Source organism: Castanea sativa, chromosome 2 (assembly GCF_040712315.1).
Source record: "Castanea sativa cultivar Marrone di Chiusa Pesio chromosome 2, ASM4071231v1".
Classification (NCBI taxonomy): domain Eukaryota; kingdom Viridiplantae; phylum Streptophyta; class Magnoliopsida; order Fagales; family Fagaceae; genus Castanea; species Castanea sativa.
Genome location: NC_134014.1, coordinates 54794678 through 54850667, shown reverse-complemented (window position 1 = coordinate 54850667; position 55990 = coordinate 54794678). Strand labels below are relative to the sequence as shown.

The following is a 55990-nucleotide window of genomic DNA, read 5'->3' as shown; positions in this document are numbered from 1 at the left end:
TGATCTTACACGTTTCTTTATTAGAAGTTTGAATTTCATAATTGTGATCCAATTGATGATAAAAACTGCTGATTTATTCAAAGAATTAAGAGGACCGAGGTAAATGATGTATCAAAGAGGATGAAATGAAAAAAGACGTGGGAAATTGATGTACATAGAACAATAACATTAGTATGTTGGGAGTTTTAGACCCATGAATATGTGAGAGATCAACAACAGATGTTAAATGTGATATATGTTTTGTTATTAATTATTTCATAATATTATTATACGATTCTTTCCCTTATTGGGAGAGCTTCTTTTTCTTTTCTTTTTTTCTTCCAAGTGACAGGAAGAATTAATTTTTTGTGGCACTAGCATTATTTATTAAACAATTGACACAATTCTAGATAAATATGTCAATAGGTACATGTTCTTTATCAATTTTTTTTTATTTTTTTTATCAATAGGTACTAATGCTGGAAAAAAGAGGGGTCAAGGAAAGGCTAAAGGCATTAATGCCGGAGATGGTGAAATAGAGATTGAGATTTATGATGGCAAGTGAGTGACTTATTGCTATGTTGGTTTATTGAAATTAATTATGGTATCATAGCTATATGATATTGTTAACATGTTTGATTTCTATTTTCAGAATTATTACACCAAAAGCCACTCGAGAGATTACCATTCTTTTTCGCCAAAAACTTAATAGAGCTTGGACAACTTTTACAGAATACCCAAATTCTGAGCTAGAGACTTTATATGCGTGATACAAAACTCAATACTTTAAGCATAAGCAACTTGATGAGGAAGTCAAGAAGGCATTTATAGAATCAGTGAAACACCGCTATTCTGATTGGATGTTTTGCATTAGAAATCCTATTTTTCAGAAGTACGAAGCGAAAGAAGATCATTACAAGAATGGTCCTTCCTTCATTCCTTCACCTTTTTGGAAAGAGATGGTGGATAAATGGAATGAGGGAGATTGGGGGGCGAGTATAAATGAACATGTCATAAATTCTCACTCTCTCTCCAACCATTATTTGTTAATATTTTCATATAAACTAATATTCTAGTGTGTGAATTATGCATGCAGGAGACAAGTTTGACAAATAAGGAAAACAGAAATAAGTCTAAAATTTTCTCCATTACAGGTTTTGTACCAATGGCCAAGTACAGATATGAAATGGTATATTATATTTTCATCAAATAGTTTTACATTTTATTGTGTATTTACATAGTTTAATAACTTTACCTATGTTTTTTTTTTCTTTTAAATATTGCAATATCTTGAGACGGGCTCTGAGCCTAGCCCCATTGATTGCTTTAAGAAATTTCACACAAAGAAGGATGGCAAAGAATGGGCAACTGATCATGCTAAGACATTATATATATGCAACTTATACCAAAATATTAATTTTGTTATCAACTTTAGTTTTTTTTTGGTTGTTTTGACTATCCACATGGTTTTTATTTATGTGTAGGAAAAAATGGATGCCATAGAGGCCAAAACTGTATCTGAAGGTACTAAGACAAATGATTATTAGATCTTTCGTGAAGTGTTTGGTGAACCAAGTCATGGTCGTGTTCTTGGCATGGGAATAGGTATTAAGGCTAAGGATGTGTATGGCTTGACTTCATCTGGTAAAGGTTGTAGCAAACGTTGCAGAGAAGATTTTACAAAAGAAAAAGAAGATCTGGAGGCACGTCTTAGAGAGGAAATGGATTCCAAACTTGCAAAAGTTATGGAGAAGCTTGAGGAGAAGTTTGCACAAAAGTTGCAGTCGATGGGCATACCACAGCAATCTATCATAGATCCAGCTACCATGGTACAATCTCAAATTTATGCTTTTGCCTCTTGGATCTTCTACAACTTTCTATTGGTTTGTTGCAAGGAAGTCAATACCGTACCGGAGGCTGTACCGGTTTGGCCACCAGTACGATATATTTCGGATACCGGTCAATACCGGTATACCGTTTCGGGTTTACCGCTATTTTATATATATATATACATACACACACACAGATACCAAAATCTCTGGAACCATGTTTATAAACATATAATATTTCATTTATATTATAGTAAATATAAAAGTTTATTATAAAACATTACCTCAATTCAAAACAAATTATTCATAGTTTTAGACTTTAGTATCAAATAAAAGAAAAAAGAAACACAATCTAAAAAATAGAAAACTTAGTTGTTCATTGCATACTAAGAAAACAAATAATACTAAGAAGTTAATGTAAATAAGCTACCATTATGCCTTTACAAAAATTCAAAAATTACAAAACTAAAAAAAAAAAAAAAAAAAAGCTTTTTTTTGTACCGGCCGGTACGCCCGGTCTGGTACCGGTGCACTGGCCGGTACGGCCGATACCGGTACGGTATCGGCCACACTGGTTTGTTGTGGTTTACAGCTTGCATCTATTATAATATTATATTATTTTATATTTAGTTTTGATAAATGATAATAGGACTATGACACTATCTACTGTTTTGACAACATTGTATAGGTTTTGTATTTAATTTTGTATATCATATGTGTTTTGTGGTTTACGTTTTTCACAATTGTTATATTATTTTAAGTTATATTTAATTTTGATAGTGGTTTACTGTTGTTTATGATATATTATTATATGATTAGATTTGATAGTGGTTTACTATTGTTTATGATATTTTAATTTATTATTTTGTGGTTTACTACTGTTTATGATATTTTAATTTATTATTTTGTGGTTTACTATTGTTTATGATATATTATTATATGATTAGATTTGATATGGTATATGTGTACTTATTTATTGAAGCATTGATACAAATACAATTTTAATTGTTTCATTTTAACTCATGTTTAATGTTTTTTTTTTTTTAAGGATGGTACTAGCAGAGATGAAGAGGACAACTCAAACAATAACATAGAGGTTGAAAGCAACTTAGAGGGTGACTTAGAGGAAGACTAATATAGATCTTGTCATAATTGTAGTTGTTTAAGTTTAAAACAATGTTTAAATTTTGGATTTCTTTGTATATTTTATATTTTAAAGTTTGAACTTATATGAATTTTTTATCTTTCGATGGATCAATTTTTAGTAATTATTGTACTATTGTAACATGATAGTTAAACAAAAATGATATGAAATAAATTAAAAATAATTCAATAATAAAATATTTCAAAAATTAATTAAAATATTACCACTAATAACATAAAAATTTGATCATAAATAATTTTATAGTGACAACAAAGTCTCTCGCAATTAATAGAATAATGACACTCCTTAATGTCATCACTATTATTCTTAACTAATTGCAAGGGGGTTAAAATCCTTTGCAAATAAATTTTAGCAACGTCATTATTTGTCTCGTCGTTAATTTGAAATTTGTTTATAACTAATTGCGAGGGTATAAAGGTCCTCACAAATAATTATTAATAACGATTGCTTCCCTTGCTAAAAATAAGTTGCGAGGGGTTAAAAGCCTTCACAAATAAATTTTAGCGATGCTATTATTTGTCACTATTGCAAGGGTATAAAGGTTCTCACAAATAGTTATTAACGATAACTGCTTCCCCTCACTAAAAATAAGTTGCAAGGGGTTAAAAGCAGTGTGGCCGATACCGTACCGGTACCGGCTGGTACATACCGTACTGGCCAGTGCACCGGTACCGGTACACGTCTATATTGTACCGAAAAAAATACCGGCCGTACCGGCCGCGTACCGGCCAATTTCGGGCAATACCGGACGATACCGGCCGATACAGAAAAAAGCTTTTTTATTTATTTATTTTTTTAGTTTTGTAATTTTTGAATTTTTGTAAAGGCATAATGGTAACTTATTTACATTAACTTCTTAGTATTATTTGTTTTCTTAGTATGCAATGAACAACTAAGCTTTCTATTTTTTATATTGTGTTTTTTTTTTTTTTCTTTTATTTGATACTAAAGTCTAAAATTATGAATAATTTGTTCTGAATTGAAGTAATGTTTTATAATAAACTTTTATATTTACTATAATATAAGTGAAATATTATATGTTTATAAGCATGGTTCTAGAGATTTTGATGTGTGTGTGTGTGTGTATATATATATAAAATAGCGGTAAACCCGAAACGGTACACCGGTATTGACTGGTATCCGAAATATATCGTACCGGTGGCCAAACCAATACAGCCTCCGGTACGGTATTGACTTCCTTGGTTAAAAGCCCTCACAAATAAGTTTTAGCAATGCCATTATTTGTCACTATTGCGAGGGTATAAAGGTCCTCACAAATAGTTATTAACGACGACTGTTTCTCCTCGCTAAAAATAAGTTGCAAGGGGTTAAAAGCCGTCACAAAAATAGTTCAAAAGCTATCTAAATAAGCAAGAGGGAACAATTTTAGCCAACAAAATTTCATTGACGGGTCAGAGCAAGGGATTTTCAGATTTTTTTTCTCTCATTAGTTTTTTATTTTTTTATAATTCGACAGTTGGAAGTTAGTGAATTTGAATCCTAGATTTTTAGATCTCTACTCTATAGATTATGATTATGAAACGATACTAAAAAATATTTGTAATTCTTCATTGTATTTTGGGATGAATTAGGGAATTCTTCATTTTGTGAAGCAAAGAACTATAACTTTAACGCAATTCGATGGTCATCCAAAAATACCTATAGTCCAACAGAATGCATGCAGTAAGGGAAATAGCAAAAATTACACAAATTTTTTCTTTGGAAAATGGTGTCTTGTTGGTTGTAGTGCGTTTTTATTACAGTTGTGTTCCACGTTGAAGAAAAATAAAGAAAGTGAGTAGAAGATATACATTGTTGATTTTAAACTCATTGACTTAAGTTTTTCAGTTGGAGTGACATCGTTTTCCTCCAACGTTTCTTGAAAAAAATCATTTGTAGATTCTTAGCAACCATTTGCATAAATTTAAACTTAATTCAAAAGTGGCTCATTTCTAAGTGGTTAAGATCCAACTAACATTTGTTTATCTTAAAAACTAAGTCATGTAAATTAAGAAAGTAATAGAGAGTATGAATTTGGATAGAATAAAGTGGTAGAAAAGAATACGTATGACTAACCTTAATTAGATTAAAATGGTAGAAAAGAATACATATGACTGACCTTGGTTAGTTTGTTGATGATCTATAACTGGCTCCAAAATTTTGAGACTAAGGCTGCATTTGCTTCACTTCAAAATATTTTCCAATCATAAAGTATATTCAAGCAAAAAAAATTCCAAAAAAGAAAATATTTTCAAGTATTTAGTTTATTCTTGAAAATAACTTGAAAAACATTTTAGATTTTTAGTTGCATTCCTAAAAATGCTTGAAACATTTATTCTACTACTTTCCTTCATTTTCTCAACTCCCAAATAAATATATAATAAGCAAAAATCCCAAGAGAGAGAGAAAGGGTGGTGGTGGTTGCATAGAGGTAGAGATTTAGGAGTGGAGGTGTTGTGGTTGCAAAATAGGGGCAGAGAGAGAGAGAGAGAGAGAGAGAGAGAGAGAGAGAGAGAGAGAGTTCTTTGAGTGTATTTGGACATTGGATTTCTTCCACAAAAAAATAAATAAATAAATAAAAGAAGAGAAAGGCTAATGGCATTTTAAAGTTTTGGAGCATTCATTTATATTGTTTTCTCTTATTTTACTTGTAAATCATTCTTTTTAGTTTTTAACTCAAAAATTCAAATGAATAACAAAAATCATCTCAATTTTCAAAGTTATGACTTTTAAAATGGTATATATATGGAGTTATGGAGTCAATGCTCCATGGTTGCAACTAGCAAGTTCTATCCATGATGGAGGGGGGGGGGGGTGGAGTTCATCTATTGTAAGGTTGAATTTATTCAACTATGTGTTGGTTTTATTGTGCCAAATTTGCTTGTAATTTTAGCAATTTGATACCATGTATTTAGGTGAGATTAATGTAAGTGTTGTGTGTGAGAAAGTGTGAAGAAATTCAAGTGTGTGTGCATTTAGAGGATTCTTGCGACTGGATCTCGCGAGTGACTCGTGACTGGCAACTCGCCAAAATGCCACACGTGTGAAGCATGCAAGAGGTTGAAAGGTCACGATAGTTGGAGCACTACAGGACAAAAAGTACAATTTGGCCTGACAGTTATCTTGCAAATCAAACTTGCGATTCATTCCAATCGCGAGAGTGAGTTGCCAAAATGCCCTGTTTTGTAGAAAATGACTTTTCATGTTCCTTAGTACCCTACTATAAATACCCTTATACCCACGAAATGTAGAGAGCTTCCAGAGAAAATTTTGAGAGAGAAACCCTAGAGAAAACCAAGATTGACTTATCCATAATCTTAGACATTTGATTCTCCAAAATTTTCTACTCTCACCCTCTCCATTGACATACCCTTGAGAGGTTCATTAGCCAAATCCCTATCTCACTATACTCATATCTGTGAGGATGTTATTTGGTGTTTGGGTTGCAGTTCAGAGATGACCAATACACTTGGTTGATGCAACGAGCTTATAGTGGGATCCGAAAAGTTAGAAAAGACATGGTTAGGCTTAACTAGTTGGTAGCAGGATCTTGGAGGGTTCAAGTACATTGGGTAGACTAAGTTTGGAGGGTCTTTTGTTATTCGTGTACTCCAACTTTATTCTCTAGTAGATCATTTTACCGCCAGAAGGACGACGGAGAGGTTTTTCATCGAGTTCTTCGGTTTCCTCTTCGATAACACTTGTCGGTGTTATCTTTGTGTTTGCATCTCTCTGACCCTTACTCTTACCTTTTAATTGCTGTTGTGTTGTGATTAATTATGCTATAGAGTTTTTTTTTTTGGGTTTTTGCTTATACATATTATTCCGCACATCTATTGTTTGGGTATAAGCTTGTGTTGGTTTACATTGAAATTGAGGGTCTAAATATTCACTAGTGTTTTACATACTATTTGAGATTTCATCTATCTTCTCTTGTGAGACTACAGTTTTGCTTGAAGGTTGTAATGTTATATTCCAGCTACTCTCATATTCTCTTTTGCCTTTCCCTTTCAGGAATGGCTTCATCACTTGAATACTTCCTCAATCCTCATCCTCTCCTTTTCATAGGTTAAATATTCTTCGCAATGTTGGGTTTCCTATGGGTATCTTGAGCCTTTGGCTTCATTGATTGCCCCTCTCTATTGGCTCAACCAATCTGTTTGGTTTAGTGGGAAAAATCAGTTGTTGTTGGCTCAAACTTAACACAAATGGGTCTTCCTTTGGGAATGTTAGAATTGAGAAGTAATTCTCAATAAATTAATTGGATGAAAAATAATGTACATAAGGAGGCCTAGAGAGAGGCCAAAGACACACACAAGTATACAAGTACAATGGTGAGAATAGGTGACCATATAAAGATATTGGGCTAACAGAGAAAGTGTAAGAGATCATGAAGGTTTATTGGTGGCAGGTTTATCTGGCTCCGTACCTAATGAGTTGATTCTAACATTGATGAGGTAAAGATGAAATAAGAGAAATGACGATTGTGAGAGTACCAATAGAAAATGATAGACAAGTGTCATAGAGATGGCAATCAAATATTTATAATAAAAAGCTATATAATAATTAGAATATGTATATAATATCTAAAAGCTAAAACGTAACATTAACTTATTATTGCTATGCTTTTGTTAAACCACATCAATATAGCATTTTGGTCCACTTTGATCAATTTTGTCCATGCAGTCCACTCTGGTTTATTTGGTCCATTTTCACTTTGGTAATGCTTTAGGATAAGAGGTTTGTATAGAAAGAGGAGCTATTTTATTGACAACTGTGTCATATTTTCAATGTAATTATGTTGGTAGGATCTTGATAAAATTACATTTTTTTTTTTATATTATTAAAGTCTTGTATTTTTTTATATATAATATAAGTGATGAATTTACTTATATATGCTTCATGATTAGGTCATTTAAGATGTATAGAGAATTAACCTTCTATAAGTAATATTAGAAAACAAATTTCAAGCACACATTCTGTCATGAACGAATTCTCACCTTATATAATAATTAAATGTAAAAATAAAATGCATTATGTTTCCTTGTAAAAAAAATAAAAAATTTAAAACACTTTCAAATAACAAATATAAGTAGCTTAATTTAGAAAATCTAACATATTGTATTAATTATATTTTGTTAGAATAATCACATCATTTTAAGAAGGATTTGGGGCTAACACTTGAGTCTCATTTACTATTTTCATTTTTTCTTTAAAAAAAAAATCATTAAATTTTTGTGCGCATTACGCAGGTTTACAACTAGTGTATATAAAAGCTTAAACAATACTATTAAATAATTATGAACCAAATTGAAAACAATAGGTTTAGAATGGGTTGTGATGGTTTAATCATTCCATTACTACACGCATGAAAACTTATTAAAATTACTAGTCTCATCACACACGCTTTGTGCATGCAATGAGACTTTTTGTTGTTGGATTTTAGTGTTATAATTTTCCATTTATCCCAATTTGACGTTTAAACATTTGGTCACTCAGGAGTATTATATGACTTGCTTAAAAAAATGAACAAATTAAGATGAGAGAAAGTTGTAATATGAGAGATTTAAAGATGTAGTGCCTACTTATTTGAAGGCGGTGGAGCAATTAGAGAAAGAGAGACAAAGATAACGACAAAGGGAAAGAGAAAGCAATATAACATGGTGATTGACTTTGAAGTTTGTAAGAACCTGGGAATAGACGTGTATGATTGGATTCGTTTTTTTAGAATTTGGAGAAGAAAGAGAAAAGATGATAAAGATGAAGAGACATGTAAAATGAAGCAACTTCTTGTGACTGGAAGTTTAAAAACCATTTGTGAGGATGACTGCTTATTTTGTACTCATTTTTAAATAAACATCAAAGTTTATCAACAAAAAAAAAAAAAAATGTTAGTTGGAATATGAGAGTAGATATGTTCAAGAAAAAAAAAAACATTGTACGCAACTTTTTTACATGTCTAATCTTATTAGTTAAACTTTCTAAATATATGAGAGAATTTGATAGTAGTTCGGGTATCAAAAAGTAAGAGTTCAAACATATGAAATCCTTTAAATAATAGTATAAATATATGTTGGGTTCCAAATAATATTATTAACAATATTAGCAATGCAAAATAACAATCACATCCAAGAACACAAATATTTAAGTGAAAAACCCTTTCTCTTTGAATGGAAAAAATCACGGGACAAACTCTGAATAATTTCACTATTATCAAATCAATTACAATAATTCTTGTGTTTGTCTCACGGCTAAAGAAAAATCCCTCTTATTTTTCTTTGCTCTCACACACACACTAATTATCTCTCTCAAATGCGGCAACACTTTGCTCTCTCCTTCTTGGCTATTTTCTCGAAGGCAGCAACCCTTTGCTCTCTCTTCCTTAGCTATCTTCTTGAAGGCGGCAATACCTTACTCTCTCATTCCTCTTGCGTTCGTCCCAAGCAAAAATCCCTTTTCTCTTTCTTGGTTTCACGTTCTATTTTCCCTCTCCCCATAGGGAGGACCCTTGAGCCAAAGCCATCAAATTCTTTGTAGCATTGTATATTTATAAGACTCTTTTGCTATTCCCTTTTGAACTAGGAATACATTACCTCTTTAACAAGGAATAGACTTCCTTCTACACCAAGGAATAGTCTTTCCTTCTATAACAAGGAAACCCAAATGAATTTTTCTTTCTTCAACTAGGAAACTCAATTGACTTTTCAAGTTACAATTAGAATTTGAGACAATTTTCCAAAAAAAAGAAAAAAAGAAATAGTCCTATAAAGGTGTGAAAGTATCATTTGATCTATGAAAATACTGTAACTACAAACTTTTTTACAAATTGCTAATATGGTGAATGATTATTGGTAATTAATTAAAAAAGTGATGTTAGTAGTGTGTTCAAATTTTTTTTTTCTTTTTTTTATGATGGTTTTTAAAGACACGTATCCCCCAAAAAAATTAACTCATTTTCGAATAGTACTTTACTTTTGCATAACCATAATAATAGTCTGACCCTCTTCAATATCCTCGAACAAATCTCTCTCTCCATCTCCATCTCCATCTCCTCTTCAAACCCTAACGATTATCTATGTAAGTTCTTCCTTTCATCGCTCTTTGTGTTTGCTTTTTCTGTATTATAAATGTGTTTTTTAATTAGCTATTTGATTCAATTTTTCTTATTATTTCATTCAGAATGTACCTCTCTTTTTTTCTTTTCTTTTTTATGATGGTTTTAGAGGCAATGGTATACATGATCTTATTGTTATTTGAGGATTTGGTATTGTTTAATTGTTAGTGCAAGTTAGACATATATTTTTACCAAATTATCCTATAATTTCGTCTCTACTTAAACCTAGGGATGTAGAGGTATTTTGGAACAAAAAAAATTCGGTCCAAATAGGTGAAACCTCTTAAATAGTATTATAGATAAAAACATACGTGTCCCCAAAATCAGTGCCTACTTGCCATATTTTCAACTAAATTAGTTGGATTTAATCAGAGAACTTTAGAGAAAAATAAATTACCTGTGCTGTATTAATCAATATAATTATGTGATTGAGGGAATTTACGAAACTGTACCTAATTATTTAGGCCTAATAGGGTTGAATCTTGATGGGCATGTCGTAGTTGTACCATTACCTAGGGCCTACTAACCCTCTCTATCCACAAAACATTTGAGCCCTACACCGACTAGGTCTTAGAAAAGCCTTCATGATAAGCCCAAATTTCTGAGAGTTTGAGACAGTACCCATGCCCACTTCGATCTTAACAATGACCACCACGATGAGATGAAGGTAAAATGCGAAAATTTTCTTTTTTATTGACAATACTTTTTTTTTTTTTTCGTTTACCTTTTTTTGAAGATTATTAAAATGTTGGCTTTGATTTGAAATTTTTTTTTTCAGATTTCCAGAAGCCAAAGAAGCAAACTCACAAGAAACTCTTATGTGAAGTATGAAATTGAAATTGTTGGTACAATTGCTGTTCAAATAGATGTCTTTCTTTGAAGATTGAAAACATGTGTTCAATGTAAATAGGTTGATGGCTATCACTGCAATAGAACCCATATGTTGTGAATTTTGAACACTAAAATGGAACTCACATGTTGTGAATTTGCTCAAAATTAATGTTGCTATTCATAGCCTCAATTGTGGAAATGATGGTGCTGATGCACTAGTTCAAGAGAGCGTGGGAGAGGTATTTTCTGCTTTGTCTGAGAGAGCGGGTCATTTGGCCGGAACAAAGTCTTTACAGGTTTCTGGGCTGCTCTGCACTGTTTGCTGTTTTTTGATATTTAGTTTGTTTTTGAATGAACATGGGGAGTTGTTGAATTTATTTTTCTATTTTTTTAAAAAACACAATAAGTAAATAGTTATTTTGTAGGAGTGAGTTGATTAGAGATGGGTTTTACGTCGAGACAATATTTTAATAGACATATATTTTTATTAAATTTTTTTTAAATTTTTTTCCTACCTAAACCCAGAAATGTAGGCTTATTTTGGGAAAAAAAAATTTGATACAAATAAAAAAACCTTTAAATAGTAGTAAATATTAGATAGGTAAATAGATAAAGACACGCGTCACTCTTTTCTCTCTCCATGGTAAATTTGTTTGTTTCTGAAAAAATAAAGACACGTGTCCCCAAAATTAGTTGTGAAATTTCGACCAAAAAAAATTAACTCATTTTCCAATACTACTTTCCTTTTGAATAACCGTAATAACGGTCTGACCCTCCTCAATATCCTCGAACAAATCTCTCTCTCCATCTCCATCTCCATCTCCTCTTCAAACCCTAATGATTATCTCTGTAAGTTCTTCCTTTCATCGCTCTCTCTGTTCGCTTTTTCTGTATTATAAATGTGTTTTTTAATTAGCTATTTGATTTAGTTTTTCTTATTATTTCATTCAGAATGTACCTCTCTTTTTTTCTTTTTTCTTTTTATGATGGTTTTTGAGGCAATGCTATACATGATCTTATTGTTATTTGAGGATTTGATATTGTTTAATTTTGAGTATAAACATAAATAAATTATGCCAACCATTGAAGCAATAAGAAAGCACCATATAAGAACCAATGAATTTTTTTTTATATCAATTACAAGGATTAAGCATAAGAAAAACCCCAAAAAAATAATAATAATAAGAATTTGTGCCTCATTCAAAGCCACATGAACATCTGTGACAATATTAATAATCCCCTTGTCAATACTTATGCTAATATTCTTCCTCTTGTAATTGATGCCTTCACTGATTCATGGAGGAGATATATAACTTGAAACCGTTGGCAAAGTTCACTTTGCACTAGTTTATTGCTTACAACAAATTGGTTTGGGTGAATTCGAACCAGTTTCTCCTCATGCGGTTTTTTTTTTTTTTGAGAAACAGGTAGAAAACCTATGTTTATTAGTTTATATTTATTATTTAAATGAAGGGAAAAAAAAAAAAAACGAAGGCTCACGACTAGTTAAGCATGTCATTGTTGGTGTTTTGTTGGATACTTTAATTGTTGAAGCTTATGCTGCCATAAATGACTCTTATTTATCTGTTATTTTTCCACTTGTGTAAAATTGGTCATACCTATTGCACAAAGCTCCCATTTTTGTGGAGTATGGGAAAGGTTATAATGGGCAAGTTTACCCTCAATTTATTGGAGAGACTAATTCCCATACTCAAACCCGCGATTTGTCACTTTTGGTGGAAGACATTTGCTATCGCACCAAAACTCGACCTTTCTCTTGTGTAAATTTGGTAATAAATAAATTTTAATTTGTGGAAAGTTTGCGGCAATAGGTATCTAATAAAAGTTATTATATTTTAACACCAACAAGAACTCCTCATAGGAAATAATGCTTTAGAATCTTGATTGGAGAAGGCTAAAGAAACTATTATAAAAGAAATACAACAATCTAGTCTACGTTAAGAATTATGATTGACAAGGTTCAAGCAATTGTCACTTTGGAAAAATTAATGAAATTACCTTGTTGGATGGAGAGTGGATGTAGGCCAATAACAATGTAAGATCTTGTATTCTAAGGAGGTGTTATTTGGTATTTTCTATTTTTTACTTGTACCTTTATTTTTTGACCCAGGGGTTCTATTCTTGCACAAACTCTTTAGAACCTTGAGAATTAGCAGAATTAAGAAAATTCTTAGCATGTATACTTGACTTTGGGTATATGTGACAGGTTTCACTACAAAACTATACGTGTCGTAAAGATCCATGATTTTAAAATATCCGAAATGCCAATGCTTTTCATAATTATATACAGGAAAACTACAATAATAGTGGTACTAATGAATTCAGTAATTTTAACTGTTTATTTTATTATTATTATTATTTATTTTTTTGGGCTTCATTTCAGTTCAAATGCTAACCTTAACCTTATAGTAGAAAATTTAATGGTCTACAATGCAATTCTGCTACTTTTCTTTGGATATTCAGATTAGTTGACATGTTGGAAATTTATTATTATATATATATACTCAGAGAAGGTATGATACTTTGTGAACACAGTATTTCTGTTATGTACTATCATTTTATTGACAGTTTCTTACCTTAGTTCATTTGCATTACAGGAAATTTGATTTATCACACTTGATGTTTCCATATCCCATTTAGTGGTTTGACTTAAGCTTCCATAGAATTCTAACACTCCAATATGATGTCAGTGTAATTGATGATTCTACAAAATGTTTGATTGCGGTTACAAGTCCCAGTACATTGGTGGCCAGACGGAGAAATTTGTAAGGTAAAGAATGTACGCTGCATATGTTGTTCCTTGCTATAAATGAGTCCCATTGCTCTTCTATAAAATTTAAAGATTATTGATTGATAATATATATATATATAAAATGGTTCTTATTTGATACTTTTAATTGGATTAGCAAGGAAAAATAATTAACTTCAGTTCAACGAACTCAATTTTAGGTAAAATGAGGCTACTGGGTTTTGTTGCTTTTGACTTTAGGAAATGCAAATTCTCTTGATGTTGGATGCTGAATATTGTATTGTATATTTGTCACAATGCCTCCCTGATTAGTTCATTGATCAATGGAAGGGATGGAAATAATGTTAACAGGCTGGAAGAAGTTGTACTTTCAGAAACGAGCAAGGGTTACTTTGAGTAAAAGTAACCTTTCTAGTTTACCAACCTACTTCATGTCACCCTTTCCTATATGCCAGGTAGCATTGCCAGAAGATTCAAATAGATTTTCTGTGGAGTGGTATAGAGGAAGAGAGGAAAATTCCTTTTGTAAGTTGGGACATGGTTTGTCCCCCTATTAAATAAGTGGGAGTAATTATTCAAAAGCTTGGTATTTTCAGTTAAGATTTATTATGAAAGTGGCTATGGTGCTACGCAACCGAATGGAATGCTCTTTGGAGAAGGGTTGTTGTGGCTAAATACAGAAAAATGAGATCAATGGAGTTCAATGGATGTAGTGGTACGGGTGAGTGTGTGGATAACAAGACATGATTTAATGAACTTTTAGAGTTTTCACTTCTTCTTTTTTTCGTTTTGTATATAATTTGCATCAAAGATGGACACAATTTTTCTTTTTTTTTATATTATTTATCCTGTTGCTTTATATATAATACGAATATTCATTTTGATTTAAAAAAGATAAAGCTAATCAGTCTATGACTCACATATAGTTTACAATCAATGATATATTTGTTAATCACAATTTTTGATTCAAATTGTTTTTAAATGATCTTTAGTATATAGCACCTTAAATAATAGTAAGTTGCACAATGAACTAGTTCAGTAGATATTAAAAGGTGCTTCTAAAATAGTAGATACCACATTTTTTTAGCAATATGTTCAAAGGAGGCATAGGTGTAGTTTACATTTTACTTGCAATGATTTTCATCAGTGGTTCTTCTCTATATGGATATACAACAGCAGTAGCAGTGATTGATTTTGAGGTTGTTGGCACTGTAGGTTGGATGATCTTGATTCTACATTGTCAATGCCTTCTGGTGCTGTTGGAAAGAAGCGAGCTATATTTAATTTAGAGGGGCTAAACCTTACTGGTCATGCAAAGAAAAATTCATCAAAATCCTTTAGGTATGGAATGAAAGTGGGATCAGATGGACTAAAGACAATTGGGCGATCACTCAGGTCTGGCGTCACCCGGGCAGTGTTCCCAGAAGATCTTAAAGTATCTGAGAAAAAAATATTTGACCCTCAAGATAAATCCCTCTTGTTATGGAATAGGCTTTTTGTCATATCTTGTATTCTTGCAGTTTCTATTGATCCATTGTTTTTCTATCTTCCTGTCTTCAATCATGCATCAAATTGCCTTGGCATGGATACAAAGTTGGCAGTCACAACAACTACTCTGCGGACAATTCTTGATTCTTTCTATCTTATTCGTATGGCTCTTCAGTTCCGCACAGCGTATATTGCTCCATCTTCTCGGGTTTTTGGACGAGGTGAGCTTGTGATAGATCCTACACAGATAGCCAAGCGATATCTACAACGTTATTTCCTTGTGGATTTACTGTCTGTGCTTCCTCTACCTCAGGTTTGAGAACCATGCTCAGTTTCTTTGCTCTACTAGCTTGCATGCCTATTTAAATCTATAGACTTCTGTGTCTTTAGAATGACTTCTTTTACTTTTTTCTCTCAATAATGATATCTTTTACTTTTATTGTATTAGAAAACTATGGACCTTTTTTTAATATGCCTAATTCCATCTTGCAGCATCATTTTCCATAAAATTTAATGGAATAAAAATCTATTTTATTCTATTTGTGTTTAAATTGTTGAGTTTGTTGCTTTCTATGAGTTCTAAGTCTTAAACTGTGAAAGTTTGAAAGCATATGGATGCAAAATACATCTGTCAGCAAACAATTACTAATTACATCATACATTAATTTTTTAGATTTTTATACTTCCAGATCAATGATTTTTCACTGTCTAAATCATAGAACAGATATATGCCGTCTAAGTTCTTAATAATTCTTGAAAACCAAGCAACCAAATTATCCAATGAGATCAGAACCAGTGTTGAAACAGATGTGTATGGTTTACAAGGGACTTTTTCTTTTTCAAAATTTTCTGAATAACAATTTATGGATTTCCTATGGTTTAGGGAATTGTTAGTAATATTTGTAAAGATGACCTCTGGATATTGCTTTTTACAAATTGCAAGGCATAATTCCTGAAAGTTTAACTAGAAGATGTAAACTGGAAGAGCTAGTCATTATGCATTTTAGTAGGAGCATTAAACTGAATGTTTTTCCTAACTTATATTTAGTTTAGAGTAAAAATAAGTAAAACCATCTCTTGAAACAGTGATTTGTGCTGCCCCACATGATGCAATATCCCCTCCCCCCCCCCCCCTCTTTTTTGTCTTTCAATAAATATAGCACTATCCATTGTTATGTACAAAATATTCAGCTCTTTTGTTTTTGTAGTATTTCCTTGCACAATTTATGCTATAAAAGAAACTGCAACTCCTACTTTTGTTGACCTTGACAAAATATTTTGCCTCTCTATTGTGTTGAAAATGATTTTAAATGTATCACTGCAAGTTAATGAACTAGGTAAAATAAATCACTGCAGGTAAATGAACTAGGTAAAAAAAGAATACGAGAACTTGAAAAGTAGAAGTGGATGAGTTATACTGACCGTCAAAAGTGTACTTGAGAGAAAGGATTGGATTCCACTACGTACAATTACATCTTTGAGAGGGGTGGACAAATTACACGCAGTGAACTACATACACATAGTGCATGCATTGCTCTAGTGAAAGGAAATGCTAGCAATCTGTTTTCCAGTCAATACTCACATTTAACTTACAGGCCTCAGCCCATGCATTTTTCTCATGGAGTGAAAATAGATGAGCTCTGCATGAGAGAATACTTAGACAAGTAGATCTATAATAAAAGAACTTGGAATAGGCCAACATACTATATTTTACTGGACTTTTACAGGTAATTAGGTATTTATTAGGAAGAATCAGAACTTTTTGTCATTTCTACTACCAGTGACCCAAAGTTGAAATGCTACAGATATATGCCTACATGATTAGCTTTGTGGCACTTTTTTCTATTTCTTTTTTTTTTTTTTTTTGCATCCTTAAAATTGAAATTATATGATATATAAGATTTGCATCCTGCATGCATAACTGGTCATATTTGGCTTTGGATTCTTGGCCAATTTTTTTTTAATGAAATTATTCGATTATATATAAGATTTGCAGTTTTGCATAGTAGTAAAATGACTATTTGATGACTGGTCCTATGCTAATATGGTTCTCCTTTAGCATAATTGCTCCATTTTGCAGCCTTAGTACTGAATTCATCATTAACGTAGAAGTGTTCCACAAGTTCTGCAATAGGAAGAAAAGCGTCATTTGATTTTGTTTTATTTTCATTATCTGCAGATTGTAGTGTGGAAATTCCTCCAGAGATCAAAGGGCTCAGAAGTATTGGCTACAAAACAAGCATTACTACATATTGTCTTGTTTCAATATGTTCCAAGATTTGCCCGCTTTTTTCCTTTGAATGCTGAACTTAAAAAGACTGCGGGTGTTTTTGCTGAAAGTGCTTTGGTTGGTGCTGCGTACTATTTGCTTTGGTATATACTTTCCAGCCATGTAAGTGCTCATACTTCTTTTTTACATATTAGGTGAAGCTCTCATGAGATGTGAGTGTCGTGTCTAGTATGACACAATAATCTAAAGCTTGGAAAGGGAAAAAAAGGTGCATAGAATAATAGTGAATTGTAGATCAATGTCGCCTTTCTTATTCTGATGAGCCCCAGATATCGTGTTAATATCTTTGTTTAATAATGTACATAAACAAAAATATAGGAAGGATTTCTAAAGAGAAGATTCTATACCTCCCTCCCCCTTCCATGTAAGGAAGAAAATAGTTTTATGAGATCAATCTGCCATTATTTTAATATATATATCCAAGGCATTTCATAAAAGAGGAATAAATTACTTGAAGTGATTGAAGATGTTTATGTCGCACATGACCTTTTTTATACAGCTGACAGCCTGCTTTGAATTGAATTTTTCATCTCTCTCTCTCTGTTTGTTTCAGAGTTCAATTTTTTGGTCTTCAACTCAATTTACACATTGAATAACTTTTGGATGAAAATTTTCAGATAACCGGGGCTTTTTGGTACTTATTTGCTGTTGAACGAAATGACACTTGCTGGCGGCAAGCCTGTAAGGATAGTGGAAAATGTGACATAAACTACTTGTACTGTGGGAATAAGCATATGGAAGGTTACAGTAATTGGGAAAAGATCAGTAAGGGTGTTCTTGGCAGTCGTTGCTCTATTGTTGATGAAGATTCACAATTCAACTATGGAATTTACACAAATGCTATATCGTCTGGCATTGTTGCATCTAGGACTTTTTTCTCTAAATTTTGCTACTGTTTATGGTGGGGCCTGCAAAATTTGAGGTATCTTGCTTTTTGCTAGTAGATATATGTGCACACTACTTGCTTTTGTATTCTTGATGGGCTACTCTTTAGTCACTTAGCTCTGTCACAAATGCGATATATGCATGTGTAACTTACCTATCAAAAAATAGAAAAATGAATAATTTTAAATGATTTTCCTTTTTCTTTCGGGCTTAGGCATCTATTTATATATATATATATCATTGAGATACTTTTTTAATTGGTAGCTTCATGATAAGGATAGTACATCCATGAGCAGATCCATTAGATAAATTTTCTTGGTCAGCCAACTAGTCGAGCACTAGCTTAATAGGTTCACAAGCTAGCCAAAGTCAGAAGGCTTTAGATTTTTATGAAAGGCACTGATAAATTCTACTTTCTCTAGAATTGAAGAAGTTAGTATTTAAACTCAATTTTGGCTTTATTAGTTATGCAGTTTTTTAGACATTGTCTCTCAGTAAGTCCTTTTATAGTGCTGATCGTGGATATTTTAAAATGATATATACTAGATAGTTATAAGGAATTTCCAATTTGTCTTACGTTACTCTTGTTCCCAATATTTTAACATGTTTGTGACTCAGAAGTAATGGAATTCTTTTAAAGATCAGTGAATGCAGCTAGCCAAAATTATTGGCCCTTATGGATAACCAAAATCTCTATATTGGATTTGTACTGTAGGAAAAAAGGAAAAAAAAATTGTGCAGGCATGATCACTTGTTAATACAATTACATAATTTTCAAATATGCAATGATACGTGGTAGATTGCTGCATCATGCGATAATTATCATTGTCATAATTATTAAGTTTAGTAAAGTAAAAAATGCTAATTTCTGAGTTTTTAGCTCCCAACATCTCCGTTATTAAAGCACATTGCTATTTCAATTTCTACAGTACACTTGGTCAAGGGCTTGAAACCAGTACCTACCCTGGAGAGGTTCTGTTTTCCATACTAATAGCAATTTCTGGGCTCCTACTCTTTGCACTTCTGATTGGAAATATGCAGGTGAGTTTAATACTACAATTTATAACCACTTCTTCAGATGATTATTTTGGGTTGCGCATGAGGACGCTCATGTTAGTCAGTATTATTACATATAAGTGCTGAAACATATTTGGATATTCTTTTTCTGATAATTAAAGCAAAATAGTAATTGGAATTGCTCCTATATCTCATTTTTTGAGATAACAATGCTTGACAACTAGTTGTTGTTGGCACAAATGGACAAAGCATATGCATTTGAAAGTTTTTTTTTTAAAGGAAAGTGAAACTATGAATATAATTGTGGAAACAGTTTACATTTTGTATGCAGATTTTATGTTTTTAAGGAAGTACAAAGATTTTACAATAATGCTGACCTTTAAGTTTTCCTGTGATTGCAATAGACATACCTCCAGTCTCTTACAGTTCGTGTTGAAGAGATGAGAATCAAAAGGCGTGATTCTGAACAGTGGATGCATCACCGCTTACTTCCACAGGATCTGAGGGAAAGAGTTAGACGCTATGACCAGTATAAGTGGTTAGAAACACGAGGAGTAGATGAAGAGAGCTTGGTCCAGAGTTTACCAAAAGATCTCAGGAGGGATATCAAACGACATCTTTGTTTGAATTTGGTGAGAAGGGTAAGTATTAAAGTAATTGTGTTATAACTTGAATCACCTGTAGGATATCTAGCATTCTTTCATTTGTCTTAAGCCTATAGAGCATTCTGTTCATTTTTTAAATAAAAAATTCCTTTTTATTTAATCTCAATAGAACTTTAAAATCAGTCTTGTATCCTGCCAGTGTCCTATCTTGCTGATGTTTATTCAAAGAGTGTGAATTCTATATGATGGTGTATGCAGGTTCCTTTGTTTGCCAATATGGATGAGAGGTTACTTGATGCCATCTGTGAGAGATTGAAGCCCAGTTTATACACTGAGAGAACCTACATTGTTCGGGAAGGGGACCCGGTGGATGAGATGCTCTTTATCATTCGTGGGCGCCTGGAGAGTGTCACTACAGATGGTGGAAGGAGTGGATTTTTCAACCGAGGTCTACTGAAAGAAGGGGACTTCTGTGGAGAGGAGCTTCTAACTTGGGCACTGGACCCTAAAGCTGGTTCCAACTTACCATCATCAACTCGGACAGTGAAGGCTTTAACTGAAGTGGAAGCCTTTGCCTTGGAAGCAGAAGAGTTGAAGTTTGTTGCCAGTCAGTTTAGGCGCCTTCATAGTAGGCAAGTTCAGCACACCTTCCGCTTCTACTCACAGCAGTGGAGGACCTGGGCTGCCTGCTTTATCCAGGCTGCTTGGAGACGGTATCTCAAGAGGAGAGCTGCAGAACGTCATCGTCAAGAAGAGGCAGAAGAAGAAGAAGAGGAGGAAGCATTACACTATGGTAAAGAATATGATGATGTAAGGGCATTAGTTTCTCGAAGTGATAGTACTTCTAGGCTTGGTGCAACTATCTTAGCATCCCGATTTGCAGCTAATGCCCTTCGTGGTCATAGGCTTCGGAACCCAAGTGCTGGAGGCTTGGTGAAACTGCAGAAGCCCCCAGAACCCGATTTCACAAATTATGATTCAGAGAAGTAGTTTGTTTATTTTAGATGTTGAAAACCAAGGAGCTGATGTTGTTAGCTCTTGCTGTATACTACGGTCATTGCTCATTCCCAGTTGCAAAACAGTATTCTTCAACTTATTCTAGGTGATGACAGAGAGTGAATTTTTTTTTTTTCTGAAAGGCGGATTGGTGCAGGTCTCTGTATGGTCTGAGTGGCAGACCATTAACTCTCTTCTTCTTCTTGACTACCCATTAGATTCAATGGTCCTTTCCTGGCAAAGGTTGGACTACGTATAAAAGGCTTTATACCATGTAAAGAGACTCATTGCAAAACATGGCTAGAAGGATAGGACCAACACCTGGTCTTTGCCATGACTTGCATGTGTTTAGTTTATTTGTTTTGTAAAAAGTATCTCAAAGTTTGAATGCAAGAAATTTGTGACATCAAAAAGCTGCTTTACACGAGTTCGTTGAAAGTTTCAACAGGGATTCTTCATATTCTTGAATAGAAATTTCCTGTTCTTTAATTTTTAGGTTAACTTTGGGACAAAAGGAATATTTGTTTACTATCTCTAAATATCATGCAAAAAAGTTTTGAATACATATATATTTTTTCAAGGCGTAATAATTTATTGAAAATCAATTCTTAAGAATTGTTCTTTAGTTGGAAATTGCGTTACACGTACTGTTTTGGATTTCCTGAATCATGGGATCACCCCCCCCCCCCCCCCCCAAAAAAATTTAATGAAACTTGTTATTAGCCTTAGCAATGTTATTGTAGGATTGCTTCTAAGGTCCTTTCTAATAGAATAAAAACATTTCTACTACATATTATTAGTGAGAACCAAAGTGCTTTTATGTCTTAGCGTCTTATCACAGATAATGTTCTTGTTGCTTTTGAAAACAATACATCATATAAGCCTGAAAAAGAATGAAAAGGTGGGGGAGATGGCTCTTAAATTAGACATGACTAAGGCTTATAATAGGGTCAAATGGGATTGTCTAGAAAAAATAATGATCAAGATGGACTTTCATACACAATGGGTTGACATAATGATGAAGTGTTTTTGCTCTGTCACTTATTCAGTCAAAATTAATGGCCAACCCTGAGGTGTCATTACTCCTACTAAGGGATTACGTCAAAGGGATCCCCTCTCCCCTTATCTTTTCTTTTTTTGTGCAGAAGGTCTTTCAGCCCTTATAAGAAAATCAGTGGAACTTGGAACTATAAAGGGAATTGATGCATGTGCCAAAGGACCATCAATCTCATGCCTGTTCTTTGCTGATGACAGTCTGATTTTTTGTAAAGCCACAAGTGAAGAATGTTCTAACTTGATTGGTATCTTGGAAAAATTTGAGAAAGCTTTAGGCCAGCAGTTGAACTGAGAAAAGACTTCTCTCTTCTTTAGTCGTAACACACCACAAAATTTACAAGATGAGATCAAGCACAAATTTAGGGCAGAGATCATTAAGCAACATGAGAAGTACCTTGGGCATCCATCACTGGTAGGAAAAAAATAAGTGTAACATACTCCATCAATTAATGGAGAGGTTGGATAGTAAACTTTTAGGGTGGAAAGAGAAGTTGTTATCCAATGCAAGAAAAGAGACCTTGATCAAGACTATGGCACAACTGATGCCAACGTATACTATGAGTGTCTTTAAACTCCCTAATGTTCTTTGTGATGAGATGACTGGTATGGTATGTAAATTTTGGTGGGGGGCCCTGGTTGAGCTGGGACAAGATGTGTCTACCAAAGGAAGAGGGTGGTTTGGGTTTTTGCGATCTTAAAGCCTTCAACCTTGCTCTTTTGGCAAAATAGGGCTGGAGATTGCAAACTAACACTACCTCACTAGTCCATAAAGTCTTCAAGGCATGGTACTTTCTTGATGGAGATTTCCTTTCGCCTAAATTAGGCAACCATCCCTCTTTCGCTTGGCGTAGTATCTTGGCAGCCTAGAAATTATTTAAAAAGGGCATCAATGGCAGGTGGGGAATGGACAATCACTACATATTTGGAGGGATAAATGGCTTACTGAACCATCTACTTTCAAACTCACATCCAACCTCGCCAATGTCCCACATGATGCAAAGGTTTCCCTGCTCATTGACCCACACACACAGGCTTGGAGAGCTGATATGGTTCAACAATTTTTCTCCCCAACAGATGCCTTTGCAATTCAAAGCATTCCCCTTAGCTTTCGACTTCCTTGTGATCGAATGGTTTAGGCATTTACCCCAAAAGGGGACTTCACGGTGCGTAGTGCTTACAAATTAGCCTTGGAGATGGTGCACAATGGGAATTCTGGGGAAGCATCAAACAACCAAACAAATAAATTGTTCTAGAAAACCATATGGAGACTCAACGTTTCAAACAAAGTCAAGTCCTTCACATTGTGTGTGAGTAAAAATACCATACCAACAAAAGCCAACTTATGTCACTAGAAAGTGATTGATAACCCTCCTTGTAAGGCATCCGATTTGGGGGTTGAGAGTAGCAGGCATGTACAATGGGATTGTGAAAAAGCACAGGAGACTTGGAAGCTTTCTAGTATTCCCTTTGAAGTACATGGGGCCAATTTTCCAGAATTTGTGGATTTTTTATGGCATTTGGAGTTCAAGCAAAGAATGGGGGATGACTTGCTAGAGCTTGTTATTATGGTGGCTTGGTGTTTATGGTTCAACCGTAATGAAGTTAGACTTGGTAAGACAAGACTACCGGGTTTAGCTATTTTGCAAAAGGCACGATACATGTTGGATGAGTTCCAGACTGCAAATTTGAAGCTGTCCTAGACCAGTCCTAAGGAAGAGGTAAGATGGAAGCCCCCAAGTAACCTGTGGTACAAAATTAATAGTGATGCTGCACTATTGTTAGCAGCTATTTTTTTAGTTGGCATGTTTTGGAAACATTTTAACAAACTAGCATCTCAAGCATTAAAGGGTCGAGATCAATGACAAAAATCAAGTCCTTTAGACTCGAGTTCAAATCCAATGTGGAAGAAAAAAGCCACATGGAAATCGAGTATATAAGAATCAAGTTCCACAGAGAGGAGAAGCAGAACAAAGAAGGAAACCCAACAGAACAAAGAAGATAAACCCAGTAGAAGAAAACCAACAAAACAAAGAAGAAGAAACCCAGCAAAGCAAAGAAGAAGAAACCCAAAACATCACAAACCCACATGATATTTTTTTTCAAAAACCAAAAAAAAAAAAAAAAACCCAACCTTAACGATGAAGTTGTGGACTGATTCGGCCTGGGATTGTCTAGCCGTTGCCCAAACTGATTGAAAATCAAACAACAAAGGCCTCAAATAAATGGATCCCAAAACGAAGAAGAAGCCGAGTAGAAGAAGAACAAAATGAAGATGAAGAAGAAGAAAAAAAACCCCAAGAAAATGAAGAAACCCAAAACGAAGAAACCCAAGTGAACGATATTTCTTAACAAAGGAACTCGAGTCTTAGAGACTCGAGTTCTATATGGATTTTTTCTTCCACCTCAGATTGGAACTCGAGGTTTATAGACTCGAGTTTTAAAGACTCAAGATGCTAGTTTGTTAAATAGTTTTGCAAACTCGACAACTAACTAAAATATTTCAAAACTAATGATAAATGCAAAGAAAATTCCTTTTTCATCCATCTCAATAAAAAAAAAAAAAAAAAAAAAGAGTAACTTTTTCATACTCTGTATTTCACAACCAAAACGAATAAATAGAATTGTTATTCTATAACATCATATTTCACAGCCAAAAGTAGTTCTCTCCTATGCAAACTACTTTTCTAACGGGTAGAAGAGTAACTGAAAACATCTTGCTCAGTAGCTTATTTGTTCCCTAAAAAACTGTAAAGGTAAGGAAGGTCATATGACTGCTAAAATAGACTTGAACAGTTATAGAAAATACAAAAATGCAACAAAAAAGTGAGAAAATATGATTTTCATGATCCTTGTGCATAGGAACTGATTAGTGTGTGTAGCAGTTCATAATTTTCTATAAAAGAACTACCATTATTTTTAACCATTTCTCAATTAAAATTAAAATTATATACTTTTATCCAAATTTTGGAAATTTAAATAATACAAAAATAATGTTGTGCTCTCTATGTATAGGAACATAAAAGTGTAGCAAACCATATTTTTCTAATTTTCTATAATTGTTAATCTCTTATTAAGAATATTAAACAACTAAAAAAATTTAAAATGACAGCCTAAACATCTGTAAAAATGTTATTTTCATGGTTTATATGTATGAGAACTGGTTAGAATAACTTTCCAAAATTCAATATTTTTTCTTAATTTTCCTCAAATTATTAATTAATTACAAATACTAATAATAAGTTTAGATGTAGTGATTATGTAACCTCACTCTTAAAGTTAAAATTAAAAATAAAAAATGGAAGAAACCTGGAAAATGTCAAGAAAGCTTAGGATAAGAAAGATTTCAAGTTTGAACCCAGTAGTACAATAACATCAGTAAGTAGAGGAACTTATCCAAATCAAATCTCATCAAATGAAAAACACAATTTGAAAATTAATTTTTTATATCTTTCTTTATACTTTGCTCTTGAAAAGTCTATCTCAATCAAACAAGATACAAAAAATTAGATTTCTTCCAGACCTACAAGAGTTACATCACTTTTGAATTCCCCCCCCCCCCCCCCCCCAAAAAAAATAAAAAAGAAATCATATTAAAAAAAGATACAATACAGTGAGATTGTGAGAAAAGAAGCAGAAGCTTATGATTGTGAGATTGAGTGCCCCTGATCCGTTGAAACTTCAATAACTATCTCTTTCAATACATTTCTGCAACTGTTTATGCTGCTCTTGCTGCTTAACTGCGCCATGCAGAAGACGCTTCCATTTCAACTTCTTCTTCCCACCAAGTGGCAGCCTATTACATTAGAACATATAACTGAGATATTTTTTAGTCACCATTTTTCAGTGCAATTGTATATGTTACAAGTTCATTTTGCTACAAATTATCCAAAATTTAAATTTTGGAGTATTTGTAAATTACATCCTCTAAATTTTGGTCAGTTTTTCCTAGAGTCAAATACCGTAAGTCCATAACTAATGTAACCCAAATTCTCAAAGGGATTGAGAATCAATAAGAAAGGAAAAATAAAATAAGCTTAGGATCAGTATTTAAGGTTGCTTGATGTTAGCACCAATCAGGGGTAGAAAAACTAAGAATCAACAATTAGAGTTCACTAAAATCAACACCCAGACATTGGAAAATTCCCATAGAAATTTTATTCACCATAAACTTGTCTTCATAGGAAAACAATAGCACCCTTGTATAGATGACTAGGACTAAATTCTAACCCTATAATTAACTTGAGTCAAGGCCCAATTATTGAATCACAAAAATAACCTTAATTCTAAGAAATTAATAAAATACTAACAGCCTAATAAGCTAATTAGATGTAAATAAAATCCAAAGGATCAATAATAAAAATACAATTGAATTCTAGAATTAAATAATACAAAAACAAATTATAAATGTCTTCACACTTCCTGCGTCAATAACTCTACTTTAATTCAATTATGTCTTGTAAATTCATTTACACCCTATCACATTTGATAACTCAGAAACTAAGGTACCTCTCTTTTTCTTCTCTTTTTTTATCATGGTTTTTGAGGCAATGCTATATATGATCTTATTGTTATTTGAGGATTTGGTATTGTTTAATTGTTAGTGCAAGTTAGGAATGTATTTTTATCAAATTATCTTTTAAAATGCAAACAAAAAAGAATTTAACACATCAAACATTTGTAAAAATATTATAAAATAGTTTATAATTACAGGATTACTCTCAATCTATTAAAAAAAAAAAAAAAAGGTTTTCAATCTCATTTGTGCCGTTGGAATAGCAACAAGTCAACAATGCCCAACACGTCGACGATTTCAGATGAAAATAAACCCATGATTTCACTAAAAATGGACAGATCGTACAAATTTTAATGATCAAGATTTAAAATTAAAAAAAAAAAAAAATCAAACGGTTAAGAAAAACCACCGGCATAGATCCTAATGATCCAAACAACTACCCAACCAAAAGGCCAACCGGTCAACCAGTAGATAGATATGTCACCACGAGCGAGCCACATGTCACTATCCCAATCTTCCTTACCTTGCTACCGCTACATTGGCGACCTGAAAACTTTTTAACCACTTCTTTCTAACGGTCCTCTCTTTCCTCTCTCTCAATACTACTATATGCTTTTTTGTTTTGTTTTGTTTTTTAAAATTTATTATTACCCATTTCGTTTCTCTCATGCACATACACTATTTCATTCAATTCTTGCACTTTTTGATCTGGGTTTTTTGAATTTTGATTTGCATTGTCAAATACTTTGGGCATGTACATGTGCTTGGTTCCTTTTAAAGTCCCAAAAATGCTGGGCTACAGTTTTCTTTGTGGCAAAAAAACCGGTTCTTGTGATTTGTTTGTCTTGCAGGATTTTAGTTTTGGATCAAGGACAGCTGGTTGTTGCTGTATGAGCTTTTGGTGTTTGTTTGTCTAAAAATGGAATCTTTATTGTGAAACTGTGAGCAATCTGTGTAGTTTGAAGGGTTGGTAACTTGGTATGGCCTTATAGGGAAAAGTTTTGGAAATCCAACTGAGGAAAAGTTTTGAAGCTCTTTCTTGTTTTTGTATTTGATTGTGGTTAATGGGTTAGGATTGGAAAAGAGATTAATTAATGGCTCCAGGAACTGGGTTCTCGCCTCAGACAAATGGTATAGATGGTGGGTCCATGAAGGAAACTAGCATGTTAGCCATGGAGGATCAGAACAACAACAACAACAACAATAATGATGATGACTCATTGGGAGGCTTGGCCTCAACGAATATGAGGAAACCCCCACGAAACCTCTCTGTAATGCGGCACTGCACCAGCTCTACTTTCTTGGCTGAATCAGTGAGTATTATTAATACCCTTTCTCATTTCTCTTTTTTCTTTTTCAAAAAGTTATTAAGTTGGTCTGATAGCCCTTAAAAGCTTGCACTTCGATTTCAAATGCTACAGTTCTGTAATACTTTATCGATAATCAGGTTATTGTAGGAAAGGAAATGTGTTCATTTTAGAGCCACAATTTTTTTTGTCACAATTGCTGTTGGCCTGTTGCAAGTTGTTAATGGTAAATAAAAAATTGGTGGCAAATGTAGACCAAGTGAAAATTAATAATAACTTGTCAAACTCAAAAAATTGTGAAACATGTAGTGTCTGCAATATTATTGTTTCTTGATTGAGATCCTCAGAGTAATAGAAGGATTCATGAATTTTTGACTAGTCTAGGGGCATTATGGACCAAGTATCTGCATTATTGTGTCAAGTTTTGTTGTATTACAAAAGGCCAAATGTATCTTAGAAGTTAAATAAAACATAATGTTGGATTGACTCTATGGATCTCAAAAAAATACACTTTCGAGCACCATCTTATTGCATTGACATCTTTTTCTAATTGATTTTCAGGATGGGAAAATCCGTTTGGCATTTGAGAAAAGTCTTCACATTAGAAACACTAATTATTGTTGTTCATTCAGTTATTTTGTTGCTAAATTCACTTCTACAAAATGCTTGGTTATGGCTTCCTTCATATTCTTGGGTTGCCAGTTTCTAAGAAATAACCTTGTGTCCTAGGCATTAGCCTATTAATATAATCTTCATTGAGTCATCTTAGTAATCTGACGCTCTCAGAATCAGCAAAAAAACTCACTTTCTAGATTTGGTTTTCTATTGAAATAAATATAGTGGGAAAAAAAAGCTTTGAAATGAGGAAATTATATATTTGAACTTTCTTTAGGTCTTGCCTTTTCAAGACAAAACTCTGATTCTTGGATAGCAACTTAATTTATAAATCATGCATATTGCATGCTACAAGTGGTAATTGGCTTATTACAAAAGTTGTGTAAATACTTATTTTAGTATCATAGTTTGATCTTTAGAGATCTTTCTTGTGGAAATTAGATTTCATTCTCTTGTGAAGTTGATATCATAGTTTCCTACATTTAATCTGGAGCCAAAACCTGTATGAAGGCTTTCAAAAGTTGAGTATATGTCTTCTCATGATGCATATCTTTAAGATAGACTTTCCACTAATTATTGCTCTATGCTAATTTGTTGCAGGAATCAGAAATTGGGTTTTTAGGCTTGAAGTCACCATCAGATGAGAAATCTGGATTTTTACCTATATTTCGCTCAGGAAGCTGTTCTGAGAAAGGGCCAAAACAGTACATGGAGGATGAGTATATCTCTGTAGATAATCTTCGTGAACATCTTGGGACGGCTGCAAAATTCTCTTCTCCTTGTGCATTTTATGGGGTGCGTCTCGTGCTTATAGATAAGTGTAAATCCACTATTTAGATGAAACACTATTAATATTTTTCTAATTGGAATAAATTTCATAGTAATATATCCCCCCAAAAAAGAAGAATTCTTATTAATAACTTCTGGCACATTAAAAAGTAAATTTATGCATCTTGTTTTATCATTCATTTGCCAAACTGCATGTGATTAGCCATCTTATCATCAAAATTTCTCTAGTAGTTTGTTTTTCATGATAAAAATGGCAATTGTAAGCTACACAATGGGGGGAAAGCCTTCTCCCTCCACGGACATACCACTTGGCTATAACTATAAGGTGCAGTGGTGACTCTTTCTTGGACTTTTTTTTAGCATGTATCTTTTATCCTTCCTAGAAGTTGGTCTTCTTCTGACCTATTAGGGCCTAGACAACTAAGAGAATCATATAGAATTCCTTGCTCACTCTACCTAGTAAGTCAATTAACTGATTGAGGTCATGTACTGAGGTTTCTTTTATTTCTGCAGGTGTTTGATGGACATGGTGGTATTGATGCAGCATTATTCATTAAAAAGAATATACTTAACTATATCGTTGAAGACTCCAATTTCCCAACTGGCACAAAAAAGGCTGTTAAAAATGCTTTTGTGAAGGCTGATCATGCATTTCTTAATGCCTCTTCTCTTGATAGTTCCTCTGGCACCACGGCATTGACCGCCCTAATCACAGGAAGGTTAGGGACTGTAATACTTCATTTCTACTTATCACTATTGACTGTAACTTGATCTTCATGTTTCTTGGCGCTCATTGATCAATGAAGTTGATAACAACATCAGGGGTTGTTTTTAATTTTATAATTTTTTCTTTATTGCAACCATTTTCTTAACACAGTAATGTTGCAGGACCATGTTGATTGCTAATGCTGGAGATTCTCGAGCTGTGCTTGGCAAACGGGGAAGAGCAATTGAGCTCTCTAAAGACCATAAACCCAACTGTACCGCTGAAAGACTAAGAATTGAGAAACTTGGTGGTGTCATATATGATGGCTACCTCAATGGTCAACTATCCGTGGCACGTGCTCTTGGAGACTGGCATATAAAGGGCTCCAAAGGTTCAAAAAGCCCCTTAAGCTCTGAGCCAGAATTGGAGGAGATCATCCTTTCAGAGGAAGATGAGTTTTTGATAATTGGGTGTGATGGTTTGTGGGATGTGATGAGCAGCCAGTGTGCAGTTACAATGGTGAGGAAAGAACTCATGATGCATAATGATCCTGATAGGTGTTCAAGTGCACTTGTTAAAGAGGCTCTCCAACGCAACTCCTGTGATAATCTCACAGTTGTTGTGGTCTGTTTCTCCCCTGATCCACCACCTAAGATTGAAATTCCTAGATCCCAAAAGAGGAGGAGTATATCAGCTGAAGGGCTGGATCTTCTCAAGGGTGTCTTGAATGATATATGAACAATATTTTCTGACAGCTTGTATAGACCAAATTGGAGTGTATGTATCCTTTGGTGGGGCATTTTTTTTCTTGTCCTAGTGCTGCACCTTGCTGCGGCTGGATATTGTTGATTTCTTTTAACAATCATTTTGTACATTTGAGAACTGACATACTTCTTAATTACTTGATTTTTAGACCTTTTCATTGTACTGTTGAAAAATCACTGGTACTAGTCTCAAACTAGCTTTCGCATTAATTTAGGATTTGAATAATAAGCCTTACCATAGACAGAGCTTCCAAATATTGAAGCTCCTTTGGATAGCTTATCTTACGTCCACGTTTTGTTTTTTTTTTTTTTGACCAGTGCACCATGCACTGTTCATGAACAGTGCATGGTGCACTATCTATGAACAGTTTACCAAGGCATATGAATAGTAACCAAAAAGTGAACAATAATTTTTTTATTGTTTTCAAGTTTTAGTAAAATAAGTGGTATCCAAACGCACACTGAATTTTGGTAAACTTTTAGCAATATTTTTTTTTTTTGTAACAACTTAGCCATAATAAAAAATCACAATAGAACCCAATTTACCTATCAAAAGTTACTATCCTATTTAATTATTATAATAATAAGTGGTAGATTGTTCCTATAAAAAAAAAATATAAGTGGTAGATGGTTCCTAAAATAAAATAAAAAAAAGGTGGTAGATTATGGTGAACCCATGTGTGATGTAACTTTGTTGCAACTAAAATGATGTATTGTGATAGGTGTTATTCATAATATTTTTTATAATAATTAATACGATAGAATTTTAATTTCTGTGAGTCTACTCCTGATAATTACTCTTATCATGATTTAAACACCGAATTTTTTATACGATGATAAACAGATTTTACTAAAATTGGTGTCAATAAAAACAATGTCACACTATAAGTCAACAATTATGAACTGCTAAAACGTTTGCTCATCAGAGGCTAAACAGCTAAAACATCTGGGCATTGGGCTATTGGACTAAATCAAAAAAAAGGGACCAAATAAATATATCTTCTCCTCTCTCTTTTTTTTTTGGAAAACGGCCCAAATATGTCATTGAACAATATCAGCTCTGCTAAAAAAATAAAAACAACCTGAACAGTAACGCAAGCTCCTCTCTTTTTCACTGTAGCTGTATCTCTCAGCCTTTTCTTCTTCGGCTCTCAATCTCAAACACTCTACTCCCGGACCCGCCTCGCTAAAACCGTACTCTGCACAAGGTTCTTGGCGGTCGATTGAAAGGTATCCTCTTCTCTCTTGGTTTGTGTGTGTGTTTTGATTTGCTCCAAATTTGATGCATTTTGTTCTGTTTTGTGAATTAAAGATGAGCATGTATATGATGCCCCAAGTTAGGTGTAGCTAGCTCTGACATATCAAACACTATTTATCTTTTCTTTACACTTTGAAGCTTGGGTATTTGTCATTTTTCCTATTTATCAATGCCTTTTTTGTTGGCTTGTTGCTGTGGTTTCAAGCTACCGTTTTTCTTTCCTCTCTGTTTCTGTTTTCTTTAGTATATACTTCCTGTGTGCTGCATCCTCTTTTTTCTGTTCAATGAAATACTTTTTTTTTTATCCCAAAAAAAAAAAAATTTAAATTTAGTACTGCCATTGTTAACCTTGTGACTTTAGTTTTTCCTTTTGGCAATTAGTTTAGTCGAAATTTTTCATTTTGAATGGTGGGTGTGATTTATTTTGATAGTTATTCATCAAATTCATGTAATTTTTTTATCAGGGTTTTCTAAAGAATTGCTTGATTGATGAGGTTTAGGTGGTAAATGCTACAAGTTATGTGTTAAAGTTGGCATTTTGACTTTTATTGAGTGGAACTAGTTTTTTTTTTTTTTTTTTAATATTGTTTGCTGTGACTCTCACCTCATTGATAACATTTGAAACTGATTTAAAATTTGGGGGGTTTTTTTTTTTGGTATTCTAAAGTTTGATGAATCATTGCTATATCACCTTACAGTTTATTTGGGAGTTTTACCTATAAAATAAAATTTTTGTAAAAAAATTTTTCTTTGCACAATTAGCATTGATGTATATAATTTTTTTTTTTTTTTTAATTATGATGTGGAACCTCACCAAGGCAAGGCCCTTTGGACCCACCCCTAGAGAGTAAACCACAAATGCACAAGCCCACCTGCCATAACCCGATAACTGTGTATTAGGTAATCCAAGGGAAACTCCTTGTGGGGATCGAACCTAGGATGTTTGGGTTTACAGCTTATCTCAAGCCTCCTACCATTAGGTTGCACCCTGACAGGTACAATTAGCATTGATATTCATAGTTTCATTTCAATCCAGATACGAGTGTTCCATGGATCTTCTATTTTCTAGTGAAATTAGAAGACGTAATGTCTCTGGTTGAGATTATGTGATGATCCAGATAGAATTTTGTTAGAGTAGTGCTGCATACTTCTCTTAGTAGTTTGTGTAGATTTATGCTAGGATAGTCACTGTTCTAGATTTATATGTATTTTTTGAGCATTTTGGACTATAATGCTTATCTCTTCTTATCAAAGCCCATTTTTGTTCTTAGCGTTTGTATTTCTACAGAAGGTTTATTATACTGATGAAGGTATTCAATATGCAATTTGTTATTTTACTTTTTTATTGGAGACATCTCTTCAGTCCATGAACTATGATGGGAGTTTGTAAATGGCTGTTTAGGAGGTTATCTTTAGGCCATTTTCTTTGTTGTGATTTTTACCATTCTACTGCAGTGTAATTTCATAAACTGCAGCATCAAGATTTGTGGAGCACCACTTAAATTTGGAAAAGCTCTATGTATTAGGCACTAATTGTGGTAATTAAAAGCTTCATAGTCAATTTTTTTTTTCTTTTATTATGTCATCTTTTTAGTCTTCTAGCCATGAATTTCGGAAAGGAAAAATTTTAGCTCCAAATTGGTTTGGAGCTATCTTTCTCCAACCCACTATGGGGCAATCAAAGAGACCATCAATGTGTCATTTTAGTCACATGGCTTTTTTAATGAGTCAAGTAACTTGTTTAAATAATATGCATGGATAATCTTATAAATTGCCACATAGTGGATTGAAGGAGTATTCAAACTAGTTTAGAGCTAAACTTTGTCCTTTGGAAAATTGTTACTGTAGGCCCCACAAAAGATGTAGATAGTGCAGAGTACATGATATCATGTTAGAGATGACAGCAATTGCAAATTTGATACATGAACACACTGTCTGATAGTTGGTAAATTTGTATGGTAGAAAGGTCAAAATATTATACAGTCCACATTGCCCTTGTGCCTTGAAATTGGGTGGTGAACTTAATTTCGTGCTTCGAACATGCCAAGCTTATAATTTCATGTTACTCATCTAACTAGGATATATGGGTGAAATAGGAGATGCACTTTAAATTTGGATCTCTTCTTTTTGGTGGAAATAAGACAGTTGATCGAGCATTCTTTAGTGCAGCATGATTTACAGCATCAAAACAGACTTTTGCATATACCTTATGAGTTTATGCAAGATTACAAGATTTGTGCTAAGAATGATTTCTTTTGGAGTTTAACATTAGCAACTATTGAGCGTTTTCGTGGCTGAATCAAATATATAATTAAAATCACTAACCAATTTCCCCTTCCCTTGTGTTTTTGTTACATATCTGTGCATGTTGATGTGATCAGTATCTTGTTCTGCTTTGGTATTATTAATCAAAGCTTGTCAATGAGCTTTGGCCTAGACTGTTGGGAAAAAGACAAAATTTTGAAAATATAACCACTGGGATAATATGAATGCTGGAGAAATCTCTGTTTCAAAAATGTGAGTGTCAAAATGAAAGAATATTTTTGTGTAGTAGTGAAAGGGTAAAGATGGGGTATATTTAAAAAGTAGGGATGTGAATGTTCTGAGATGTTTAGTCATAACATAAGCACAGCAGACTGCATCTTTTGGCTTTAAGGGCATGTTGATCTACTTGTCACGTTAATCCATTATTACGAGTGTCATTAGATGCTATGAACTCATGTTTCTATTTTCATGAATGATTCCTATTGACATATAGAATTTGAGGTACCTGCTAGATGTATGTGAGAGTATACTTGATATTAGGCAAATGATGCTATTGCTATTTATCAGTTGATTTATTTGCTGATGATAATGGGAAATGCGTACTGAACTACTGTGCTACATTTCAAATGATACCCAAGACGCCTACGATATTTTGGCAGGGTGCAGTGTAGAGAAAGGGTAAGGGAAGAGGAAGAGGAAGAGGAAGAGGAGCAGGCATGTCGACCCTAAAAGAGATCCTAACGAGGCGGCCCTTGGCGGCAACTATCCGGTTGACAGTGCCAGCTGGAGCGGCCCGACCCGCACCACCTGTGGGCCCAGCACTGGGTCAGTATCGACTGAACCTGATGGCCTTCTGCAAGGACTTCAATGCCCGCACTCAAAAGTACAAGTCTGACACCCCTATGGCAGTCACCATCACAGCCTTCAAGGACAACACTTTCGAGTTTATTGTCAAGTCCCCCTCCGTAACCTGGTACCTCAAGAAAGCAGCTGGAATCGAGTCTGGCAGCTCCCGCCCCAGCCACGTGGTTGCCTCCTCCGTTACCCTCAAGCACGTCTACGAAATTGCCAAGATCAAGCAGTCTGATCCTTATTGCCAGTACATGTCCTTGGAGTCTATTTCCAAGTCCATCATTGGGACTGCAAATTCTATGGGGATTAAGGTTGTCAAGGATTTGGATTGACCATGTTAGACATTTATTTTTGACCTTCTAGGGTTTTTCCCTTTCGGTTTTTCTTTAAAAGATCTGCTTCAGTTGTCATGTTTTATTTTCGGTTGAAGTTGAATGATTTTCTTTTTGTGCTAATGAGTAATGACTCGATAATAAGCAATGGAACTAGTTACTTAAAAATGGAAATATTGATTGATAACCTTTACAGAACTAGTGCTTCAAAATGTGTACAAATCTTATTGAATCTTTCTTTCATTTTAGTTTAAATGTCAAAACAAATTTATGTTCTTTAGACATTGTTGGGTCTTTTAAAGTGTTGCATTGCTTTCATATGATTGTTTAATCTAGAATTGAGGAATTCGGTGACCTACTATACAAATTGAAGTAGCTCGAGTAATGTGAAGAATGTAGCTCTTCAATCATGTTACTAGGCTGAGCTAATGTTTGTAGTCCATAATTTTAGGATTGTATTGCACCATTGGGAGTGGATCTGGTGTGTGTGTGTGTGTGGAGATAAGATTCAGTATTAGTGTGCTAGTTTGACCCCCTAATAAGAGTGTGCAACAATTCGACTGAGTGCCCGAGTGCATACTACATATTGAAGGTTGAACAGCAAACCTGGTACAGCATTCTCCTGTCTAGTTGGATAAAGTTTTTGTAGATTGTCGATGTTGCTTGAATTCTGATACCCTGTGACTTAAGATTGTTGATGGTTTGTTACGTATCTTGTAAATTAGGTTTTAAAAACTTGCTATGTCAGGTTTTATGAAAGTGAAGCTAGTGACATTGACTTTTCAGAAAAAAATAGTAACATGTCCCACTGTTAGACCTGCTGTGCTTATTTGTACTTATGTGTGTAGGTTTACATAGAATAGAGGTAACCATTTTGCGTTATTGCTTTTCTGTTGACTGAAATAACGTGAATTATTCGCCTGGCTAGATGGCTTTGGAGACTTCTTCTTGTTCTACTTGATTTAAACCCGACACATGAGAGCATGTTAGAACAGACTCCTTAAAGTGGTGCTTTTGTTTCGTGTATTTCCAGTCTTGGTTTTCTTAAATGGATTTGCCAGCCTCTATCTATTCAGCGGTTTGGCAACCTATATATAATATACATAAGCTGGCCGTCAAAATGTACCAAGCCTCGGCTACTAGAGCCAGAGCTTGTGCCTTGTAGTTGTAGGCTAATTTGTCGGTGTTAGTATCCGGCAGCGCAACAATGTATCTCATTTGGGTTTTTTTCTTTTTCGTCAAACTTTCTAAATTGCAATTAAAACAACATATGGTTTCATTTATGACATAATCAAAATTAGAGGACTGAAATGATAAAATTCAAACTTAGAGGGTTGAAAGAAAACATTTATGCATGATAAAACCTAAAAATTATGCATTAATCAAAATTAGTCATGTTATAAATTATGAAAATAATTAGTGAAATTATTGTATTTTTAAACTTATTTGACTTGAAATAGGTTGCGATCAATTACCTTACATTTTGATTTCTATTAAGCTAAGAACAATAATTAAATTTTGGCTAAAACGCAAAGAGAAATGATATGTCCACAACATTTTTACAACATTTTTACAACAAATCTTAAGTGGCAGGTTGTTACTGGTTGTTATTGTTGGGGCAAAAAAGTAATCTTAGTGTTAAGTTCAAATTTGAACCAATAATAACTAACCACCTATGATTTGTTGTGAAAATGTTGTAAAAATGTTGTGGACGTAGCACCTCTCAAATGCAAATTACACTCTCTAAGTTTAACAGAAATTAATTCAAATTCTCTAACTTTAATTTTCGTTCAATTGGACCCTTTAAGTTTCAAAATTATTCAATTCAAGCCTTTCATTTAATAATTTTAATCTATAGAGTCAATTCCATAATGATTTTTTATTATTATTAAGTTAAGAGAGCGATCAGTTTTTAATTTAGGCACGGTTTGAACCCGTATATTTTATTTGCCTATAAGAGATTTTACAAGTTGAGTTAACTATATAATAAGATATTTTACCACTTGAGTTAACTAGAATTTGCGATAATAGATCCTTAACATACCAAAAAAAGTCCATTTATTATTTTTATATGATTAGTGAATTAAAAAAAGTAAACAACACCAAAATAATAATAATAATAAGCAATTAAGAGAGTAATATTGAATATATTTCAGATATACTATAATAGAATGGATGGAAAAAATGTATATGGATTGACCATAACTAATCTATTGAGGATTCAAAGCGGAATCCAAAAATTGACTCCAAAATTTTAGGAGGGTTGTTGTTGAATCTTATGCAAAACCATATTATTTTTGTCACTTCCAGAATCTATGGTAGAATCAAAAAGTATCATTTACCGAATGTCTTAATTGGCATTCAAAGTAGATTTTGAACCATTAACGTTTTAGCTGGAAATTGTAGATACATTTTAGGATTAAAAAAAAAACAATACTTATGTCTGTTGAGTTCGTTAAAAACACAATAGTTTGGACACCATTTACTGAAGCTGGTTAGTTATTTTTATTTTATTTATAGGAACATTTAAGAGGAGGATTAGAATTAGAAAGAAAGCTCAAAATTTGAATGGTATTGAGGAATGATGGCAGTTGTGTCATTGTCTTTGTTGGACCTTCCACGCCTCCACGGTTCCGCCTGCTTCAACTTCATGACCCATGACCCATGACCCATAAATAATCAATAAAAATCAATAATTTATCCAACACAGCAACCCCTCTTTTGAGAAACGACACCCCAACCTTCCTTCTCTCTCTCTCTCTCTCTCTCTCTGTCTCTAAAATATCTGGTCCCATTTATTATTTTCTCCATCTCATCCTCCTCTTGCAGCGGTCTTTGTTGTCACTCCCATCCCATCAACAAAAGCACAAAAAACCCAATTTTTATTGGCTTGGCACGTACAATTACAATCTCTCAACTTCAAAGTTTGAAACTTTAAAATCCCCCAAATCTGAAAACTTGAACCCAAACCCACAAACCCCATCTGCCTATCTCTCACGCACAAACAAACCTTAAAAAACAGCAAGATCAACAAAAATTGAAGCAGATACATAGCTGCTATTGCCATGGGATTTGACAAGGAAGCAAGCTCATCCTCCCATGTCCTAAAAGTCCCTCCTCTCCCACGAGAAGACACACCACTTTTAGCCAAACCCCGCAAACTCTCTTCCCAATCCAAGACCTTCGCCAATGTCTTCATCGCCATAGTTGGCTCAGGCGTGCTTGGCCTTCCTTACACCTTCAAAAAAACCGGATGGGTCTTCGGCTCTCTCATGCTTTTCTCTGTAGCCCTCCTCACCTACCACTGCATGATGCTTTTAGTCCAAACACGTCGCAAGCTCGAGTCTACCCTCGGCTTCTCTAAGATCAATTCCTTTGGTGACCTTGGTTTTACAGTCTGTGGACCCCTCGGTCGTTTCTCTGTTGATGTCATGATCGTTCTCGCTCAAGCTGGTTTCTGTGTCAGCTATTTGATTTTCATAGCAACCACTTTAGCTTTTCTCTTCAATTATGAATATAGCAGCTGGGATTTTGGTTTGTCACCGAAAAGTTTGTTTCTTTGGGCTTGTTTCCCTTTTCAGTTGGGGTTGAATTCGATTCCAACACTGACCCATTTGGCTCCTTTGAGTATTTTCGCTGATGTGGTCGATTTGGGAGCTATGGGGGTTGTGATGGTCGAGGACGTGATGATATTTCTCCAGAACAGACCAGCCTTGGAGGCTTTTGGAGGTTTGTCTGTTTTTCTTTATGGTGTGGGTGTGGCTGTGTACGCATTTGAAGGGGTTGGAATGGTTTTGCCGTTGGAATCAGAGACAAAAGACAAAGACAAGTTTGGGAAAGTCTTGGGATTGTGTATGACTTTCATTTCTCTATTGTACGGTGGATTTGGAGCTCTGGGTTACTTCGCTTTTGGTGATGAAACTAAAGACATTATCACAACCAATTTTGGTCAAGGATTGATTAGCATGTTGGTACAATTGGGTCTTTGTGTGAACCTCTTTTTCACCATGCCGCTGATGATGAACCCGGTTTATGAAGTGGTGGAGAGGCGCTTTTGTGACTCTAGGTTCTGTTTGTGGCTAAGGTGGGCGATGGTTTTGTTGGTGAGCTTGGTGGCTTTGTTGGTGCCTAATTTTGCAGATTTCTTGTCTCTTGTGGGGAGTAGCGTCTGTGTTGTTTTGGGGTTTGTGTTGCCTGCTTTGTTTCATTTGTTAGTATTCAAGGAAGAGATGGGTTGGAAAGGGATTGTTTTGGATGGGTGCGTTCTGGTTTTGGGTGTGGTTATTGCCGTCACCGGAACCTGGTCTTCTCTAATGGAGATTCTTGCACCCAAAGCCTGATTAGCACGGATTAATGTGCCAATTATATTCGACACTAAATTACTAGTGTATGAATTTCATTACTCTGTCTAATGTAGATTACTATTATTATTAGTATAATAAAACGATTAGTTTGCTCAAAAAAAAAAATAAAACGATTAGTTTGTGCAATTGCCAAATTTTGGAGTGATGATCATTGAATCCATTCAACGATATGATACAATACATGCTTTCTTTCTTTTTTCTTTTTTTGAGAATCATGACACAATACATGCTTTGTAGATATTTTCAAGCCATATCACTAAATTTTGACTTTCCAACTAGAGTTTCGCTTAGCATAGATGTCACGTTACTTTTATAAAAGTATGCACATTCATTTTTTTTATATATATATAAGTAGAAGTGTGCACATTCATACAACCTTTTAACTTTATTTCGTACCTGTCGGAAGAGTACTAAGAAGTAAAAATCACTATAATAGGTGGAATGACTTATCAGCGTTATTTGCCCAGAAAGCAAACATGGAATTATACATTGAATTGAAAACGAGTTAACAAAGAAAAAAAAAACCGTTGGTACTGATATGGGAAACAACCCTTGAATTGAAGAGGGCGAGTACAAAACTTGTAGGTGGGAATGGAAAATCCTAAAGAGTAAAGATAATGGGGGCGGTAATTAATAGAGATATGCCTTCATGAATTGGTCTGCTGCATGTCGTTTTCAACTTTCAAGGCCCCGTTGCCGTGATGAAGCTTCGAAACCAATTTCTTGTTCCGTTTTTGAAAGTAGATAGCCAATATCGTATCTTTCCCTTTATTTATTTTTTTCATCATTATATATTTTTTATTGGATATATAAGCATTTGTGGCTTTGTCGTATGTATTCATATCAATGAGTTCGCGATTTGTCGCGCACAGACAGACTCTTGCTCTTGCTTGGTTGTCATCCATCTCTCTGTTTGGTAGGCTGCTCTTGACAGAAGTACGTGGGATCACATCACACGACAACATCAGTTTTGTTTTGGCTTGTTTTTGGACGGTAGAATACGACATTGTCAATGTGATTAATGTGTTTTTGGACGGTACATTATTACCTTTTTGATATCTCGGTTTATGCGTGCTTTTAGTCCCATCTTTCTAAATTACTGTGCGCAGTAATCAAAACTATAAGGAGGATCAAGAAAATAATGTTGACAATGACAGCAAAGATATTAAGCAAGATTTATGCATCATTATGTGAGGATTATAGTAAGGTAAAATTTGAGTTAGTTGTAACTTGTAACTAGCTCCTTAAATTCAAGGAATGTGCTGCACATTTGTGTGTACATAAATGCATATATGGGCAAGCTATTTTATGGATTAAGAACCTATCTTATACAACCTTTTTCTTTAGTTTACTCTTTCTTTTACTACCATGATTACAGCTGCACAATGCACAGCCAAGGTTAGGTCCATCTCAAATCCTTGGCCCTTGAGATTTTAAACAATGTTAGCACTCTCTGTTTAATTATGAGCTCTGCCACACCAGCAAGATACTGAAAGATTCTTACACTACAGAACAAATGCAGCCGGGCAGGCCCATTTTTTAACAGATTTAAGGAATATCACATAAACAATTGAAAGTTTTTCATCTAATTGAGCAACAAGCATAGTCCCATCAAAATTCATCTTCAATATTTCATTCCTGATTTTTAGAGTTATTGAATATATGAAGTTGTGCACTAAAATTTAATAATATGTATATATATTTGTAAAAGTAAAACAGTATAATTATTTTCACATCTGAGTAAAACGCTGAATTCTTTGTTGGGTAGAGATTGTTGTTTAATTATGCCCAATCCATTTAGCTCCTAGTTCTCAAATTGATTCTCCAACTAATCGGCTGTTGAATTTTTAAATTAAGCCATTTGTTGTCCACTTCCTGCAGGGATCATAGAAAAGTGAGTACTAAGAAGTTTTTTTTTTTTAAGAGATTAATATTTTCCATTATTGAGTGTTTGATAGGAATGATAAATAATGTTGAGAAAGCAAAGCATCTTGTATTTAATTTCGTACATTGTATTAAATTGTTTTAATAAACTGGACTACTAGAGTATGAGCTTGTCCAATCATCTATGTAAGGCATCTTCTATCAAAAAAATACATCTGAGTAAGACATTTTGTATTTTTTGTCTTTTTTGTTTCTTCCAATTTTGGAGGATTAGAAATGTTAGGTCTTGCTTCGAAAATAATCATTTTTATAAAATTCATTTCCACTTCCTATTATACCAAACAAGAGAAATTATCAACATATCTTTCATTTTCTTAAAACATCTTTCACTACCCTACAAAAGGCAACCAAAGGCACTTGAAGAGTTAAATTTTCTGTAAGATCAATACCGGAATTCTTTAGTTTCAAAGGAAAGAGTTGGTTTTTTTAAAATTCAACAATCAACAATTTTTTATAAAAATTTTCCTGAAACAAGTGGAAAGGTCAAGGAGTGAACCATTTGTAAAACTTGTAGCTAAGCAAAACTCTTTTAACTTGTATTGATGGAAAAACTTCTACATGCAGCAGATGCATGTAATACCTTCTCGTATTAATGGGGGATGGGAGTATAAAGGGGTACTTGCAACTTGCAAGAAACTAAAAGAGCAGTCAAGTTCAACTCTTCAAGTGCAAGAAGAGAATTCATGTTAATATTTTCTAGTCACCACATTCCATGTAATACTTAACTACTACTTGTTGAATACAAAATTTGATACTCCTTTTTTTTAAGTTTACGATAAAATTTATAGTGAGACAAAGAAATACAGTATCTAACCATTTTTCCGACGTTTCAACCAATAATAAGACCCTTGACAAAAAACCAATGAAATTCAGGCAGGTATCAAAGAGTGGATATATTAAAGTAATTTCATGGAACATAATATTACGTGGCAAATAAAACAAAGGCATAGTGTCAGTGGCAACTGGCAAAGATATTGAGGTGGAAGATCTAGTAGCAGAAGTACACGTGCGCAATGCTGGTGTCTGAGTCTGACGGCGGAGGCACAGGTGGGCAAGGCCATGGAGGAGAAGCTCGATCACCTCGGTGGGAATCCAATCCCACATCGTTTATGTGGATTTCCTCGATTTGGGTTTGGCAAAGTTGCACATTTATTCATATCTTCATCGGAATCTCCGAAGATTATTAAAATAAACAAATAAACAAACAAACTTCATCGGAATCTCCGAAGATTATTAAAATAAACAAACAAACAAAAGAATCCTAGGAAATAACGTAGTGTATATCTGTCTCTGCCACAGCTGTTGATCTATTTCACTGTCAAATACGAGCTAAAAGATCCTTCCTTTCTTTCTTTCTTTCTTCCTTTCTCGTGGGGTTTAATGGCCAATGCATCTGGGCTCTTTACTCCCTCAGTTCCCAGCTTGAGATTGAGAGGGAGGATTCAAACTCCAATAGGGATTTATCGGACTGGGTTTCTCTCCCCTGAGGGATTCTCCTTGATGGTGTTTTGTTCCAACCCCGCTCAAGGCTCAGACAAGCTTGCTTCTGGTTCTGGTGCTTCCTCTTCTGAATCTCGGGCACCCAGGTTAGTCACATTTTCTGTATTTTGGTGATTGATCACTCATTCTTCCATTTATTTTCTTGTGCAAATGGGTTATCTCAGTTTGTTAATTGGGATATATGTTTAAGGAGTTGTTGTTCCTATATCTGAAAGCCTTTAAATGAACTTGGGATTTCTACTTTGTAATTTGGGTTTTCCTAGAATATAATATTTGTAGGTTGAGCTTAAGTTATAGGTTACTAAAAAGCAGAAGCCTGAATAGTTTCTTATTCTTCATCTTCTTGATCCAGAGGTCAACTCTAATATGTTTCCTAGCATTTTTCCCCCCGGCTAAATGGAGTAGGAAACATCTTATCCTTACAATGTTCCACTCATTTTGTGCTGAAGAGTCTCATGTAATTAGCTTTGAAAGTCTTTGAATATCACAAACATTCCATGGTGAAGAGTTTTATGTCATTAGCTTCTTATTCTTCAGTTTATTTGCTTTGTATGTTTTGTTTATGCGGATGGATGTTCTTTGTTTTTATTGGTTCAATCATGTCTCTATGACTGATATAGACGTTTTAGGATGTTGATTGTTGACATTTTGTCATAGCACAACAAAGATTCTTGCTGGAAAATATCAGATATGTTCATGACCTTCAACTTCATTCTCATATTTGAGTGTCTGGTCTGCCGGTTGAATTTCATTCTCATTGACGGAAAATTTTATTCTAAATTTCCTGGAGATTTATTACTACAAAAGGGTCCACTTTGTGTCTTTAGAAAGTCTATCGTTCTCAGTCTAATTACCATCTAATTGCTACTAACTTATAGCCATGTTGAGTTTTGGCTGATAGCATGTTTACTATGTTTTGTAAGTCCAGTCCAGTCACGGGCACCCTCAGTTTGATATTTCATTTGGTTCAATGGAAATCAACTTGTCAACGAGGAAATGACAATCTGACTGATCTATTTTCCTGTTCCCACACTGAATAATATACAGGCTGGTCAGTCAGGGCTGCAAGTTAGTTGGATGCGGCTCAGCGGTACCTACTCTGAAGGTTTCCAACGACGATCTTGCAAAAATAGTTGATACTTCTGATGAATGGATATCTGTTCGGACTGGGATTCGTAATCGACGAGTTCTATCAGGTTAGTTCTTGCAGTCAGTGCTTGATGCTACCATATTTTATTTACTTGTGAATGGTCTGTGGTGACTTTACTTGGTTGTACTTGTAGCCGAATATAAAAAGGTGACTTTGCTTGCTTGTAACTCAGCCTTTTGATCAAGACACTCAAAATCTGACCTAGATCTAGGGAAAGGCTGTTCAGCTCTATCAGTCCTAGCCTTGCTAGGCTGAGTTTTGCTTGATTGAGTCCTTGCTCAAGCGGATCATTCAGAATTCACCATCTTTATATCTGAGAGTTCAAATAATATAGTGGTTTGGACCTAGTTGAATTCAAGAGGGTTTTCAATGTTTATGCTTGATAACTCTCTCTCTCTCTCTCTCTCTCTATGTCTCTCTCTCTATATATATATATATATATGTGTGTGTGTGTGTGTGTGTGAGTGTGTGTGTTGGTCTTCTTATCTATGGCATGGTTGTTATGAAATTTAAAATGCAGTTTCTTTATGCAATGTCATCCTGATTATGGAAGCTGTGAATGACTGTTTCATTGTTGCTATTATAGGCAAAGACAGCCTGACAACTTTAGCAGTCGAGGCAGGGAGGAAAGCTCTTCAAATGGCACAGGTTGACCCTGATGATGTGGACCTAGTGTTGATGTGCACATCAACACCTGAGGATCTTTTTGGTAGCGCTCCTCAGGTATTATGATATAAAATCATATATTCAGAAGATCGATTAAATTGAAAGATCAATCATATTGGTTTTTATTGTTGAGGTTGAGCAGCATGTATGTTTTTAATAATCTAGGGATGTTTGGTGCTGTCATTCTGAGCAACGTTAGATGCACATAGACATTGAAAATTGGAATTTGATGTATCCAGGAGTATCATGGCAAGCTGAAAAAATGATTTTGTGCTGTGTATGCTTGTAAGGAACTTAGACCAATTGTGAGCCTTTTTATCTGTTTATTGATATATCTTGTTGCCTACATAAATTAAAGTGTTCTTTTTTTCTTAATCTATCTGCTCGATCAATATATACATACACATTTCTTCATTTTGAAAAGTATCTTTTCTACCATGATTTATGTGCATCTTCCTGTTTCAAAAAGCAGGTTCCATGCATTCTGAATGATGGGATTATGAGACAGCAGTGGGTTTTATATATATAAAGTTATTGCATTTTACATATCCTTTTTTTTTGCATCATATACCAACATGTAATCTCTTATTTCAATTTAAAACATCCTACTATGCACCTAGAAACTTAATTAGATCATTTGCCATGGCAAATTGGCATTGACTCCTCATCGTAGTTATAAAAGTGTAATAGGAAGATATTTTGGGTGTGAACGTCCAAGCGTAACATGTCTTTGAGACAGATGCTGTCTCCAACTAGCCCATGCCATATATAGTTTTAGAGACGGGCCTGAATTAGCAAGCTAAGTATTATGCTCTACAAGCCTGGTTTGGTCAGACTGAAGGGTTTAACTTCAGGTCAAATACCCTTAACCCTGGTAGGCCTTGCTTAAAGTCACTGCAGCTTTATATCGTGGTAGTTAATTGCATTTAAATAATTATTCGAAAGCATACTTGCCCAGAGCTTAGAGTGATTCTTCTTCACCTGGTATTATAACCACTCTAAGAGTCTTACATGCTATCATTTTTGTTGTATTGTAATTGTCAGATCCAAAAAGCACTTGGCTGCAAAAGCAACCCTTTGGCTTATGATATTACTGCTGCATGTAGCGGATTTGTCCTGGGTCTGGTATCAGCTGCTTGTCACATTAGGGGTATTGAATTTGTTTACTTTTCTGTAAGGGGATCTCAATATCTTCTGTGATTAAAAGAATTAACCTATAGCTCTGTAAATTGTAGGAGCTGGGTTTCAGAATGTTCTAGTGATTGGGGCTGATGCTCTTTCTCAGTATGTTGATTGGACTGATAGAGGTACCTGTATTCTCTTTGGAGATGCTGCTGGTGCTGTATTAGTGCAGGTAATGGTCTTTATTTTGGTTTTTGACTGTTATAGCCTATGTAAAAAGTTACAGTTCCTTGCACTTCTAGCAAGTAAAGACTATTATCTTATCGTCTCTGAATTTTGGTCTTAGTTCAATTTTCATCTCCAAAATTTAAGTTGCTATTTCCTCCCTGGAAATTTTTAAAAGGTGTTAGTTTTGTCCTCCTGCCCATTCTAGGTCGCCTCAAATTTTTTAACTTGCCACATCAGCACACTATCACATATGCAATTCCCTTAACAGTAAATGGGATGAAAGGACCTTTTAAAAATTTTCAGTTATGAAGCTACAAATTTTTAAAATAGAGAGATAAAAATTGGACTTGGATCAGTTTTTGGACAGAAAATATGTTTAAAATTTTTCTGTGTCCCTTCAATTGAGAACTCTAGAGTTGGCTTTATTTCATGATTGATACTTAGTAAAGGGAAGTAGAGAGCTAATATGATCCTCTAGGTTTAAATACAATTACATTCATTTTGTTCATACAAGGGCTTGTCATAAAATTAGTGAAAAGTTTGAAGGCTAGAGCAATGGTTTGGCTGATTAACAGCATATTTCTTTCTTATAAGCCTCAGCCCTTGTTTTTTGAATTATTTCTAGTTTACATCCTCTTGACGTCCACATGATGGCACAAAATATTCAAAGTAGTATTTGTTGTCATATGTTCCAAGTGGAGGCTTGTTCCTGCATGAGAAACTTCCATGTTTAAGCTGGGTCTCCATATTTGAGAAATTGGGTGATCAAACACCTAAATGCTCACCCCTACTGGGCACTTGTATCTTGTACCCATCTGTTTAACATCAGTTCACATTCTTGGAAGCAAAGAGTTAAAAAGACAATTACTGCTATGAATTCTGACCACTTTATAGACAATTATCTTTCAGCTATATCTGTTTCTGAAAAATTACTTTCAGCACTAGAAAAAAAAAAATCTCATAGGTTTCCAATTTTTGACACTAGGGTTGATATCCCTATTATTTTCGGTGGGGATTTTGGTTCAATTGTTGCTTTAATATGATAACTACCTCATACCTACTTTTAAACAGTTTGCCAAGAGCATTCTAGCTCAATTGGCACCTCTTGTTGTTTTCAATGAAGACATCCAGAGTTCAAATCCCCCCTCCCCCAACTATCGAATTATTTTATTTAAAAAAATTCTTTAAAAAAAAAAAAAAAAAACTACTTTAAAACAGTTTGGCTATGGGAAACCAAAATTTTTATTTATTTTGATATAACAAGTAACAACTATTCTGCAGGCATGCGACAGCGAAGAGGATGGCTTATTTGGTTTTGACCTAAATAGTGATGGTGACGGCCAAAGGTATGTGATTATAGCATCTTTACTAAACTAAGTCTGCACTTATTTCTTTGAGGAATGTGACTGAGCACTTAACCTCTCTTTATGCAGACATCTAAATGCCACCATCAAAGAAAATGAAATGGATAACGCATTGGGATCTAACGGTTCAGTGTTAGACTTTCCACCAAAGCGACCCTCATATTCGTGTATTAAAATGAATGGCAAAGAAGTCTTTCGCTTTGCTGTACGAAGTGTGCCACAGTCAATTGAATCTGCCCTTGAAAAGGCTGGTCTCCCTGGGTCTAGCATTGATTGGTTACTACTTCATCAGGTATGTAATGTATTGCCTACAAACTGAAAAATAAAATCTTATGTTTTCAACAAAAGATATAACCGATAACTCAAGGTCTATCTAGGAAATCTTTTCGACTCGATCATTGATGTTGAAGGTTTTAGCACAAATTCATCTCTTGATGCTACAAAAACAAAAGTGGGTCAGGACTTCTGCTTTGTTATCAAATTGATTTAAAAGTCAAATTGATTTGGTGTTCTTAACTAGCACATTACTAGCCTGGTGCTGAGTTTTCATATACAAGATAAATGATAAAAATTTGCCCGAAGTAAATACTCTTTGAAAGGACCTTGTTACACTACTAAGATTTTTCATAAAATGGTAGACATGTCCCATATTGGCGGTGAAAAGGTAATAACAGATATTGATAAATGCAGGCAAATCAGAGGATCATTGATGCAATTGCTACACGGCTAGAGGTCCCACCCGAACGAGTCATATCAAATTTGGCAAATTATGGTAACACAAGTGCTGCTTCCATTCCATTGGCATTAGATGAAGCTGTTCGAAGTGGCAAGGTGAAGGCAGGCCATACTATAGCAGCTGCAGGATTTGGAGCAGGTCTTACTTGGGGTTCTGCGATTGTCAGATGGCGATAAAACCTCAATTGAATGGCTAATTACCAATACAGAAGAGATTTTGTTATGAAGTGCAGTTCAGATCTCCAAATCTTGCTACCCATTCCATTTGTATCAAAGATAAACTGGGGGGGTTTTATTGTCATATATTCCATCAGCCCCCTTTTGTTTGTTTATCTTTTGTTAAATTTTAGCTTTGATTGACACCCTTAATAAAGTTGATTATTTTCCTTAAATTCTAATAATTTACTTATTTATTGCCACATTGGGAGCTTTGTGCATAAAGTACGACGTTTCTTCTTTCTTTTTTTCTTTTTTTCCTACTAACCTCCTAGAATGATGTCATCATAAATTATGTTTTTTTTTTTTTTTTGGGTTAACGAAACTATTTTAACATATTGAAAAAAATGTCCAAAGTGGATCCCTCTAACCCCCTTTCTCAAGGTTAATTTTGATGGAGCGGTTTTTAAAGACTGAAAAGAGGCCAACATGGGGGTTGTGGTTCAGAACAATCAAAGACTGGTTCTAGCTTCCCTATTGGAAAAAATCTCTCTTCCCCCTTCATCTGATGATGTTGAAGTTATGGCAGCTATGCGAGCCATTCTCTTTGCTCATGAACTTGTTTTCTCTTCTATTACTCTTGAGGGAGATTCTGAGGTGGTAATCAATACCCTTAAAAATGAAGAAGGGTCTTTTGCCTCCTTCGGTCACCTCCTTGCTTCGGTACAACCCACTATAGATACCTTCAGTAATATCTCTTTTTCACGTACTTGTAGATTAAGCAATTCTATAGCTCATAATCTAACTAAACATGCAAGACATATTAATGGTTTTTTTTTTTTTGTAAGTTGAAGGTGTTCTCCACATTTGCATGATCTTCTCCTTACCAATCATGGCTAATTTTTTTTTTCAATAAAAATTGAGGTCTTTCTTCTGGGAAAAAAAATAAAAGAAGAGAAGCATGAAGCCAAAAAGGTTTTGTTTCAAGGATACTATCCGATTTTTCAATTTGGGTTGAAATTGGTCATTGTTGAATAAAGGGCCCATATCTAGAACACAGGAAGATAGGGATCTATACGTGTAAATGGGGGATGAAAAATGATAGTCAGAGCATTCACATTAGAAATGACATATGTTATATATAGGAAAAATTTAGCAAAAAACTCAAAACTTTCCCACACATCCGGACTTGTAAAAACCAATTATTGCAAAAAAAAAATTGCAATAGTACTACAATACAGTGCAATTCTAAAAATAAAAATTAAAAAAAACAAATATTTTATTCACTTACTTTATCAATTCCTTTCTCTCTCCATTTTTTGGATTTTTGTTTTTATTTTGGTTTTGGGATATATTATTTTATTGTGTAGAAATATTATTTTAATGTGTTGTATTGTAAAATAAAAGTTAGAATGCAAAAAGTATTGTAAAATGATATGATATAATTAATAAAGTAACTTTTTAGAGTAGTAAAATAAGATACAATAGAATTTTAAGATAAAGTAGCTTTATTTTAGGAATTAGGAAAGATTAAAAAAACCAATCATGGCTTTTTTTTTTTTCAATAAAAATTGAGGACTTTCTTTTGGGAAAATAAAAATAAAAGGTGAAGTGTGAAGTCGAAACGGTTTTGTTCCAAGGATACTATTCGATTTTTCAATTTGTGTTGAAATTGGTCATTGTTGAATAAGGGCCCATGTCTAGGACACAGGAAGATGGGCCCCTAAACATGTAAATGGGAATGAAATGATGATAGTTAGAGTATTCACATTGGGAATGACATATCTCATATTTAGCATAAAAGTTCAGAACCTTACCCATCGAAACTTGTAAAAACTAACTATTGTAAAAAAATTTGCAATAGTACTACAGTATAATTCTAAATGTAGAATTTTATTGTAGCTCAATTTTAAAAAATAATAATAATATTTTATTCACTTATTTTATCAATTTTTCTCTCTCATCGAGTTTTTGGGTTATTGTTTTTATTTGGATTTTGGGATATATTATTTTATTTTGTAAAAATATTATTTTAATGTGTTGTATTGTAAAATAAAAATTAAAATGCTAAAAGTACTATAAAATAATATGGTATAATTAATAAAGTAATGATAAAATATGATACAGAATTTTAAGATAAAGTAGGTTTACTATCGGAATTAAGAAAGACTCAAAAAAAAACCATTAGAAGAAAGCAGGTGGCCGACGCGCATCATTGGGAACATCGAAGGATCAGATCAACTGCTCCTAAACATTATATGATCACTCCACTCCACCTTCGTTACCTAATTGGTCAATTTCTTACTCTAAATAGTTATAGGGTTTCCTTCTAAAAAAAATTATAGGGTAAATCAATAATGTTTCATAATAAATTATAAATAAATAAATAAAAGGTAAAACAATGATGCCAAATACACATTATTATTATTGAAATTGTTATGAGTAAAACTTAGATATAGTACTTAGGTCATGTTTCTTAAGTTCTCATTTTAAGATTTTTCTATATGAATTTTTTCTCATGGGAAGAAAGTGTATTTTTTAATTAAGTAGTCACATGGCTGAATCTTAAGAAGAGAATCTAAAAAACAGCATCTAAGGTACTATACTTAAGTTTTGTCCTATTATTATTACCATCAATTATAATAAGTTACTATATAATAACTAATGTGAAAATATTATAAAAACTATTGTGGTCTTTTCTTGATAAGAAAAATGTGGTGTCCCTTATCTTTAAACCTTTTTAGGATATATCTAATATCTCATCATTTAAAATTTAAAAAAAATGTATTCAATACATATTATTTAAAATTTTAAATTATGTCCTTAAATTATTAGATGATAAAAACAGAAGAAATTTTGACCGGGAAATGAAAAAAATTGGAAAGGACCATACTAAAAAAGAACTAAAAAAAAGGGTAAGTAAGAAACTAAGAATGAAAGAGTACCCCCTCAAAAAAAAAAAAAAAAAAAGAATGAAAGAGTTTTTTTTTAGAAAAAGAAAAAAGAAAAAAAGAAAAAGAAAAAGTAAGAATGAAAGAGAAGAAGAGAGCTTAGGCACAAAAAGAAAGAGCCACCCCACCACAACAACACCACCACCAGCCAGTGCCAGAGAGATGGGAAAGAAATAAAGAGAAAAAAGTGGAGAGAGTCTTGTATTGAAGGCCACACAACACAAGTACACAACCCAACACAACCTAAAAAATATAAAAAATAAAAATCAACAACTCCAAATAATACTCAAAAAAAAAAAAATCTAGAAAGAAAGAAGAGTCTTATTATTGTGCAAAAAGTATTAAAAGCTAACTACACATAAATAAAGAAAAAGAAACAGAGAAAGAAAAAAACCAACAAAACAGAACTCCTCTCTCAAACTTTGTTCATTTTTTTCTCTTTGTGGGTCTTGTCAAAAACAAAATCGAATTGGATCAAATCGAATCTAATCCAATCAAATCAAAGCAGATCAGACGGTCGACAGAGAGAGACAGAGATGTCGTGTTCATCATCATCAGGGTCGGAGGAAGATGAGGAAGGAATGGACTGGTACAGAAAAGGAGGATACCATGCCGTGAGAGTCGGCGATCAATTTGCCGGTGGCCGATACATCGCTCAGAGAAAGCTCGGTTGGGGTCAATTCTCCACCGTATGGCTAGCCTATGACACTCGCACCTCTGTACGTATTTGCTTTTTTGTTTTCATTCACTCTGTGAAAATATATGTGTGTTGGATTTATCAAACCTGATTCATTGGAATTTAATGGTTTTTTGGATCAGTTTTTTTTTTTTTTTTTTTTTTTGTCTGTATCTATGGATTAAATGCATGCCAGAGATATTGGATTCTTTCCCTCTTGGTGTTATATATTTTAACACACAATTCAATTCACATGAACCTACCTGGGTGCTTATAAAGGTTTAAACTTTTAATACCAGATTTTTGTTTCAGTTTTCATTTGATAGATACCATATGATTTGAAAATAGCCCAAGATACCAATTGGGTTTTTTTTTGGGTTAACAGGGTTCAAACCCGAGTCCCTTATTCGAGGATTAGGAGAGTTTATTAGTCAAGTTAGCTGGAACCCACATATGAGTTTCAGTTTTGATCTAATAAAATGATGATCTATTTAGTTACGTTACCAATTGATCTGAATTAGGCACTATTATTGTAGACAGGTTTCCTTAAACACATAGACTAACATGGTTTTGTCTGGTTTAAGTGGTTATGCAAAATGTAAATGCAAGCAATGTCATTTTTCCCTACTTTAAAAATCATTACTATTTGAGGCTGAGGTTACAAGATTGATTCTTTTTTCCTTTTTCTGGGCAAGACTAACCCTTGCATCTATTTCAGTCTCATTTAATTTTAATCTATTTGTTAGGATTTTGTGGCTCTCAAGATTCAGAAAAGTGCAGCTCAATTTGCTGAAGCTGCCCTTCATGAGATTGAAGTCCTTTCGGCTATTGCCGATGGTGACCCCTCAAATTCAAAATATGTTGTGCGACTTGTGGACCACTTTAAGCATGCTGGCCCAAATGGTCAGCATCTTTGCATGGTCCTTGAATTTCTTGGTGACAGCTTACTTGGGCTGATCAGGTATAACCGATACGAAGGCTTGCGATTGAATAAAGTTAGGGAGCTCTGCAAGTGCATTTTGATAGGCCTGGATTACTTGCATAGAGAACTTGGTATAATTCACTCTGACCTTAAACCAGAAAATATTCTTCTCTGTTCTACCATTGATCCTACCAAAGACCCAGTTAGGTCTGGGCTCACACCAGTTCTTGAAAAGCCTGAAGGGAACCCAAATGGTGGGGTTACTACAAGTACCATTGAAAAAAAGTTGAAAAGGAGAGCAAGGAGAGTAGTTGCTAAGATATCTGAAAGAAGAGCCTCCATGGGAGGAGCTGCAAAATCTGGAAGGAACCTGGATGGGATTGATATGAGATGCAAGATTGTGGATTTTGGAAATGCATGTTGGGCCGATAAGCCATTCTCAGAAGAAATCCAAACAAGGCAGTATAGAGCTCCTGAAGTTGTGCTACAAGCGGGGTATTCCTTCCCTGTTGATATGTGGTCATTTGCATGCACTGCATTTGAACTTGCTACTGGTGACATGTTGTTTTGTCCTAAGGGCGGGCAAGGCTTTAGTGAGGATGAGGTAGGATGGTTTGCTTCTTCTTCTTTTTTCCCCCTACTGTGTTTGATCCATTGCAATATGCTGCACCTTAGGAATTATAATCTGTTAGACTGAATGAGTTCATTATTTATCTTGGAAGTTATGAACGGAAATAGAAAATAAAGGAAGATTAAGGATAATGGAAAATATAATTCAACTATATGACTCTCTCTGTTTATATATATCCATATCCAACTAATGTAAAATTTGAGTTTTCTTGTTCTTCACCCATTCTGTTATTTTTTAAGTAATGAGCTTTAGCCTTTGGGGCATATCACATCCCATCTCATTACCCCCTCCCCAAAAAGAAGGGGAGCAGGGGAAAAAAATAAATTAAAGGGTACCATGTGTGGTGAGCCTAAAAAATAACAATAAATTTTCTCTCCCTTTCTTCATAATGGTCCCCCATTCCTGCAGGAGATAGGTAGCGGATGGGAAGATAAATATGGAAGAAAAAAGAAATTTTATATATAATTATACGTAAATAAATTCAAATTTATATTTAACTGGACTTAGATTCCTTTCTTGGTGTGGCATAAGTATGAATTACCATTTTACCAGCATGTCTTAAAAAGCTGACTTTGAATTTTCATATCATTGGTGTGGCAGATGGAAGATGAGCAATTTAAAATAATAATAATAATAATAATAATTTAAAAGCTTCTAACTGAAATAGATTGTGTGATAATTGACATGGATGTTTACTGGACTTTAGGTTTCTTTCTAGGGATTATGGGCAGCATATATTCCAAGAATGACTTTCCTAATTATTAACATATGGTGACCTTAATTTCATGTCATTGATACCCACCTAACAACTTCCTTGGAATGATCCAAAAAAGGAAAGAAATTGAATTGCATTTCCGTATAAAAAATTAGTTCTTGATTGATAATCTAAATGGTAATTACAACATTAGTTATTATCAAGTAATCATTTTGCGAATTGGCAATGTTCATGTCAAATGTCTTTTTGAGTGTATTTAGATATAGCAATTTAACGGTACTTTCCATTTGGTTGGTTTCAGGATCACCTTGCTTTAATGATGGAACTTCTTGGAAAGATGCCTCGGAAGGTGAGCAGATTATTCTGCCACTGGCCTTACATGGTTACTATATCCAATAACTTTGATTTTCATTTCTCTTGTGCTTGGGTGGGCAGATTGCTATTGGAGGAGCACGGTCCAAAGATTACTTCGATAGACATGGGGATCTAAAGAGGATTCGGAGGCTGAAATTCTGGCCACTTGATCGATTGCTGGTTGATAAATACAAATTTTCAGAGAATGATGCTCGTGAGTTAGCAGAGTTTCTTTGTCCGCTTTTCGATTTTGCACCAGAGAAGCGACCAACTGCTCAGCAGTGTCTGCAACACCCATGGCTCAATCTCAGGAATTCAACTCAGGATGGGATGAAAGATGAAGCTAATCTGAAAAATGTGGATGTTGGGATGAGCAACCTTCAGATAAAGGTGGGTAAGTGAAGAAGGGATGAAAGGTGTTGACACAGCCACGCGACTTTCAAGTCCCTCCCTCCACATGTATGACCATTGATTGTGATCTATTTTTTGGTTTGTTACAATTCTAATAAGATTTATTTTTTTATTATCTATAAGATGTAAAATAGTAAGATTCATGTGAGGAAACGATGCAGCAAGATACTTTTTTACTGCAATTATAGATACTCTGGTGGGTTGTACGTAGCTAACCTGATCAATTGATATCTATGTTTACCACCTGTAATGATTCATGAGTGAATTTTTTGCTTTGCATTATTAAGATACATGCCCAGTTGGGGACTCAAAAGAGAATGAAAAACCGACAGATTGACAGTGGCTCCTCTTCAGTGTTAGAGCTAGCTTTATATGCATCAGTACTGACCTTGTGGCTTTGTATTACATATTGGTTGCATTGCATCCTTAATGTGGCGATTGTATATATATGGATTTCATATATTATTGTCATGTTAAAGTCCACAAGGAATGGTATGCCACAACCGCCATCACAAAACAACTTTGATTCCAAAATTTCAGAATTGGCTATGGATATTCAACAGGTTAATCAAGATTGATCGCATGTATATTTTTTGTTATTCTATTTTATCCAAAATTATACTTTTTGTTACCTTCTTTAACTGAGATGTCTTCTTTTTTTTCCTACTTTTATTA

General features: G+C 34.1%; 6 protein-coding genes across 11 annotated transcripts; all 6 read left to right on the top strand.

The window, feature by feature from the left end:
* The first annotated feature begins 11548 nt into the window (after positions 1–11548).
* On the top strand, positions 11549–21398 carry LOC142623918 (putative cyclic nucleotide-gated ion channel 8). Of its 4 annotated transcripts, none has more exons than XM_075797400.1 (8): positions 11549–11767; positions 13630–13709; positions 14904–15489; positions 17356–17568; positions 18084–18388; positions 19281–19392; positions 19773–20009; positions 20232–21398. In XM_075797400.1, exons 2-8 carry the CDS (start codon positions 13651–13653, stop codon positions 20961–20963), a joined length of 2244 nt encoding a protein of 747 aa, XP_075653515.1. In that variant the 5' UTR covers positions 11549–11767; positions 13630–13650; the 3' UTR covers positions 20964–21398. The 4 variants fall into 4 exon arrangements, with proteins under 4 accessions (XP_075653515.1, XP_075653514.1, XP_075653517.1 ...); XM_075797399.1 differs by having other exon boundaries at positions 13537–13709; XM_075797402.1 differs by lacking the exon at positions 11549–11767 and having other exon boundaries at positions 13478–13709; positions 18084–18231; positions 19295–19392.
* Positions 21399–27015: 5617 nt separating this feature from the next.
* Positions 27016–30988, top strand: LOC142624052 (putative protein phosphatase 2C 47). Its single transcript, XM_075797554.1, has 4 exons — positions 27016–27851; positions 29061–29255; positions 29763–29968; positions 30138–30988. Exons 1-4 carry the CDS (start codon positions 27633–27635, stop codon positions 30691–30693), a joined length of 1176 nt encoding a protein of 391 aa, XP_075653669.1. The 5' UTR covers positions 27016–27632; the 3' UTR covers positions 30694–30988.
* Positions 30989–31734: 746 nt separating this feature from the next.
* Positions 31735–35549, top strand: LOC142623485 (uncharacterized). 3 transcript variants are annotated; one of them, XM_075796912.1, is made up of 2 exons: positions 31735–31949; positions 34902–35549. In XM_075796912.1, the coding sequence occupies exon 2, from the start codon at positions 34959–34961 to the stop codon at positions 35424–35426; it is 468 nt and encodes a 155-aa protein (XP_075653027.1). In that variant the 5' UTR covers positions 31735–31949; positions 34902–34958; the 3' UTR covers positions 35427–35549. The 3 variants fall into 3 exon arrangements, with proteins under 3 accessions (XP_075653027.1, XP_075653028.1, XP_075653029.1); XM_075796913.1 differs by having other exon boundaries at positions 34881–35549; XM_075796914.1 differs by having other exon boundaries at positions 34810–35549.
* Positions 35550–38143: 2594 nt separating this feature from the next.
* Positions 38144–39921, top strand: LOC142626517 (amino acid transporter AVT3C-like). Its single transcript, XM_075800355.1, has one exon. The coding sequence runs from the start codon at positions 38492–38494 to the stop codon at positions 39764–39766; it is 1275 nt and encodes a 424-aa protein (XP_075656470.1). The 5' UTR covers positions 38144–38491; the 3' UTR covers positions 39767–39921.
* Positions 39922–42972: 3051 nt separating this feature from the next.
* Positions 42973–48918, top strand: LOC142623707 (beta-ketoacyl-[acyl-carrier-protein] synthase III A, chloroplastic-like). The gene is made up of 8 exons (XM_075797158.1): positions 42973–43320; positions 44282–44430; positions 44971–45107; positions 46095–46200; positions 46286–46404; positions 47682–47746; positions 47834–48056; positions 48455–48918. The coding sequence occupies exons 1-8, from the start codon at positions 43115–43117 to the stop codon at positions 48674–48676; spliced, it is 1227 nt and encodes a 408-aa protein (XP_075653273.1). The 5' UTR covers positions 42973–43114; the 3' UTR covers positions 48677–48918.
* Positions 48919–51767: 2849 nt separating this feature from the next.
* Positions 51768–55565, top strand: LOC142624758 (uncharacterized). Its single transcript, XM_075798500.1, has 4 exons — positions 51768–52325; positions 53029–53808; positions 54852–54899; positions 54986–55565. Exons 1-4 carry the CDS (start codon positions 52143–52145, stop codon positions 55304–55306), a joined length of 1332 nt encoding a protein of 443 aa, XP_075654615.1. The 5' UTR covers positions 51768–52142; the 3' UTR covers positions 55307–55565.
* Positions 55566–55990: the final 425 nt, after the last annotated feature.

Excerpts from the sequence above, each read along its gene's own strand:
- LOC142623918 (XM_075797400.1), top strand. The coding sequence starts at position 13,651 with ATGTTTGATTGCGGTTACAAGTCCCAGTACATTGGTGGCCAGACGGAG. Across the intron at positions 13,710-14,903 it reads CAGACGGAGAAATTTGTAAG|GTTGGATGATCTTGATTCTA; the intron begins GTAAAGAATGTA and ends TTGGCACTGTAG. Across the intron at positions 19,393-19,772 it reads TTCTGATTGGAAATATGCAG|ACATACCTCCAGTCTCTTAC; the intron begins GTGAGTTTAATA and ends TGATTGCAATAG.
- LOC142624052 (XM_075797554.1), top strand. The coding sequence starts at position 27,633 with ATGGCTCCAGGAACTGGGTTCTCGCCTCAGACAAATGGTATAGATGGT. Across the intron at positions 29,256-29,762 it reads CTCCTTGTGCATTTTATGGG|GTGTTTGATGGACATGGTGG; the intron begins GTGCGTCTCGTG and ends TTATTTCTGCAG. Across the intron at positions 29,969-30,137 it reads ACCGCCCTAATCACAGGAAG|GACCATGTTGATTGCTAATG; the intron begins GTTAGGGACTGT and ends GTAATGTTGCAG.
- LOC142623485 (XM_075796912.1), top strand. The coding sequence starts at position 34,959 with ATGTCGACCCTAAAAGAGATCCTAACGAGGCGGCCCTTGGCGGCAACT.
- LOC142626517 (XM_075800355.1), top strand. The coding sequence starts at position 38,492 with ATGGGATTTGACAAGGAAGCAAGCTCATCCTCCCATGTCCTAAAAGTC.
- LOC142623707 (XM_075797158.1), top strand. The coding sequence starts at position 43,115 with ATGGCCAATGCATCTGGGCTCTTTACTCCCTCAGTTCCCAGCTTGAGA. Across the intron at positions 44,431-44,970 it reads TAATCGACGAGTTCTATCAG|GCAAAGACAGCCTGACAACT; the intron begins GTTAGTTCTTGC and ends TTGCTATTATAG. Across the intron at positions 48,057-48,454 it reads ATTGGTTACTACTTCATCAG|GCAAATCAGAGGATCATTGA; the intron begins GTATGTAATGTA and ends TGATAAATGCAG.
- LOC142624758 (XM_075798500.1), top strand. The coding sequence starts at position 52,143 with ATGTCGTGTTCATCATCATCAGGGTCGGAGGAAGATGAGGAAGGAATG. Across the intron at positions 53,809-54,851 it reads AAGGCTTTAGTGAGGATGAG|GATCACCTTGCTTTAATGAT; the intron begins GTAGGATGGTTT and ends GGTTGGTTTCAG. Across the intron at positions 54,900-54,985 it reads TTGGAAAGATGCCTCGGAAG|ATTGCTATTGGAGGAGCACG; the intron begins GTGAGCAGATTA and ends TTGGGTGGGCAG.